Consider the following 72,089-nt stretch of genomic DNA (forward strand, 5'->3'; position numbering starts at 1 on the left):
GGTGACATGATGATTGACGCTTGACTGCCATTTGACAAAATAAAAATATCCATAATAGATTACCACAGTATGAGTCATAATACCCATAAAACCTTGCGGGATTTTAGAAACACTTAAAATAAGGGCTGTGTTTCGTGTAGGCTTACCCTGGTGTGACGTTTTATAACCATGAAAATCTCTCTAGGACAAGGAAACTTTTATCAATATATTTTAAGTGTTTCTAAAATTAACATTATTACACCACTACATATCTACAATACAAAATGCATAATACCACCATACAACAATATTACAATGTACGTGTGTGTAGAGTGCGTGTGCTAGCGTTTGTGTGCGTATGCGTGTGTCTGTACCTGTGTGTGTGTTTCTTCACAGTCCCCGTTGTTCCATAAGGTGTATTTATACCTGTTTTTTAAAATCTGATTCTATTGCTTGCATCAGTTACCTGATGTGGAATAGAGTTCCATGTAGTCATGGCTCTATGTAGTACTGTGCGCCTCCCATAGTCTGTTCTGGACTTGGGGATTGTGAAGAGACCTCTGGTGGCATGTCTTGTGGGGTATGCATGGGTGTCTGAGCTGTGTGCCAGTAGTTTAAAGAGACAGCTCGGTTCATTCAGCTCTTCAACACTTCTTACAAAAACAAGTAGTGATGAAGTCAATCTCTCTATTTAGGACTAACTTATTCCTTGCCACCCCATTCTGAAACTAACAGCAGCTCTTTGTTAAGTGTTGCTGTCATTTCAGTCGCTGTGGTAGCTGACGTGTATAGTGTTGAGTCATCCGCATACATAGACACACTGGCTTTACTCAAAGCCAGTGGCATGTCGTTAGTAAAGATTTAAAAAAGTAAGGGGCCTAAACAGCTGCCCTGGGGAATTCCTGATTCTACCTGGATTATGTTGGAGAGGCTTCCATTAAAGAAGACCCTCTGTGTTCTGTTAGACAGGTAACTCTTCATCCACAATATTGCAGGGGGTGTAAAGCCATAACACAAGTTTTTCCAGCAGCAGACTATGATCGATAATGTCAAAAGCCGCACTGAAGTCTAACAAAACAGCCCATACAATCTTTTTATCATCAATTTCTCTCAGCCAATCATCAGTCATTTGTGTAAGTGCTGTGCGTGTTGAATGTCAAGGTGACTGGGAATATGACAGAATACAAACAGTGTATCTACTCACTCTGCAAGGCAATTAAACTGGCAAAACATCAGTATAGAGACAAAGTGGAGTCGCAATTCAACGGCTCAGACACGAGACGTATGTGGCAGGGTCTACAGACAATCACGGACTACAAAAGGAAAACCAGACACGTCGCCGACACCGACGTCTCGCTTCCAGACAAGCTAAACACCTTCTTCGCCCGCTTTGAGGATAACACAGTGCCACCGACGCAGCCCACTACCAAGGACTGTGGCCTCTCCTTCTCTGTAGCCAACGTGAGTAAGACATTTAAGCATGTTAACCCCCGCAAGGCTGCCGGCCCAGACGGCATCCCTAGCCGCATCCTCAGAGCATGTGCAGACCAGGGCCCGTATCTCTAAAGAATTTTTGTGCAAAAAGTGGCTCCTAGCGGCCAAATTCTAAGAAAATTCTCAGAGGCATGACGTTTTCTTAGAATTTCCCCTAAAAGTGACACGAAAATCCCAGTTAATATAAAAGCTATTCCTCAAGAGTCCTAGCGCTTAAAAGGGCTCCTAAGGCGAGATCTGCTAAGAGCAGGGAAGAGGACTTTTAGTGGCTTAGGAGTTACCCTAAGCAGCTGCACAAAATGGCCAACAGAGGAGGCAGGAGAGATGTCCTGCAAACACTGGATGACAGGGAATTATTGAGACGCTACAGATTGGATCGTGCAGGAATCATGTTTGTGGTGGATCTCCTTAGAGATGCAATTACTTCACCAACTCGACGCCACAACGCTATTACACCGGAGAAGAAAGTAATCACAACCCTGAGGTATTTGGCAACAGGGAAAATGCAACAATGCAGCAGTGATGACTTGGGTCTGTCCCAATCCTCCGTCAGCAGAGTCATCACCCAAACACTGACAGCTTTGTCACAACCTAATATTGTGACACAATTTGTTTCATTCCCGCTGGATGCCCGCACTTTACACACACATAAAAGGGCATTTATGGACATTGCAGGATTCCCTGGCGTTGTGGGTGTAATTGATGGAACACATGTGAGAATAATTGCGCCATCAGAGGACGAGGCTGTCTTTGTTAACAGGAAGAATTTCCACAGCATCAATGTGCAAATAGTGTTCAATGCGGCCTGGAAGATTTTGGACATTGTGGCTAAATGGCCAGGCTCCACACATGATGCGAGAATGCTCTCCGAGAGTGGCATCAGACAGCTTTTTGAGAGACGCTATGTGCCAGCTAATTGCCACTTGTTAGGGGACAGTGGCTACCCATGCAAACCATGGCTCCTTACACCTTACCTCCAGCCACGCCAAGGGCCCCAACTAAACTATAACAGGTAAGCCAAACAATACAAAAATCATGGAAATGAAATGCAAGCAATATGTTAGAGCATCCAAGTAGTGCAATATTTCCATCAAATAATTAAAGGTCTGTATTCTATTGTAGGGCCCACAAGACAACAAGAGCGGTGGTGGAGCGTGGCATAGGCCAGCTTAAGAGGCGCTTTCATGTTCTCCACGGAGAGGTGCGGCTGAGGCCTGAAAAAGTCAGCAAACTCATCATAGCCTGTGCAATATTACACAATATTTGCAAGGTTAGACAGATTGCAGAACCTCTGGAGGATGGCGATGAGGATGGAGACAACGATGAGGATGGTGGTGAAGAAGATATTCACATTCCACAGGGGAACCTAGCCCAGAGTGGACTGCCTTACAGGGCAAACTTCACAAATTTACATTTCAGGCAAGCTGTAGCCCCATGTCATTTGAGAACTTGTGATGGTATTAAGAACTACCACAGTTTTACTGCACATCACCTGCAACTGTTAAATGCAAGACACAGAACACAATCTCTAAATGGTTTATTTTTTAGGTGTTCAATTTTAAGGCGGTAGTACTCCTCCTGAAGGGAAAGGACTTTTTTTTGTTGTTCAAACACATCAATTGTGAGTTGCAATCTTCTCTCCTGCAGGGATGCTGACGGAGCAGGTGCTGCGGATGGGAATGGTGTTTGATCCGCCGGGCTATCCTGAGTAGCAGCTGCAGATGGTTCAGGCGGCAAACTTGATGGGCCCGGTTCTTGTGATGGCTCCATGCTACAGAAATACATAGGCCTAGTTTAATTATTGTTTTGATTAAATTAATTTAATACAATGAGCATGGATAACACATGAAATGGCTTCTGCAATGAATAAACACTGTTGATATGAATAACCCTGTGTCCTACCTTTGCTGCATTTCAAGGGCCTGCATCATTGACGTGTCAATGCCTGTTGGCAGCCCGGTGACACTGACCTCAGAGTGTCCCAGGACTTGAAAGACAGTGTCGGCCACCTGGGACAGCCGCTTTGCAGGTGGTCCACCCCCTAGAAAGAAACAGTCAATGAACACAGTACTTAGGCATGTAAATTAACTTTGCCAGCAGGAGCAAATTGCCAGATTATGTGGTAGGCCATAGTATTTTGCTCACCTGTGAGTGAGGATTCCCGCTTGTGTGCTGCAATCTCATCTTTTGCCTTGGACTGCAGCACATACCACCTTTTCTCACAATCGTCGCCTGTCCGCACCACCAGTGGAAAAGAGGCATTGATTGTTTGGGATATTGTGTCCCAGGCGCGCCTCTTGCCTTGGCTAGTGACAGTTGGGCCAAATTTTCCTCGTAACATACCTTTATGTTCGTTCACCAACTGGGCCAGCAACAAACCTTGCTCCTCAGTCCAGTTCGGCTTGCGATTCCTTTTTTTCTCCATTTTCTGTGTTTGTAGGATATTTGTTAACAAGCCTTCATAAATAGACCAGCCAGCAATCACAGACATTGTTAAAAGCTGAGCTGTGTTACCCTCGTTAAGTTCACACTGAGTTGTAACGTTGCAATTTCTACTTCATTAAGGACAGCCCCTTGAGATAGGCCATCTTGTTTTCAATGGGGTCCATATGGAAGTGAAAGTACAAAATATGCCAGCTAGGATATTAATATGAGCAAATGAGACACAAATCATTATTTGAACAGGGTGTAATGAGCTTAAGTTTTCACATATTTTAGATTCTAATGTTAGGCTATAACCCCTACAGCTTACTATTCATTTTCCAGATATTTTCTTGAATGTGAAATATTATTTACAATTATAGTCTGCATAAGATTAGAGTGTATAATTATGTTTATTGATTTGAGGGTACATCCTTTGCTCATTATCACCAAAAGTTCATTTTCATCAAACTTGTAGGATCAACCAATCACGGCTTTTGAAATGATGACTCATACCTAGCAACGGGGTCAACCACACCTCCTCACTAAGATAGGATTTTTCATCCATTCCTGGCTCAGAGTTCACTGAAAATGTTCTGGAATCACTTCTAAGCTAAAACTCCTGGCAAGGAATTTTTAGGTTAAGTTAGGAGCTCTCTGAGAGGATTCTCAGAATCTTTAAGGATACGGGCCCAGCTGGCTGGTGTGTTCATGGACATATTCAATCTCTCCCTTTCCCAGTCTGCTGTTCCCACATGCTTCAAGATGGCCACCATTGTTCCTGTACCCAAGAAAGCAAAGGTAACTGAACTAAATGACTATTGCCCCGTAGCACTCACCTCTGTCATCATGAAGTGCTTTGAGAGGCTAGTTAAGGATCATATCACCTCTACCTTACTTGTCACCCTAGACCCACTTCAATTTGCACCGCCCCAGTAGATCCACAGACGATGCAATCGCCATCACACTGCACACTGCCCTATCCCATCTGGACAAGAGGAATACCTATGTAAGAATGCTGTTCATTGACTATAGCTCAGCATTCAACACCATAGTACCCTCCAAGCTCATCATTAAGCTCGAGGCCCTGGGTCTGAACCCCACCCTGTGCAACTGGGTCCTGGACTTCCTGACGAGCTGCCCCCAGATGGTGAAGTTAGGAAACAACATCTCCACTTCGCTGATCCTCAACACTGAGCCCCACAAGGGTGCGTGCTCAGGCTCCTCCTGTACTCCCTGTTCACCCATGACTGCGTGGCCAAGCACGCCTCCAACTCAATCATCAAGTTTGCAGACGACACAACAGTAGTAGGCTTGATTACCAACAATGACGAGACCGCCTACAGGGAGGAGGTGAGGGCTCTGGGAGTGTGGTGCCAGGAAAATAACCTCACTCAACGTCAACAAAACAAAGGAGATGATTGTGCACTTCAGGAAACAGCAGAGGGTGCACCCCCTATCCACATCGACGGGACCTCAGTGGAGAAGGTGGAAAGCTTCAAGTTCCTTGGCGTACACATCAACGACAAACTGAAATTGTCCACCCATGCAGACAGTGTGGTGAAGAAGGCGCAACAGAGCCTCTTCAACCTCAGGAGGGTGAAGAAATTCATCTTGACACCTAAAACCATCACAAACCTTTACAGATGCACAACTGAGAGCATCCTCACGGGCTGTATCACCTCCTGGTACGGCAACTGCACCGCCCGCAACCGCAGGGCTCTCCAGAGGGTGGTGCGGTCTGCATTATCGAGGGCAAACTACCCACCCTCCAAAACACATACAGCACCCGATGTCAAAGGAAGGACAAAAAGATAATCAAGGACATCAACCACACGAGCCACTGCCTGTTCACCCCGCTATCATCCAGAAGGCGAGGTCAGTACAGGTGCATCAAAGCTGGGACCGAGAGAATGAAAGGCCTTCAGACTGTTAAATAGCCATCACTAGCACATTAGAGGCTGCTGCTCCTTTTGAAATCACTGGCCACTTTAAGAAATGGAACACTAGTCACTTTAATAATGTTCACAGTCACTTTAATAATGTTTACATATCTTGCACTTCTCATCTCATATGTATATACTGCATTCTATTCTATAATATTCTACTGTATCTTAGTCCATGCTGCTCTGTCATTGCTTGTCCATATATGTATATTTTCTTAAATTCCATTCCTCACTAGTTTTGTGTGTATTAGGTACATATTGTGAAATTGTTAGATATTACTTGTTAGATATTACTGCACTGTCGGAGATAGAAGCACAAGCATTTCACTACACCCGCAATAACATCTGCTAAACACGTGTATGTGACAAATAACATTTGATTTTATTTGATTTTGATTTGATGTCCTTCCCTATAAGCGTGCTGAAAGTCTGTTGTCAATTTGTTTACTGTAGAATAGCTTTGTATCTGGTCAAACACCATTTTTTCCAGAGGTTTACTAAGGGTTGGTAACAATCAGACTGCTATTTGAGACAGTAATGGGGGCTTTACTATTCTTGGGTAGCGGAATGAGTTTTGCTTCCCTCCAGGCCTGAGGGCACACACTTTCTAGTAGGCTTAAATTGAAGATATGGCAAATAGGAACCAGTTCCTGTTTGACCGCTACGTTTCATGGGTATTATGACACCTCCACTGTGGGGCTCTATAATCTCATGTAGACTAGCCTATCAGCACAGTTGACTACAACGGCACGTGCCAAGACCAGGGCTGCGTTCAGTAAATGTTCATGTTCTGGAACGTTCAATTGAACGGAAACGGTGCTGCACTGAACGACCAGTTGAAAAACTGGGAGGGGTTTGGTTGGGGAACGCTGTCAGTGTGGCCACTACCCTTTAAATACATCACTCATTGCTTCAAGCCACACCCACCAAATGGGAGCAAACGTACCTCAAAGTCTGTTAAAGAATGTACAAGAACGTTTTGGGTAAACGTGTCGTTCAGCACAACCCGTTCCGCAATGTAGCAAACGTTCAAGCGAACTGAACTCACCTCAGAGTAGGAACATATTTTTTATGTGAACTACACTGCTCAAAAAAATAAAGGGAACACTTAAACAACACAATGTAACTCCAAGTCAATCACAATTCTGTGAAATCAAACTGTCCACTTAGGAAGCAACACTGATTGACAATAAATTTCACATGCTGTTGTGCAAATGGAATAGACAACAGGTGGAAATTATAGGCAATTAGCAAGACACCCCCAATAAAGAAGTGGTTCTGCAGGTGGTGACCACAGACCACTTCTCAGTTCCTATGCTTCCTGGCTGATGTTTTGGTCACTTTTGAATGCTGGTGGTGCTTTCACTCTAGTGGTGCATGAGATGGAGTCTACAACCCACACAAGTGGCTCAGGTAGTGCAGCTCATCCAGGATGGCACATCAATGCGAGCTGTGGCAAGAAGGTTTGCTGTGTCTGTCAGCGTAGTGTCCAGAGCATGGAGGCGCTACCAGGAGACAGGCCAGTACATCAGGAGACGTGGAGGAGGCCGTAGGAGGGCAACAACCCAGCAGCAGGGCCACTACCTCCGCCTTTGTGCAAGGAGGAGCAAGAGGAGCACTGCCAGAGCCCTGCAAAATGACCTCCAGCATGCCACAAATGTGCATGTGTCTGCTCAAACGGTCAGAAACAGACTCCATGAGTGGTATGAGGGCTCGACGTCCACAGGTGGGGGTTGTGCTTACAGCCCAACACCGTGCAGGACGTTTGACATTTGCCAGAGAACACCAAGATTAGCAAATTCGCCACTGGCGCCCTGTGCTCTTCACAGATGAAAGCAGGTTCACACTGAGCACATGTGACAGACGTGACAGAGTCTGGAGACGCCGTGGAGAACGTTCTGCTGCCTACAACATCCTCCAGCATGACCGGTTTGGCGGTGGGTCAGTCATGGAGTGGAGTGGCATTTCTTTGGGGGGCCGCACAGCCCTCCATGTGCTCGCCAGAGGTAGCCTGACTGCCATTAGGTACCGAGATGAGATCCTCAGACCCCTTGTGAGACCATATGCTGGTGCGGTTGTCCCTGGGTTCCTCCTAATGCAAGACAATGCTAGACCTCATGTGGCTGGAGTGTGTCAGCAGTTCCTGCAAGAGGAAGGCATTGATGCTATGGACTGGCCCGCCCATTCCCCAGACCTGAATCCAATTGAGCACATCTGGGACATCATGTCTCGCTCCATCCACCAACGCCACGTTGCACCACAGACTGTCCAGGAGTTGGCGGATGCTTTAGTCCAGGTCTGGGAGGATATCCCTCAGGAGACCATCCGCCACCTCATCAGGAGCATGCCCAGGCGTTGTAGGGAGGTCATACAGGCACGTGGAGGCCACACACTACTGAGCCTCATTTTGACTTGTTTTAAGGACATTACATCAAAGTTGGATCAGCATGTAGTGTGGTTTTTCACTTTAATTTTGAGGGTGACTCCAAATCCAGACCTCCATGGGTTGATAAATTTGATTTCCATTGATAATATTTGTGTGATTTTGTTGTCAGCACATTCAACTATGTAAAGAAAAAAGTATTTAATAAGATTATTTCATTCTTTCAGATCTAGGATGTGTTGTTTAAGTGTTCCCTTTATTTTTTTGATCAGTGTACTTCATCACACACAGACGTTTATCCACAACAAGTCAATTTGATGGAAACACATCCCTGGTGGGAAAATGCGCTTATTGTTTTTATGAATATTCCCATGAACATCTGTCGCCAATTGGATGGAAACCTAGCTACTGTCTGCATTTAAATCAGAGCCGAGGGTTGCCCTCTGAAGTGCCACTGTTGACATTCTGTAACCACGTTTACATCCACAGTTTTTGTGCGAGTAAAGTCATACCATATAAAAAAAAATCATAACAGCTGTGATGGAAACAGGACGTTTCGGTACAATTTTATAAATGCAGACAGATAATTTGTTTATTCGACATGGTAGGATCTTTTTGTGTCGGTAAAATGTATTAAGCAAAATAAATGACGGTGGATTTATGCCCAAATATTGATATAATAACCATCAAAACAAAGTAAACTTGGAGTCACACGATGATATGGTGTGTGGTGCTCCCACTACGACTTGAGAAAGTATGCAATTTATCAGGCTACAGATGATTAGCAATGTATTTTTCTTAAAGATTTTGGTGCAATTTCTCTGTTATACTCCTCTATAATGAGCCTTTGGCTGATCAGGGGGCAACGGCCGGCCCTTCTACCGAGATGGAACGGCCCGGTTCTCTTATAGGCTGAGGTCACGCAAACTCACATTCAAAGTTAAAAACGCGGCATCAGCAAAGAGACCTGCTCCGACTCTGTCGTCGGTTAGAGAGCCAAGATCATGGATCTTAAAAAACAGAAAGGGGGCCTATAAACGTAGAAAGAGCATGTGGTGTCCGAACAGCGATGCTGCGATGATGTGTTGATAAGGAAATCCGCTGACACTGTACTTTGATTATAAAGGTTTATTATATCAAAAGATTTCAGCATCAACTTACAGACTCTGCAGAATCTGGAGAGCAACGAAACCAATCCCAAATATGATCACTCTCCCTTCTTTTGTTAAAACATGATATATATATATATATATCCTATGCTTCATGTAACATAAGATGGCGTGATTTGAATAGACCAATTCCCGGCCTCCACATAGCCGAATGTCCTCTGTTTTAGGGGGCCCCTATGGTAACACTTTCCAGATGTTTCAGCAAAGCAGAGCAACCCACAATATGAAAGAAGTTCAGATACTACAAGCACATTCTACATTGTCACCTCACACACTATTTTTTGGGCGGCTAAAAACATAATTGGGTCAAACAGTATTATAATCATTATTCCTGTAATGAAAGTGTGTGCCCTGCCCCTGTGCCCTCGCTGGGGCTTGCTGTTTGTGAAGAGCGAGCCACTCTCCTCTCCCGCTTGTGCTTAAGAGAAAAACTTGTTCTGATAGTACAACCTTTCAAAATGCAGTTGTGGGAAAAACACAGGTTTGAAAGCTTCGTACCCTTGTCCCTGTCGAAGAGTGGAGGGTTTCATCTTTCCGTAGGTATCATTTTTATTTCTCAACTCTCAATATTCAGCTCAATAGCAGCTATTTTACAACCAAGATATTTGATATGGCTTTCAGATATGGATCGGTGCGCACGCATTTCGCACACCGGCCATTGTGATGGCCTATAGGTCTCAATGGTAGTAGCCTATAACTGCAACGTTTGTTTAGGACAAATGTACTGTTGGATGAATACATGGCTACTAGCAATGGGCATTATATTTAGAGTTAGTGATATAGTTCATGTGTTTTGAGTTTCCACTTCCTCAGGTGTTGAACCCCACATGAATTAGCCCATGATATTAGTTGGTGCACATAAAGATGTATGTAATTAATCTCTATTGAAAAAATATATATATTCTGGAAATTCTGGAATCCTATTTCGACAGTAAAATATAGCAACTATAGTCTAATTGTCAACCCAAAATTCATGACAATCACTGGATTAGGTTGCACATCAAAATATATTGAATCATGCATTCCTGCTTGGACTTGTTAGATGAAACAACTTATTTATTGAATACCTCAGTAGTCTATTTATTATACTTTTTAATAAATCCTTATGAATTAATTTATAAGAGGATTACTCATGATTTGGTTCCGACCGAATCATGGGCTGGTGCCACCAACAGTAAACGTTAGTGGCACCACTGACACCAAGGGCGCAGTGATGTGGGCTGGTGTGGGTAAAATGCCAGGGCCGAATTCTTGTCCCAGTCCGCCCCTGGCCTACACCCACTGTATTTGCTAGATGTTCTGGCCTACACCCACTGTGTTTTCTAGATGTTCTGGCCTACACCCACTGTGTTTGCTAGCTGTTGGCTAGAGTACAAATCAAATCAAATTATATTTGTCACATACACGTGTTTAGCAGATGTTATTGCGGGTGTAGCGAAATGCTTGTGCTTCTAGCTCCGACAGTGCAGTAATATCTAACAGGTAATATCTAACAATTTCACAACATATACCCAATACACACAAATCCAAGTAAGGAATGGAATTTAAGAATACATAAATATATGGACTAGCAATGACAGAGCGGCATGGACTAAGATACAGTAGAATATTATAAAAAACGGTATATACAGATGAGATGAGTAGTGCAAGATATGTAAACATTATTAAAGTGACTAGTGTTCCATTTCTTAAAGTGGCCAGTGATTTCAATAGGCAGCAGCAGCCTCTAATGTGCTAGTGATGGCCATTTAACAGTCTGATGGCCTTGAGATAGAAGCTGTTTTTCATTATGTAGGTCCCAGCTTTGATGCACCTGTACTGACCTCGCCTTCTGGATGAAAGCGTGGTGAACAGGCAGTGGCTCGGGTGGTTGATGACACATGCCAAGACCATGTAGGCACATTTGCTATGTATGAAAAAAAAAAAAAAATGTGATGGAAACACATTGAACTTTAGATTTGTATTCGGTACATGAAAACTTAAGCGAAAAAGTACAAGTCAGTTTGGTGTAAACACACCACTGGTGGGAAAATGCACATATTTTCTTTATGCAGATTTTTTAATATTCGCATCAAAATCTGTCGCCAATTGGATGGAAACCTAGCTTGTATGACAGATGCGTATTATGCCAACTCTCCCATTGACTTCCCAAACCCAGGCCTGGTCTGCATGGTCTGCTTTACAAGCGTTCCCGGAAGTCTCGCGATGTTGCGCCTCTGGGTTTAGAAACTCTGTGGTAGCAGCGTCTGTCACAGCAAACTTGTCTCCACGCAGCCACAGCTCAATTGCAGATAATCGTGAACCAGCGCATCCAAGTTCAGCCGTCTATCACGCCTAGCGGTCCTCGCGTCCTAACCAGCCAGACTATTTGCGATGACGTGCCTTCCCCCTGTGCGCTACTACAGCTGAAAAACAACAATCAAACATCTCAATTTAAACATTTCTGCAAGTGTTTATGCTGCAGTTATGGCAGACCTGCTTCGCACGCTTATATTCGGTAAGTATTGTTTTAATTATGGCAGTTCTGCGCCGCTATTTCAGTGTCGCATGATTGGAAACGCGGTCGATGTAGTCTACTCTTCAATTTGTTGCATTTGGTTGTTGAAACATTGACTGATACAATATTACGAATGAATCCATCGTTTAAATTATCATTGCAATTGTTTATTCTCACATGATGATGACTGTGGATTATCAACAGAAGCCATAGTAAACCCTGCCCTATAGGACCTATCGTGATCATAGGCTGCTACCGTATTTTCCAACGCAATATCCACAGACGCATAGAACTGTCAACATCATTATTTTGCCCCAGAGGCCTGCATGTATGGAAGGAAAGAAAATCCATGTAGGCTCTATCTATCATTGGCAACAAACTGCTTTGTTGAACGTGATGTTCATTATACGTGCATTGATTGTTGCAGTAGAGTGAATTCAATAATACCTGTGTTTGAATTTGAAACCTACATCTGTCCAAGTAAGAGAAGTGTCATTTCTGTGAATTTACAATGATGTTCTAAGAACATTAAATAATCATAATTTGAATATGATTATTTTCATAATCTAGAATCATGACACACTTCAGATGATAATCTAGAATCATGACAATCTTCAGATGATAATCTAGAATCATGGCAAGCTTTAGATGATAATCTAGAATCATGACAAGTTTTAGATGATAATCTAGAATCATGACACGCTTCACATGTACGCCTATCAAATACGGTATTGGTTTAAACATTTTAGTATAATGGTCACTGTTCAAACCTATGTAGCCCATAAAATGAAACATGTCTGTAGACAACTGAAAAGCAATCTTTAATGTTGATAAAGAGGAGCTGGCCTACTTGCTAGTCTAGGTCTAGAGTGGGCTATTCGTTCTTATATTGTGGCTGTGCTCTTGCAGCCTGGTCAATGCATCAGACATAATTAATGAGCACAGTCAAACCTGGTTGGGGATTAGCCAACTAATAGAGAGCACACATTATCTTGACAGTTTCCCTCAGAAATGGCTTACCCTTCAACACATACAGTGAGGGAAAAAAGTATTTCATCCCCTGCTGATTTTGTATGTTTGCCCACTGACAAAGACATGATCAGTCTATAATTTTAATGGTAGGTTTATTTGAACAGTGAGAGACAGAATAACAACAAAAAAATCCAGAAAAACACATGTCAAAAATGTTATGAATTGATTTGCATTTTAATGAGGGAAATAAGTATTTGACCCCTCTGCAAAACATGATTTAGTACTTGGTGGCAAAACCCTTGTTGGCAATCACAGAGGTCAGACGTTTCTTGTAGTTGGCCACCAGGTTTGCACACATCTCAGGAGGGATTTTTTTCCACTCCACTTTGCAGATCTTCTCCAAGTCATTAAGGTTTCGAGGCTGACGTTTGGCAACTCGAACCTTCAGCTCCCTCCACAGATTTTCTATGGGATTAAGGTCTGGAGACTGGCTAGGCCACTCCAGGACCTTAATGTGCTTCTTCTTGAGCCACTCCTTTGTTGCCTTGGCCGTGTGTTTTGGGTCATTGTCATGCTGGAATACCCATCCACGACCCATTTTCAATGCCCTGGCTGAGGGAAGGAGGTTCTCACCCAAGATTTGACGGTACATGGCCCCGTCCATCGCCCCTTTGATGCGGTGAAGTTGTCCTGTCCCCTTAGCAGAAAAACACCCCCAAAGCATAATGTTTCCACCTCCATGTTTCACGGTGGGGATGGTGTTCTTGGGGTCATAGGCAGCATTCCTCCTCCTCCAAACACGGCGAGTTGAGTTGATGCCAAAGAGCTCGATTTTGGTCTCATCTGACCACAACACTTTCACCCAGTTCTCCTCTGAATCATTCATATGTTCATTGGCAAACTTCAGACGGGCCTGTATATGTGCTTTCTTGAGCAGGGGGACCTTGCGGGCGCTGCAGGATTTCAGTCGTTCACGGCGTAGTGTGTTACCAATTGTTTTCTTGGTGACTATGGTCCCAGCTGCCTTGAGATCATTGACAAGATCCTCCCGTGTAGTTCTGGGCTGATTCCTCACCGTTCTCATGATCATTGCAACTCCACGAGGTGAGATCTTGCATGGAGCCCCAGGCCAAGGGAGATTGACAGTTATTTTGTGTTTCTTCCATTTGCGAATAATCGCACCAATTGTTGTTACCTTCTCACCAAGCTGCTTGGCGATGGTCTCGTTCTCCCGAGTGGCGCAGTGGTCTAAGGCACTGCATTGCAGTGCTAGCTGTGCCACTAGATCCTGGTTCGAATCCAGGCTCTGTCGTAGCCGGCCGTGACCGGGAGACCCATAGGGCGGCGCACAATTGGCCCAGCGTCGTCCAGGGTAGGGGAGGGAATGGCCGGCAGGGATGTAGCTCAGTTGGTAGAGCATGGCGTTTGCAACGCCAGGGTTGTGGGTTCGATTCCCACGGGGGGCCAGTATATACAAATAAAATAATGTCTGCACTCACTAACTGTAAGTCGCTCTGGATAAGAGCGTCTGCTAAATGACTAAAATGTAAATGTAAAATGTAGCCCATTCCAGCCTTGTGTAGGTCTACAATCTTGTCCCTGACATCCTTGGAGAGCTCTTTGGTCTTGGCCATGGTGGAGAGTTTGGAATCTGATTGATTGATTGCTTCTGTGGACAGGTGTCTTTTATACAGGTAACAAACTGAGATTAGGAGCACTCCCTTTAAGAGTGTGCTCCTAATCTCAGCTCATTACCTGTATAAAAGACACCTGGGAGCCAGAAATCTTTCTGATTGAGAGAGGGTCAAATACTTATTTCCCTCATTAAAATGCTAATCAATTTATAACATTTTTGACATGTGTTTTTCTAGATATTGTTGTTGTTATTCTGTCTCTCACTGTTCAAATAAACCTACCATTAAAATTATAGACTGATCATTTCTTTGTCAGTGGGCAAACGTACAAAATCAGCAGGGGATCAAATACTTTTTTCCCTCACTGTAGGTCTAATGGTGCAGGTTTGGGGAGTGACTGATTACATGTAAGCATCTATTCTGATTACAAGAAAATACTTACATTCAGAAAGGATGTTTGCGAAAAAATACATTGACAAATTTTCTGTTTTTTCAATGACTTTCAATTCAGCTGTGAAAAAAGTCAGAGACCACTATGATGACACACCAAATGATGACCACCAATCAGAGACCACTATGATGACACACCAAATGATGACCACCAATCAGAGACCATTATGATGACACACCAAATGTGTTTGATGGATCCGTTTTGTCTTCTTCTAATGCCTCTTAAGGGTAAAATAATCAAAAAGATGACGTTACTTAGTTTAAGTAATCCAAACGTTACGTTACTGATTACATTTTGGACAGGTAACTACTAACTGTAACGGATTACATTTAGAAAGTGACCTACTCAACCCTGTAAATGTATTGGGCACCTGGCGTTGTCACGATCGTTGACACATGATGAAGCGGACCAAGGCGCAGCGTGATAAGCGTACATTCTTTTAATGAGTACACACGAACAAAAACAACAAACGATACGTGAAGTCCTAGGGTTTAAACACAAACCTTACGGATCAAGATCCCACAATACAAAAGTGCCAACAGGCTGCCTAAGTATAAGTCATTATCCAACAATTGTTTACAGACAGATTATTTCACTTATAATTCACTGTATCACAATTCCAGAGGGTCAGAAGTTCACATACACTAAGTTGACTGTGCCTTTAAACAGCTTGGAAAATTCCAGAAAATGATGTCATGGCTTTAGAAGTTTCTGATAGGCTAATTGACATCATTTGAGTCAATTGGAGGTGTACCTGCGGATGTATTTCAAGGCCTACCTTCAAACTCAGTGCCTCTTTGCTTGACATCATGGGAAAATCAAAAGAAATCAGCCAAGACCTCAGAAAAAGAATTGTGGACCTCCACAAGTCTGGTTCACCCTTAGGAGCAATTTCCAAATGCCTGAAGGTACCATGTTCATCTGTACAAACAATAGTACGCAAGTATAAACACCATGGGACCACGCAGCCGTCATACCGCTCAGGAAGGAGAAGTGTTCTGTCTCCTAGAGATGAACGTACTTTGGTGCGAAAAGTGCAAATCAAACCCAGAACAGCAGCAAAGGACCTTGTGAAGATGCTGGAGGAAACGGGTACAAAAGTATCTATATCCACAGTAAAACGAGTCCTATATCGACATAACCTGAAAGGCCGCTCAGCAAGGAAGAAGCCACTTCTCCAAAACTGCACATGGGGACAAAGATCTTACTTTTTGGAGAAATGTCCTCTGGTCTGATGAAACAAAAATAGAACTGTTTGGCCATAATGACCATCGTTATGTTTGGAGGAAAAAGGGGAAGGCTTGCAAGCCGAAGAACACCATCCCAACCGTGAAGCACGGGGGTGGCAGCATCATGCTGTGGGGGTGCTTTGCTGCTGGAGGGACTGGTGCACTTCACAAAATAGATGGCATCATGAGGAAGGAAAATTATGTGGATATGTTGAAGCAACATCTCAAGACATCAGTCAGGAAGTTAAAGCTTGGTCGCAAATGGGTCTTCCAAATGGACAAGCATACTTCCAAAGTTGTGGCAAAATGGTTTAAGGGCAACAATATGTAGTGTATTGAGATTATGATGGTGTTAAAGGTTTTTTTGAGTGGAACTGAAAGAATGTTGATTTTGGTATCAAGAGGGCCTGTTTTTAGTGTAACGCCACATACAACAGACAGGAAGTGTGGTGTAGACACGGGGATTGGACAGTAGAGGGAGCAACCCACATCTTGGGAGGTTATATATACTGGGGGAAACACGACGGAGGGGCAGAAAGCATTGAGATTTATTTGGGACTGCTTCTCCAGATCTCCGCGGGTCTGTTAACTTATGCTGTAACCTCGTGATATTAATAAAAGCCTCTAAAACACGGTACAGCTTAAGTGGATTCTTTGATTGACAGCAATACCCATCAGCATTCGACGCGATACCACAAAAGTCAAGGTATTGGAGTGGTCATCAAAAAGCCCTGACCTCAATCCTATAGAACCTTTGTGGGCAGAAATGAAAAAGCATGTGCGAGCAAGGAGGCCTACAAACCTGACTCAGTTACACCAGCTCTGTCAGGAGGAATGGGCCAAAATTCACCCAACTTATTGTGGGAAGCTTGTGGAAGGCTACCCGAAACGTTTGACCCAAGTTAAACAATTTTAAAGGCAATGCTACCAAATACTAATTGAGTGTATGTAAACTTCTGACCAACTGGGAACGTGAAAGAAAGAAATAAAAACTGAAATAAATCATTCTCTCTACTATTATTCTGACATTTCACATTCTTAAAATAAAGTGGTGATCCTATCTGACGTAAAACAGGGAATTTTGACTAGGATTAAATGTCAGGAATTGTGAAAAACTGAGTTTAAATGTATTTGGCTAAGGTGTACGTAAACTTCCGACTTCAACTGTACCCTGTCGTTCTATATTACTGATGTTACCCTGTCGTTCTATTGGTCTAGTGCTGTCACATACAGTAGAATACATTTGGTTTGTAGCACAGGCCCAGACAGAACAAAGACAGCACTTCTGTACAGTATAGACCTCTCTCCAACTCCCTCCACCGGCTCTGTGATATGTGTTTACCTCAACACAATGCTTTCCTCTGCACTGGCTGACTGGTTGGCTGGCTGGCTGGCTGGCTTACTGGCTGACTGGTTGGCTGGCGGGCTGGCTGGCTGGCTGACTGGTTGGCTGGCGGGCTGGCTGGCTGGCTGACTGGTTGGCTGACTGGTTGGCTGGCTGGCTGGCTGGCTGACTGGATGGATGGCTGGCTGGCTGGCGGGCTTGCTGGCTGACTGGTTGGCTGACTGGATGGCTGGCTGACTGGCTGGCTTACTGGCTCACGACAGTAACACAGATGTTTCTCCAAATGACAATAACCTTGCCTGAATGCTACTCTTATACAAGAAGCTGGCTATGGCGGGATAGAGATATTGAACCTTATTACCTGGTTATTTACTATGCTGACAGAGATATTAAACCTTATTACCTGGTTATTTACTATGCTGACAGAGATATTAAACCTTATTACCTGGTTATTTACTATGCTGACAGAGATATTAAACCTTATTACCTGGTTATTTACTATGCTGACAGAGATATTAAACCTTATTACCTGGTTATTTACTATGCTGACAGAGATATTAAACCTTATTACCTGGTTATTTACTATGCTGACAGAGATATTAAACCTTATTACCTGGTTATTTACTATGCTGACAGATATATTAAACCTTATTACCTGGTTATTTACTATGCTGACAGAGATATTAAACCTTATTACCTGGTTATTTACTATACTGACAGAGATATTAAACCTTATTACCTGGTTATTTACTATGCTGACAGAGATATTAAACCTTATTACCTGGTTATTTACTATGCTGACAGAGATATTAAACCTTATTACCTGGTTATTTACTATGCTGACAGAGATATTAAACCTTATTACCTGGTTATTTACTATGCTGACAGAGATATTAAACCTTATTACATGGTTATTTACTATGCTGACAGAGATATTAAACCTTATTACCTGGTTATTTACTATGCTGACAGAGATATTAAACCTTATTACCTGGTTATTTACTATGCTGACAGAGATATTAAACCTTATTACCTGGTTATTTACTATGCTGACAGAGATATTAAACATTATTACCTGGTTATTTACTATGCTGACAGAGATATTAAACCTTATTACCTGGTTATTTACTATGCTGACAGAGATATTAAACCTTATTACCTGGTTATTTACTATGCTGACAGAGATATTAAACCTTATTACATGGTTATTTACTATGCTGACATAGATATTAAACCTTATTACCTGGTTATTTACTATGCTGACAGAGATATTAAACCTTATTACCTGGTTATTTACTATGCTGACAGAGATATTAAACCTTATTACCTGGTTATTTACTATGCTGACAGAGATATTAAACCTTATTACCTGGTTATTTACTATGCTGACAGAGATATTAAACCTTATTACCTGGTTATTTACTATGCTGACAGAGATATTAAACCTTATTACCTGGTTATTTACTATGCTGACAGATATATTAAACCTTATTACCTGGTTATTTACTATGCTGACAGAGATATTAAACCTTATTACCTGGTTATTTACTATGCTGACAGAGATATTAAACCTTATTACCTGGTTATTTACTATGCTGACAGATATATTAAACCTTATTACCTGGTTATTTACTATGCTGACAGAGATATTAAACCTTATTACCTGGTTATTTACTATGCTGACAGAGATATTAAACCTTATTACCTGGTTATTTACTATGCTGACAGAGATATTAAACCTTATTACCTGGTTATTTACTATGCTGACAGAGATATTAAACCTTATTACCTGGTTATTTACTATGCTGACAGAGATATTAAACCTTATTACCTGGTTATTTACTATGCTGACAGAGATATTAAACCTTATTACCTGGTTATTTACTATGCTGACAGAGATGTGTAGCTATGTTTATGTTTCTCCATACACTCCTTCCTCATCCTGTATTTCACTGACTGCTTCAGAAGGAGCCAGGATAGGGTTCTCTTCTTCCTCTGACATCCAGACAGATATCAGACCTATCCTGAGTCAGACAGATATCAGACCTATCCTGAGTCAAACAGATATCAGACCTATCCTGAGTCAGACATATATCACACCTATCCTGAGTCAGACATATATCACACCTATCCTGAGTCAGACAGATATCACACCTATCCTGAGTCAGACAGATATCACACCTATCCTGAGTCAGACAGATATCACACCTATCCTGAGTCAGACAGATATCACACCTATCCTGAGTCAGACAGATATCACACCTATCCTGAGTCAGACAGATATCAGACCTATCCTGAGTCAGACAGATATCAGACCTATCCTGAGTCAGACAGATATCAGACCTATCCTGAGTCAGACAGATATCAGACCTATCCTGAGTCAGACAGATATCAGACCTATCCTGAGTCAGACAGATATAAACCTTCTTGTCTCTGTCTCTATCCACTTTCCCACCTGCCCACAGTTTTCTGCTGTGAACAATGTGCACTGCTGGCAGCCATGCCTAGAGACCAGGGCCTATAAATCTTACTACTACCCACAGTTAAAGCGACCTAGCTGCCTACGCAGTGCTGTAAAGTCAGCCTCTGTCTGCAGCCCAGCCGTCCTCCTACAGCAGGCAGCCAGCATCCTGGACCCTATTTAGAGAAGGTAGAATAGTCATTAATCATGCTGTTGACCCTCATGAATGTACATTGTAGGACAGATAACTGATTGATTAGTGATGGAGATAGAGATAACTCTGTCGGTAGATATCACACCAGATATCACACCTATCCTGAGTCAGACAGATATCACACCTATCCTGAGTCAGACAGATATCACACCTATCCTGAGTCAGACAGATATAAACCTTCTTGTCTGTGTCTCTATCCACTTTCCCACCTGCCCACAGTTTTCTGCTGTGAACAATGTGCACTGCTGGCAGCCATGCCTAGAGACCAGGGCCTATAAATCTTACTACTACCCACAGTTAAAGCGACCTAGCTGCCTACGCAGTGCTGTAAAGTCAGCCTCTGTCTGCAGCCCAGCCGTCCTCCTACAGCAGGCAGCCAGCATCCTGGACCCTATTTAGAGAAGGTAGAATAGTCATTAATCATGCTGTTGACCCTCATGAATGTACATTGTAGGACAGATAACTGATTGATTAGTGATGGAGATAGAGATAACTCTGTCGGTATTATAATGACCATAACCCTTCACATGTGCACTGACATTGACAGTGTGCTTTGGCTACTTCATCATTGTGAAGGATATGAAGGATGTCCAATGTGATACAGTGAGTGTGAAGGATATGAACCATGTCCACTGCGGTGCAGTGAGTGTGAAGGATATGAACCATGTCCAATGCGGTGCAGTGAGTGTGAAGGATATGAACCATGTCCAATGCGGTGCAGTGAGTGTGAAGGATATGAACCATGTCCAATGCGGTGCAGTGAGTGTGAAGGATATGAACCATGTCCAATGCGGTGCAGTGAGTGTGAAGGATATGAACCATGTCCAATGCGGTGCAGTGAGTGTGAAGGATATGAACCATGTCCAATGCGGTGCAGTGAGTGTGAAGGATATGAACCATGTCCAATGCGGTGCAGTGAGTGTGAAGGATATGAACCATGTCCAATGCGGTGCAGTGAGTGTGAAGGATATGAACCATGTCCAATGCGGTGCAGTGATTGTGAAGGATATGAACCATGTCCAATGCGGTGCAGTGATTGTGAAGGATATGAACCATGTCCAATGTGGTGCAGTGATTGTGAAGGATATGAACCATGTCCAATGCGGTGCAGTGATTGTGAAGGATATGAACCATGTCCAATGTGGTGCAGTGATTGTGAAGGATATGAACCATGTCCAATGCGGTGCAGTGAGTGTGAAGGATATGAACCATGTCCAATGCGGTGCAGTGAGTGTGAATGATATGAACCATGTCCAATGCGGTGCAGTGATTGTGAAGGATATAAACCATGTCCAATGCGGTGCAGTGATTGTGAAGGATATGAACCATGTCCAATGCGGTGCAGTGATTGTGAGTGCACCTACAGCAGATAGCAGCATCCTGGAAACTATTGAGAGCAGAGAATAGTCATTAATCATGCTAATGACCCCCATGATGGGGAAGACGACTTTGGAGATCCTGAGATAAAGATAACAGAGTAACTGGAACCTGGGTCATTCTACTACACACACCCACACACACCCACACCCACACACACACACACACTCACACACCCACACACCACACACACACCCACACACCCACACACACACCACCCACATGCACGCATGCACACACACACACACACACACACACACACACACACACACACACATAGACTTCAACTAAAGATGAAGAATCACCCACAAAATCAATATCCAGTGTGGTGCAGAGCAGTGAGTGTGAAGGATGTCCATGCAGTGTGGGGCCACTGGTTGTGAGAACAGTCCATAAAGTGAAGGATGTGGTTCACTTCCAGATGGTTAACAACATTGGCCCTTACAGAGATCATCAGGAGAGCAGAGAGGAGCCAGCCAGAATGACGGCCTATCCTGAACATCACTACTGCAATGCTTGTACTTCATACTTATTTTAGTTATTTTGTATTTGACTCTTTATTATTGATTGATTATTGTAGCCTACTGTAATTTGTATTTGTATTTATTATGGATCCCCATTAGCTGTTGCCAAGGCAGCAGCTACTCTTCCTGGGGTCCAGCAAAATTAAGGCAGTTATACATTTTAGAAACATTACAATACATTCATAACAGATTTCACAACATGTGTGTGCCCTCAGGCCTCTACTCTACTACCACATATCTATAACACAAAATCCATGTGTACATACAGTTGAAGTCGGAAGTTTACATACACCTTAGCCAAATACATTTAAACTCAGTTTTTCACAATTCCTGACATTTAATCCTAGTAAAAATTCCCTGTTTTAGGTCAGTTAGGATCACCACTTTATTTTATGAATGTGAAATGTCAGAATAATAGTAGAGAGAATGATGCTTTTATTTCTTTCATCGCATTCCCAGTGGGTCAGAAGTTTACATACACTCAATTAGTATTTGGTAGCATTGCCTTTAAATTGTTTAACTTCGGTCAAACGTTTCAGTTAACCTTCCACAAGCTTCCCACAATAAGTTGGGTGAATTTTGGCCCATTCCTCCTCACAGAGCTGGTGTAACTGGTTACAGTGGTTGTAACAGGTTTGTAGGCCTCCTTGCTCGCACACACTTTTTCAGTTCTGCCCACAAATGTTCTATAGGATTGAGGTCAGGGCTTTGTGATGGCCACTCCAATACCCTGACTTTGTTGTCCTTTAGCTATTTTGCCACAACTTTGGAAGTATGCTTGGGGTCATTGTCCATTTGGAAGACCCATTTGCGACCAAGCTTTAACTTCCTGACTGATGTTTTGAGATGTTGCTTCAATATATCCACATAATTTTCCTTCCTCATGATGCCATCTATTTTGTGAAGTGCACCAGTCCCTCCAGCAGCAAAGCACTCCCACAGCATGATGCTGCCACCCCCGTGCTTCACGGTTGGGATGGTGTTCTTCGGCTTGCAAGCGTTCCCCTTTTTCCTCCAAACATAACGATGGTCATTATGGCCAAACAGTTCTATTTTTGTTTCATCAGACCAGAGGACATTTCTCCAAAAAGTACGATCTTTGTCCCCATGTGCAGTTGCAAACCGTAGTCTGGCTTTTTTATGGCGGTTTTGGAGCAGTGGCTTCTTCCTTGCTGAGCGGCCTTTCAGGTTATGTCGATATAGGACTTGTTTTACTGTGGATATAGATACTTTTGTATCTGTTTCCTCCAGCATCTTCACAAGGTCCTTTGCTGTTGTTCTGGGATTGATTTGCACTTTTCGCACCAAAGTACGTTCATCTTCTAAAGCCATGACATCATTTTCTGGAATTTTCCAAGCTGTTTAAAGGCACAGTCAACTTAGTGTATGTAAACTTCTGACCCACTGGAATTGTGATAAAGTGAGTTATAAGTTAAATAATCTGTCTGTAAACAATTGTTGGAAAAATGACTTGTGTCATGCACAAAGTAGATGTCCTAACCGACTTGCCAAAACTATAGTTTGTTAACAAGAAATTTGTGGAGTGGTTGAAAAACGGGTTTTAATGACTCCAACCTAAGTGTATGTAAACTTCCGACTTCAACTGTACATGTGTGTGTATTGCGCATGTTATTGTGTGTTTGTATGCATGTGTCTATGTTTGTCCCCGCTGTTCCATAAGGTGTATTTCTATCTGTTTTTTAAATCAAATTTTACTCCTGGCATTAGTTACTTGATGTGGAATAGAGTTCCATGTAGTCATGGCTCTATGTAGTACTGTGCGCCTCCCATAGTCTGTTCTTGACTTGGGGACTGTGAAGAGACCTCTGGTGGCATGTTTTGTGGGGTATGCATGGGTGTCCGAGCTGTGTGCCAGTAGTTCAAACAGACAGCTCGGTTCATTCAACATGTCAATACCTCTCACAAATACAAATAGTGATGAAGTCAATCTTTCCTCCACTTTGAGCCAGAAGAGATTGACATATTAATGTTAGCTCTCTGTGTACATCCAAGGGCCAGCCGTGCTGCCCTGTTCTGAGCCAATTGCAATTTTCCTAAGTCCCTCTTTGTGACACCTGACCACACGACTGAACAGTAGTCCAGGTGCGACAAAACCAGGGCCTGTAGGACCTGCCTTGTTGATAGTGCTGTTAAGAAGGCAGAGCTGCGCTTTATTATGGACAGACTTCTCCCCATCCTAGCTACTGTTGTATCAATATGTTATGACCATGACAGTTTACAATCCAGGGTCACTCCAAGCTATTTAGTCTGCTCAACTTGCTCAATTTCCACATTATTCATTACAAGATTTAGTTGAGGTTTAGGGTTTAGTAAATGATTTGTCCAAAATACAATGCTTTTAGTTTTTGAAATATTTAAGACTAACTTCTTCCTTGCCACCAATTCTGAAACTAACAGCAGCTCTTTGTTAAGTGTTGCTGTCATTTCAGTCGCTGTGGTAGCTGACGTGTATAGTGATGAGTCATCCGCATTCATAGACACACTGGCTTTACTGAAAGCCAGTGGCATGTCGTTAGTAAAGATTTTAAAAAGTAAGGGGCCTAGAAGTCTGCCCTGGGGAATTCCTGATTCTACCTGGATTTTGTTGGGGAGGCTTCCATTAAAGAACACCCTCTGAGTTCTGTAAGACAGGTAACTCTTTATCCACAATATTGCAGGGTGTGTAAAGCCATAACACATTCATTTTTCCAGCAACAAACTATGATCGATAATGTCAAAAGCCACACTGAAGTCTAACAAAACAACCCCCACAATCTTTTTATCATCAATTTCTCTCAACCAAACATCAGTCATTTGTGTAAGTGCTGTGCTTGTTGAGTGTCCTTCCCTATAAGTCTGCTGAAAGTCTGTTGTCAATTAGTTTACTGTGAAATAGCATTTTATCTGGTCAAACACCATTTTTCCCAAAGGTTTACTAAGGGTTGGTAACAGGCTGATTGGTCAGCTATTTGAGCCAATTAAGGGGGCTTTACTATTCTTAGGTAGGGGAATAACTTTTGCTTCCCTCCAGGCCTGAGGGCACATATTTTCTAGCAGGCTTAAATTGAAGATATGGCAAATAGGAGTGGCAATATCGTCCTCTATTATCCTCAGTAATTTTCCATCCAAGTTGTCAGACCCCGGTGGCTTGTCATTATTGATCGACAATAGTACTTTTTTCACCTCTTCCACACTTAATTTACGGAATTCAAAATTGCAATGCTTGTCTTTCATAATTTGGTCAGATTTACTTGGATGTGTAGTGTCAGCGTTTGATGCTGGCATGTCATGCATAAGTTTGCCAATCTTGCCAATGAAAAAATCATTAAAGTAGTTGGCAATATCAGTGGGTTTTGTTATGAATGAGCCATCTGATTCAATGAATGATGGAGTGGAGTTTGCCTTTTTGCCCAAGATTTCATTTAAGGTGCCCCAAAGCTTTTTCCTATCATTCTTTGTCATTTATCTTTGTTTCATAGTGTAGTTTCTTCTTCTTTTTATACAGTTTAGTCACATGATTTCTCAATTTGCAGTATGTTTGCCTATCGGTAGTACAGCCAGACCTATTTGCCATCTCTTTTGCCTCGTCCCTCTCAACCATACAATTTTTCAATTCCTCATCAATTCACTGGGATTTAACAGTTTTTGCAGTTATTTTCTTAGTGGGTGCATGCTTATTAGTAAATGGGATAAGCAATTTCATAAATGTGTCAAGTGCAGCGTCTGGTTGCTCCTCATTACACACAACAGACCAACAAATATTATTAAACAATATAAGAATCACTACAGAACTTCTTGTATGACCTCTTACACACAATATTAGGCCCAGCCTTTGGAACTTTGGTTTTCCTAGATATGGCTACTATATTGTGATCACTACATCCGATGGATTTGGATACTGCGTTCAAACACATTTCTGCAGCATTAGTAAAGATATGATCAATACATGTTGATGATTTAATTCCTCTACTGTTTGTAAATACCCTGGTAGGTTGATTGATAACCTGAACCAGGTTGCAGGCACTAGTTATAGTTTGAAGCTTTCTCTTGAGTGGGCAGCCTGATGAAAGCCAGTCAATATTTAAATCACACAGAAAGTATACCTCTCTATTGATATCACATATATTATCAAGCATTTCACACATGTTATCCAGATACTGACTGTTAGCACTTGGTGGTCTATAGCAGCTTCCCACCAGAATGGGCTTCAGGTGAGGCAGGTGAACCTGTAGCCATATGTGTAAGTGTTGGTGTGAGGTGTGACCCAGGTGCGGTGCAGGATAGACAGTAGGCAGTAGGCAGAGATGGTGAAACAAGGATCTTTACTGGTGGTGCCGAAGCCAGGATACAAAACAACGGACTTAACACAATAAAAGAAAGGTGGAGCAAATAAGTCTCCAAAAACAGGCTGACAGCCAAAATACGAAAAAGTAACTACGACTGAAATAATAAAGAAACACGGAGAACACTTCTCGAGTACCTGTACATACTTCTCCAATCAGACACTGATTAGTACTGCTGAGCATAGAGAAACTAGCAGAGAAAACTGAGCAAGGGAACACAGGGAAGTGAGGGCATAAATACACAGGTGAACAGGTAGACACAGGTGACACCAATAGGATGATGATTAGTTCAGACTGTGAGTGAGGGGGTGCCTAAGGTCGTCGGAGGATGACACCTTGTGGGTCGCTCCGGAACTGCGACCCCCTCCTGTAACACATATTACTTAAACAGTATTTAACATGTGATCCTCTCTAAGCTTTACAGGAATGTGGTTCTGAATATAGACCGCAACACCGCCCCCATTGGCATTTCTGTCTTTTCTGTAAATATTATAACCTTGTATTGCTACCACTGTATCATCAAAGGTATTATCTAAGTGAGTTTCAGAGATTGTCATAATATGAATGTCATCTGTTACTAGCAAATTATTGATTTCATGAACCTTGTTTCTTAAGCTACATATGTTAATGTGGGCTATTTCTAACACTTTTCTGGGATGCTTGATTATTTTGTCTTGCTTTACTGGGAAGCTTAGCAGAGGTAGACATACTCTGGTTATTTTTATTAGTGCAGGGTGAGCTGCACACAGTGGACTTCCTACTAAGGCACACCACCTCAGTGCTAACAGTATTACTCTGGTTCATAGGCATATGATTACTGCATACAATAGCTGTAGGATCAACAGAGGCATTCCGGGCAGTAAGAGGGACATAAATTAGGTTGTTTACCATGGTTCTTCCAACACCCTTAGGATAATGTACATTTGCTGAATCATTATGACAACTCAGCGACACAATAGTAGGGATTAAATGAGCTGGACTTGGGTCATTGATAAGTCATTGTCTCAACGCAGCCTTATAATGCTGTGAAAGGATCCAGGAACCCAAATGATTTGGGTGGATCCCATCCTCCTTATAATAGCTTTGTTTCCAGAAGGTATCAAAATTGTCAATAAATGTTACACCTACAGTGCTGCAATAGTCTCGTAGCCAGTTATGGAGGGCTAAAAGTTTGCTGAATCGTTCAATGCCACGATTTAGGGAGGACAGAGGGACAGATATTATGGGGCGTTTGTTGGTGTGAAGTAGAGACACAATCAGTTCTTTAAAATCCATCTTCAGCTGTTCTGAGCTGCCCTTCATAATGTCATTTGACCCCACATGAACCATGACAGTACCTGGTGATATCCTGAACGTTTGCCTCAGGAAAACACAAAGTCTTTGCCCCAGGTACAGATATATGCCTCACCATCGAACTCCCTATCACAATCGCCGGAATGATCCGGCCTCTGCCGTGTCTCGAAGCAGATTGCAAGGCCAGAGCTACAGAACTCACTGTAATGCTTGTGTAGTGTCTGAACAATTTACAATTTTGCTGACGTTGGGCAAATGGTCTTAGAGGATGTTGACTCAGCTTGAGGAAGCATCTGGAGAGTATTGCTATAGGGGCACCCTAAAACAGAGGAAGTCTGTTAGGTGGAGTCCTGGGATTGGTCTGTAGGGGAAAACACCCATATCGGGTTACATAGGATATATATACTATGGTTTGGGACAAAGGAGGGGAGAATAACATATTAGAGATTGGGGCCGGTTATTCTCCAGATGTCTGCAGAAGTCTGTAAATTGGCGCTGAGATCTTCAATGTAATAAATAATTATAATCGAGGACCGTGTCAGCGGATTTCTTGTTCTCACAGCATCTCAGCATCGTTTTCTCGACACTACACTTGTACTTCATACTTATTGTAGTTATTATTGTTATTTTTGATTTGACGCTTTGTTATTGATGGATTATTGTAGCCTACTGTAATGTTGATTACTGTACTGTAATGTGAAGGGAGCTAGCACACAACTTTTATTCCTGCTGTAAGTTTGATTAGATTTGATACTCCACATGATTCCCCTGCAACGGGATGCTATCTGATCCAGTGAACACAGAGGGAATCCGACTCCAACAGAGAGAGATTTAGAGGGAATCCGACTCCAACAGAGAGAGATTTAGAGGGAATCCGACTCCAACAGAGAGAGATTTAGAGGGAATCCGACTCCAACAGAGAGAGATTTAGAGGGAATCCGACTCCAACAGAGAGAGATTTAGAGGGAATCCGACTCCAACAGAGAGAGATTTAGAGGGAATCCGACTCCAACAGAGAGAGATTTAGAGGGAATCCGACTCCAACAGAGAGAGATTTAGAGGGAATCCGACTCCAACAGAGAGAGATTTAGAGGGAATCCGACTCCAACAGAGAGAGATTTAGAGGGAATCCGACTCCAACAGAGAGAGATTTAGAGGGAATCCGACTTCAACAGAGAGAGATTTAGAGGGAATCCGACTCCAACAGAGAGAGATTTAGAGGGAATCCGACTCCAACAGAGAGAGATTTCGAGGGAATCCGACTCCAACAGAGAGATTTAGAGGGAATCCGACTCCAACAGAGAGAGATTTAGAGGGAATCCGACTCCAACAGAGAGAGATTTAGAGGGAATCCGACTCCAACAGAAAGAGATTTAGAGGGAATCCGACTCCAACAGAGAGAGATTTAGAGGGAATCCGACTCCAACAGAGAGAGATTTAGAGGGAATCCGACTCCAACAGAGAGAGATTTAGAGGGAATCCGACTCCAACAGAGAGAGATTTAGAGGGAATCCGACTCCAACAGAGAGAGATTTAGAGGGAATCCGACTTCAACAGAGAGAGATTTAGAGGGAATCCCACTCCAACAGAGAGAGATTTAGAGGGAATCCCACTCCAACATAGAGAGATTTAGAGGGAATCTGACTCCAATAGAGAGAGATGTAGGGGCAAGAGAGAATGGATCAACTGAAGAATTAAAATATTTTGCACAATCACTCAGGGATCATCCTAAAATCCTGTTCCAAGTAAAGGAACAATTATCAAGAGTATCAATTTGATTTCATCCACAATGACGATCTTTGTTGTTGTTTGTTTATGTGCATTGGGCAAGTATGAATTACTACATGTTAAGTCAGTAGTGTCCTTTGACATCACATATGGGTCAATGAAATACACGTTGAAAGTAAAGTTTTGTGAGTGGTAAAACTCCAGAAATATGGTCATAGCGGTTGTTTTGTCGATGTCAGAGGCGGAACTGCATTAGAGCTGTCAAATCCCCAAGCGGCTCCTGGCGTTATACCTAAAGCGGACACTGCCATTGGCTGCAGGGAGTCGCATTAACAGAATACAGCCTGGTTTACACGTTGGAACACTGGAATGCGAGATGTAATCTACACCTCCATTATGATGATAGAAATCCTCTTTATTTGGTTGAATGGTATTTATATTTTCTATATTATATTATTTCTATATAGCCTACACTTTCTTGTTCTGACCTTCTAACGCGAGTGGGGCGGGTGTGGCTTCGTGACAATGATCGCAAGGCGGCTCCAACGCAGTTCCACCTCCAACACTGCCAAAACATCCGCTATTCGGGTGTCTGCTACCGCCAGTGAACGCTTGATCTGATTGAATCTAGGCCATAGTCTCTCTCCTCCTCAAGTCTTGTCCTTGAAGCTACATTGTGAATACAGCACTGTTGTGTGCGTCAGCCCCTCGGTGAAGAAGGGCTGCTTTCCAAATGGCACCCTATTCCCTACATAGTGCACTTATTTTAACCAGAGCCACAATATAGGTAATGGTGTGTCATTGGGAAGTACTCAAGGTTAGCCACAGGCGCAGCCGTGTGGGAACGTAGAGAGCACAGAGCCAGAGCAGTACTATAATAGTTGGCCAATAGCCCAGTGTAATGGATGTGGTTCAGTGAAACGTTATGTTTCCATGATGCCTTACCTTGTCTGAGACCTGCCTGGAGGCTTGTGTTAGCTTCCTGAGCTCCAGCCTTTAGCTCAGCGGGCTAACACAAGCCTTATGGTGTGACTGCGCAGGAGACACAGGTTCAAATCCAGTTGGTCACAACAGCATTGCAGAGTGTTAGCCTGCTGAGCTAAAGGTACAGGAGCTAAACCTCTAACCCCATAGCCCCTAAACCCCTAAACCCATAGCCCCTAAACCCATAGCCCCTAAACCCCTAGCCCCTAAACCCCTAGCCCCTAAACCCATAGCCCCTAAACCCATAGCCCCTAAACCTCTAAACCCCTAGCCCCTAAACCCATAGCCCTTAAACCCATAGACCCTAAACCTCTAAATCCCTAGCCCCTAAACCCCTAGCCCCTAAACCCATAGCCCCTAAACCTCTGAACCCCTAGCCCCTAAACCCATAGCCCCTAAACCTCTAAATCCCTAGCCCCTAAACCCATAGCCCCTAAACCTCTGGACCCCTAGCCCCTAAACCCATAGCCCCTAAACCTCTAAATCCCTAGCCCCTAAACCCATAGCCCCTAAACCTCTGGACCCCTAGCCCCTAAACCCATAGCCCCTAAACCTCTAAATCCCTAGCCCCTAAACCCATAGCCCCTAAACCTCTGAACCCCTAGTCCCTAAACCCATAGCCCCTAAACCTCTGAACCCCTAGCCCCTAAACCCATAGTCCCTGAACCCCTAAACCCATAGCCCCTAAACCCATAGCCCCTAAACCCCTAGCCCCTAAACCCATAGCCCCTAAACCCATAGTCCCTAAACCCCTAAACCCATAGCCCGTAAACCCATAGCCCCTAAACCCCTAGCCCCTAAACCCATAGCCCCTAGCTCCCTAAACCCCCTAGCCCCTAAACCCATAGTCCCTAAACCCCTAAACCCATAGCCCCTAAACCTCTGAACCCCTAGCCCCTAAACCCATAGCCCCTAAACCCATAGCTCCTAGCTCCCTAAACCCCCTAGCCCCTAAACCCCTAGCTCCTGAACCCCTAAACCCCTAAACCCCTAGCTTCTGCAGACTGGCAAGCTAGCCAGTGGAGGGTTCGGGGTTTCTCGCTTCCACTAACTTTGATTTATGCATTAGCTGCTGAGAGGAAGCGACCCAGAAAAGTAACTTGCTGCTTGTCACTTGCTTCTGAACATCCGCTCTGGCTGTATCAGTGAAAGGATTTAAATGTTTACTTCTCTGTGAAGCTTTTTAGCTTGCAGCTGGGAGAGATTAGAGCTTTTTAGCTTGTGGCTGGGAGGGATTAGAGTTTTTTTTAAACTGGTGGCTGGGAGGGATTAGAGGTTTTTTAGCTAGTGGCTAGGAGGGATTAGAGGTTTTTAGCTTGTGGCTGGGAGGGATTAGAGGTTTTTAGCTTGTGGCTGGGAGGGATTAGAGGTTTTTTAGCTTGTGGCTGGGAGGGATTAGAGGTTTTTTAGCTTGTGGCTGGGAGGGATTAGAGGTTTTTTAGCTTGTGGCTGGGAGGGATTAGAGGTTTTTAGCTTGTGGCTGGGAGGGATTAGAGGTTTTTTAGCTTGTGGCTGGGAGGGATTAGAGGTTTTTAATTGGTGGCTGGGAGGGATTAGAGGTTTTTTAGCTTGTGGCTAGGAGGTGGCTGGGAGGGATTGAAGCTTTCTGGCACATACAGTACCATGAGTTTAGGAGCCTCCTCTTTTTATATATATATATATATATATATATATATATATATACACACACACACACACACACACACACACACACACACACACACACACACACACACACACACACACACACACCACACACCACACACCACACACCACACACGTACGTCCCCTGTAGCTCAATTGGTAGAGCATGGCGCTTGCAACGCCAGGGTTGTGGGTTCGTTTCCCACGGGGGGCCAGTATGAAAATGTATGCACTCACTAACTGTAAGTCGCTCTGGATAAGAGCGTCTGCTAAATGACTAAAATGTAAATGTGTTTGAAGAGCCAGCAGAGACAGACAGAGCCACGCCAGGAAGAGAACAGGGATGTGTTTGAGTTTTAATCAGTGTGACAGAAGCTCTGCCAGCTCCACTGGCTTGTCCTTATCTAACTACAAGCCTCTGTGACTCTGCATATAAAAAGCCACGGCTTGGTAAATGGAAAAATGTGTTTTGAAAGAATAAACCTCTGTCTTGTCTTGGTAACTCTTTCTGCCATGTGGCTGGGCCGGTGACCTGGCGTGGTGAAAAGGCCTGTTCTACAAGCCACTGTGACTCTGCATAGAGAAAGCCACGGCAAGGATGGAAAATGTATTTAGGGAATAAGGAATAAATCTGTCTTGGTAGTCTCTCCTAACAGACTGTTAACTTAATCGAGGTAGCTAGCCTGCACACACAATATTTGGTTCTAGGTTCCAAGATTAGTATTACTGTCTTGCCTCTTGGTAACACTTTTTTGCCATGTGGTCGGTGACCTGAGCTTGGCCTGGTGACAGAGACACAGGGGGCTAAGCCCAGTGTGACACCGTAGTGTAGTAAGCGTGTTCAGGCAGTGTGGAGCGTGATACTAAGCTGGTTGGACTCTAGGCCTTACTAAGCCATCTGTGGTTAAGACTAGGCTGGGGACAGACTGGGGACAGGCAGCAGACTGCTGGGGTTAAGACTAGGCTGGGGACAGGTTGGGGACAGGCAGCAGACTGCTGGGGTTAAGACTAGGCAGGGGACAGGCTGGGGACAGGCAGCAGACTGCTGGGGTTAAGACTAGACTGGGGACAGGCTGGGGACAGGCAGCAGACTGCTGGGGTTAAGACTAGGCTGGGGACAGACTGGGGACAGGCAGCAGACTGCTGGGGTTAAGACTAGACTGGGGACAGGCTGGGGTTAAGACTAGGTTGGGGAGAGGCTGGGGACAGGCTGGGGTTAAGACTAGGCTGGGGACAGGCTAGGGTTAATAATAAGTTGTGGACAGGCTGGGGTTGACTAGGCTGGGGACAGGCTGGGGTTAAGGCTAGGCTGGGGACAGGCTAGGGTTAATAATAAGTTGTGGACAGGCTGGGGTTGACTAGGCTAGGGACAGGCTGGGGTTAAGGCTAGGCTGGGGACAGGCTAGGGTTAAGACTAGGTTGGGGAGAGGCTGGGGACAGGCTGGGGTTAAGACTAGGTTGGGGAGAGGCTGGGGACAGGCTGGGGTTAATAATAAGTTGTGGACAGGCTGGGGTTGACTAGGCTGGGGACAGGCTGGGGTTAAGGCTAGGCTGGGGACAGGCTAGGGTTAATAATAAGTTGTGGACAGGCTGGGGTTGACTAGGCTGGGGACAGGCTGGGGTTAAGACTAGGCTGGGGACAGGCTGGGGTTAAGACTAGGTTGGGGAGAGGCTGGGGACAGGCTGGGGTTGACTAGGCTGGGGACAGGCTGGGGTTAAGACTAGGCTGGGGACAGGCTGGGGTTAAGACTAGGTTGGGGACAGGCTGGGGACAGGCTGGGGTTAAGGAGCCAAGGAAGAGGCAGTAGAGCGCACTAGACAGGAGAAAGTGCCTTAACAGGTTGAAGACAGACAGAGGACTGTCACTTAAGTGCTTAGTTACCTCATGTCCATCTGTCTCAGCCATGCCAGTGTCCTATCCTATGGCCAGTCACATACAACATCTGCCTTAAATACACATCGGCCGTATGAGACCGCTCTACTGGACTGTATGCAGCCACAATTTAACACTTTAGAAAAATGGCAGAGAAGAAGCCTATTTGAAGGCACATTTTTACGAACACTATTGAAAAAACGGTTGACAGCGAAAACCAGGAGATTTGAGGAAAGTTGATCAAACATGTTATCAACCAGTGGAGGCTGCTGAGGGGCGGACAGCTCATAATAATGTCTGGAACGGAATAAATGGAATGGCATCAAACATGGAAACCATGTATTTGATACCATTCCACTGATTCCATTCCAGCAATTACCACGAGCCCGTCCTCCCCACCAACCTCCTGTGTTATCAACCAAACCAAAACAACTTATCTGTTTACAGTATTAACTTCTATCTGTGAGGAAATCTTGTCTTGGTTTATTTCACAACTGATTTAAGATGGTACTTACCTGGAATTAACTAAGAACTGTGAGGAAATCTTGTCTAGGTTTATTTCACAGCTGATTTAAGCTGGTATTAACTAAGAACTGTGTGGAAATCTTGCTTTCCTTCGCTCTTTTGTTCCAGGCTCCACACTGTTGTTCCTGTTGTCCTGTGACGCCCTGCTGAGTGATGGGCCACCCACCCTGCTGTCCACCTCCCAGCCCTCCCAGCCCTCTCCTCTGTCCCTCATGGACCTGGATCTAGATGTGGAGGAGCAGCCTGAGATGATGACCGGTAGGTTAGAGAAGCGGGCCAGCAACCACAGGGTCGCTCGTTCGTTTCCCATATCCAACTGAAAAATCTGGTGGGGCATAGGCCGGCAACCAGAGCCTCGCTGGCATCAGTACCTTAGATGTAATCTCCTGCCATTGTGCCTTTGAGCAAGGCATTTAACCCCAGAGAAACTGCTCCAGGGAGTGTGTTTGTGTCTTGGGGGTTGGGCTAAAAGCAAAATACAAATGTCTGTGGACTGACAATAAAGTAAATAATAAATCAAGACAATAAAGTATTCTTCTTCTCTGTAGTTCCAGGCAGCCCCACCATGGTACCAGGCCTAACCTCCCAGGGACGGGAGACATCCCAGCAGGACACGTCCCAGGAGTCCTCAGGGTTCTTCAGTGAGGACAGTGAAGACAACAAGCCTCTCCAGTCCTCTGTTAACCTCTGGGACGATGTCAGAGACCAAGTCAACATCACTGGTCTAGACAGGAACTCCCTCAGAGGTACGTAGACTATGTATATGACAGTGGTATGTCTTTCCTGTCAGACATCAGAGTTCCCCTGCTACATCTTATCCATTATTTGGTGCCAAGGACAGGAGAAAGACAGGGAAGACCCTTGATAGCGTGAATACATGGCAGCAGGTAACATGTCTCAAACAGCAGCACGTGATCCAAGATGGCGTAGCAGTGCGGTCGTGTTCTTTGTTGTGTGTCCGTGTAAATAGCCTGTATTTTGTATTTTTTTGTATTTTTCGTACATATTTCCCTATCACACTTTTCATCCTTCTACTAAATATACTGTCCTGCAACCCGCCTCACTCAATGTGGAACGGATTCTATTATTTACTCACCTTTATCTAGAATCTCCAGTTGAAACTAGCTAGCCAGCTAACTAGCTACTTGCTATTAGCCACCATTAGCGGTTTTCACCCAGAACATGTCAATATGCCTTGCCTATTGCTGTTCCAGTTAGTTCTTATTATACAATTTCAATATAGAACCCCAAGTCATTCTCAAAGCGCCTCAAATAGCTCCTTTGTTCCACCCCCCATACACGCCGAGACCGGCTCAATCGGTGCCTCCAGTGATGCTATCTCTTTCATTGTTACCCAACGCTTAGGTTTACCTCCACTGTACTCATATCCTTCCATATCCTTGTCTGTACAGAATGCCCTGAATCTATTCTACAACGCCCGGAAGTCTGCCCCCTTTATTCTCTGTACCCAACGCACTAGAAGACCAGTTCTTAACGCCTTTAGCCATATCCTTATTCTAGTCCTCCTCTGTTCCTCTGGTGATGTAGAGGTTAACCCAGGCCCTGCAGCCCCCAGTATCACTCCTACTCCCCAGGAGTTATCATTTGTTGACTTCTGTAACCGTAAAAGCCTTGGTTTTCTGCACGTTAACATCAGAAGCCTCCTTCCTAAGTTTGAGTGATTCACTGCGTTAGCACACTCCGCCAACCCTGATGTTCTAGCAGTGTCTGAATCCTGGCTTAGGAAGGCCACCAAAAATTCTGAAATGTCCATCCCCAACTACAACATTTTCGGTCTAGATAGAACTGCCAAAGGGGGTGGAGTTGCAATCTACTGTAGAGATAGCCTGCAGAGCTCTATCATATTATCCAGGTCTGTGCCCAAACAGTTTGAGCTGTTTGGGCACAGAAAGCTTTCCAGAAATAAGTCTCTCACTGTTGCCGCTTGCTACAGACCCCCTCAGCCCCCAGCTGTGCCCTAGACACCATATGTGAATTGATTGCCCCCCACCTAAACTGGGATATGCTTAACACCCCGGCCATCCTACAATCCAAACTAGATGCCCTCAATCTCACACAAATTATCAAGGAACCTACCAGGTACAACCCTAAATCCGTAAACATGGGCACCCTCATAGATATCATCCTGACTAACTTACCCTCTAAATACACCTCCGCTGTCCTCAACCAGGATCTCAGCGATCACTGCCTTATTGCCTGCGTCCGTAACGGGTCCGCGGTCAAACACCACCCCTCATCAATGTCAAACGCTCCCTAAAACACTTTAGCGAGTAGGCCTTCCTAATTGACCTGGCCCAGGTATCCTGGATGGATATCGATCTCATTCCGTCAGTAGAGAATGCCTGGTTGTTCTTTAAAAGTGCTTTCCTCTCAATCTTAAATAAGCATTCCCCATTCAAAAAATTCTGAACTAAGAACAGATATAGCCCCTGGTTCTCCTCAGATTTGACTGCCCTTGACCAGCACAAAAACATCCTGTGGCGTACTGCATTAGCATCGAATAGCCCCAGCGATATGCAACTTTTCAGGGAAGTTAGGAACCAATATACACAAGCAGTTAGGAAAGCAAAGGCTAGCTTTTTCAAACAGAAATGTGCATCCTGTAGCACTAACTCCAAAAAGTTTTGGGACACTGTACAGTCCATGGAGAATAAGAGCACCTCCTCCCAGCTGCCCACTGCACTGAGGCTAGGAAACACTATCACCACCGATAAATGTACAATAATCGAGAATGTCAACAAGCATTTTGCTACGGCTGGCCATGCTTTCCACCTGGCTACCACTACCTCGGCCACCAGTTCTGCACCCTCCGCTGCAACTTGCCCATACCCCCCCCCCCCCCCTCGCTTCTCCTTCACACAAATTCAGACAGCTGATGCTCTGAAAGAGCTACAAAATCTGGACCCCTACGAATAATCTGGGCTAGACAATCTGGACCCTTTCTTTCTAAAAATAGCCGCCGAAATTGTCGCAACCCTTATTACTAGCCTGTTCAACCTCTCTTTCGTAACGTCTGAGATCCCCAGAGATTGGAAAGCTGCCGCGGTCATCCCCCTCTTCAAAGGGGGTGACATTCTAGATCCAAACTGTTACAGACAGTTATATCCATCCTGCCTTGCCTTTCGAAAGTATTTGAAAGCCAAGTTAACAAACAGATCACGACCATTTCGAATCCCACCGTACCTTCTCCGCTATGCAATCCGGTTTCCGAGCTGGTCATGGGTGCACCTCAGCCACGCTCAAGGTCCTAAACGATATTATAACCGCGATCGATAATAGACAGTACTGTGCAGTCGTCTTCATCGACCTGGCCAAGGCTTTCGACTCTTATTCGTATTGGCAGACTAAATAGCCTTGGTTTCTCAAATGACTGCCTCACCTGGTTCACCAAATACTTCTCAGATAGAGTTCAATGTGTCAAATCGTAGGGCCTGTTGTCTGGACCTATGGCAGTCTCTATGGGGGTGCCACAGGGTTCAATTATTGGGCCTATGCTACCCTCCAGTCCCTCGACTTCTTGGCGCTGACGGAAACATGGATTACCACAGAAAACACTGCTACTCCTACTGCTCTCTCCTCGTCTTACCATTTGTTCTCGCATACCCCGAGAGCATCTGGTCAGCGGGGTGGTGGCACAGGAATCCTCATCTCTCCCAAGTGGACATTCTCTCTTTCTTCTCTCGGTCCTCCCCTCCTGCTCCGTGGCTTGACGACTCATTGCGAGCTCACAGAACAGGGCTCCGGGCAGCCGAGCGGAAATGGAGGAAAACTAGACTCCCTGCGGACCTGGCATCTTTTCATTCCCTCCTCTCTACATTTTCTTCCTCTGTTTCTGCTGCTAAAGCCACTTTCTACCACTCTAAATTCCAAGCATCTGCCTCTAACCCTAGGAAGCTCTTTGCCACCTTCTCCTCCCTGCTGAATCCTCCTCCCCCTCCCCCCCTCCTCCATCTCTGTGGATGACTTCGTCAACCATTTTGAAAAGTAGGTTGACGACATCCGATCCTCGTTTGTTAAGTCAAATGACACCGCTGGTCCTGCTCACACTGCCCTACCCTATGCTTTGACTTCTTTCTCCCCTCTCTCTCCAGATGAAATCTTGCGACTTGTGATGGCCGGCCGCCCAACAACCTGCCCGCTTGACCCTATCCCCTCCTCTCTTCTCCAGACCATTTCCAGAGACCTTCTCCCTTACCTCACCTCGCTCATCAACTCATCCTTGTCCGCTGGCTATGTCCCTTCTGTCTTCAAGAGAGCGAGAGTTGCACCCCTCCTCAAAAAACCTACACTCGATCCCTCCGATGTCAACAACTACAGACCAGTATCCCTTCTTTCTTTTCTCTCCAAATCTCTTGAGCGTGCCGTCTTTAGCCAACTCTCTTGCTATCTCTCTCAGAATGACCTTCTTGATCCAAACCAGTCAGGTTTCAAGACTGGTCATTCAACTGAGACTGCTCTTCTCTGTGTCACGGAGGCTCTCCGCACTGCTAAAGCTAACTCTCTCTCCTCTGCTCTCGTCCTTCTATACCTATCTGCTGCCTTTGATACTGTGAACCATCAGATCCTCCTCTCCACCCTCTCTGAGTTGGGCATCTCCGGCGCGGCTCACTCTTGGATTGCGTCCTACCTGACAGGTCGCTCCTACCAGGTGGCGTGGCGAGAATCTGTCTCTGCACCACGTGCTCTCACCACTAGTGTCCCCCAGGGCTCAGTTCTAGGCCCTCTCCTATTCTCGCTATACACCAAGTCACTTGGCTCTGTCATATCCTCACATGGCCTTTCCTATCATTGCTACGCAGACAACACACAATTAATCTTCTCCTTTCCCCCTTCTGATAACCAGGTGGCGAATCGCATCTCTGCATGTCTGGCAGACATATCAGTGTGGATGACGGATCACCACCTCAAGCTGAACCTCGGCAAGACGGAGCTGCTCTTCCTCCCGGGGAAGGACTGCCCGTTCCATGATCTCGCCATCACGGTTGACAACTCCGTTGTGTCCTCCTCCCAGAGTGCAAAGAGCCTTGGCGTGACCCTGGACAACACCCTGTCGTTCTCCGCTAACATCAAGGCGGTGACCGATCCTGTAGGTTCATGCTCTACAACATTCGCAGAGTAAGACCCTGCCTTACACAGGAAGCGGCACAGGTCCTAATCCAGGCACTTGTCATCTTCCGTCTGGATTACTGCAACTCGCTGTTGGCTGGGCTCCCTGCCTGTGCCATTAAACCCCTACAACTCATCCAGAACGCCGCAGCCCGTCTGGTGTTCGACCTTCCCAAGTTCTCTCACGTCACCCCGCTCCTCTGCACACTCCACTGGCTTTCAGTTGAAGCTCGCATCTGCTACAAGACCATGGTGCTTGCCTACGGAGCTGTGAGGGGAACGGCACCTCCGTACCTTCAGGCTCTGATCAGTCCCTACACCCAAACGAGGGCACTACGTTCATCCACCTCTGGCCTGCTGGCTCCCCTTCCTCTGCGGAAGCACAGTTCCCGCTCAGCCCAATCAAAACTGTTCGCTGCTCTGGCACCCCAATGGTGGAACAAGCTCCCTCACGACGCCAGGACAGCGGAGTCACTCATCACCTTCCGGAGACACTTGAAACCCCACCTATTTAAGGAATATCTAGGATAGGATAAAGTAATCCTTCTACCCCCCCCCCCCCCCCCCCCCCCCAAAAAAAAAAACTATTGTAAAGATGTCATTTACAAAATAGACTCCAACACTCTACTCAGCAAATTGGATGTAGTCTATCACAGTGCCATCAATTCTGTCACCAAAGCCCCATATACTACCCACCACTGTGACCTGTACACTCTTGTTGGCTGGTCCTCACTACATATTCGTCGCCAAACCCACTGGCTCCAGGCCATCTATAAATCACTGCTAGGCAAATCTCCACCTTATCTTAGCTCATTGGTCACCATAGCAACACCCACCCGTAGTATGCGTTCCAGCAGGTATATCTCACTGGTCATCCCGTAGCTCAATTGTTAGAGCACGGCGCTTGTAACGCCAGGGTAGTGGGTTCGATCCCCGGGACCACCCATATGTAAAAATGTATGCGCACATGACTGTAAGTCGCTTTGGATAAAAGCGTCTGCTAAGTGGCATATTATATTATATTTATCCCCAAAGCCAACACCTCCTTTGGCCGCCATTCCTTCCAGTTCTCTGCTGCCAATGACTGGAACGAACTGCAAAAATCTCTGAAGCTGGAGACTCTTATCTCCCTCACTAACTTTAAGCATCAGTTGTCAGAGCACCTTACCGATCACTGCACCTGTACACAGCCCTTCTGAAATTAGCCCACTCAACTACCTCATCCCCATATTGTTATTTATTTTGCTCATTTGCACCCCAGTATCTCTATTTGCACATCATCTCTTGCACATCTATTATTCCAGTGTTAATACTAATTGTAATTATTTTGCACTATGGCCTATTTATTGCCTTACCTCCATAACTTACTACATTTGCACACACTGTATATATATTTTCTGTGGTATTTTTGACTTTATGGTTTGTTTTACCCCATATGTAACTCTGTGTTGTTGTTTTTATCGCACTGCTTTGCTTTATCTTGGCCAGGTCGCAGTTGTAAATGAGAACTTGTTCTCAACTGGCTTACCTGGTTAAATAAAGGTGAAATAAAAAAAAATAAAAAAAACCTAGACACACTGTAGAAGTGATGTTGCTGAAATGGGTATAGTTAGGCCCAGAACTGTTTTATTTTGGTGGGCTGGGCACAGGCAGAGCACTGCAGAATTCTTCTACATGTTGTCTCCACCAAGAGAAAGTGGATTCTGATTCCTTGCATTATGCAGAAGGTGGAATGGGGATATCTTTCACTGCCCAAACAGGCACTCGCACACCACAGTGGCAGACCTGGGTTCAAATGAAATTTAAAATAATTTAAAATACTTGATCTGTGCTTGATTGAACTCGCCTAGCTTAAAAGACAAATGGAATAGTCCCAAAACTGCAAATCCCAGCCCACCTGGTACTCCAGACAGGCTAGAGCAGACACTAAAAGTATCTGAATGATTTCAGTTAGTATTTGAACCCAGGTCTGCACGGCGGTAGCAAATGGGATTCCACGCTGCAGATATCGGGTGGAGTCGGCTTTCAGGCAGAAAGCACCAGCAGCAGTTTAGTCTCTGTAGCCTCTGTTGTTATGTAGCCTAGCTTAGCCTGTTGGTTCAGTCTATGTGCTGTCTATAGGAGTTGGCAAGACAGCACAAATAGATCTGGGACCAGGCTATGGTTTTGGAACCGAGTCTGTTTGTGTTTTAGCTAGCTCCTCTCTGTCTTTGTTCGTTCAACGTCATGACGAACATGAATGGCTCTTGACAGAGATAGAAGAGTTCCACCGCCTACAATACAGCACCAGGCTAATTGTGATGCCAGTCGTCTTTTAGCATTAGCTCAGTCCTCCTCTGGGGGGGGGGACATCCTGACTGATGTCTTGAGATGTTGCTTCAATATATATCCACATAATTTTCTTTCCTCATGATGCCATCTATTTTGTGAAGTGCACCAGTCCCTCCAGCAGCAAAGCACCCCCACAGCATGATGCTGCCACCCCCGTGCTTCACGGTTGGGATGGTGTTCTCCGGCTTGCAAGCCTTCCCCTTTTTCCTCCAAACATAACGATGGTCATTATGGGCAAACAGTTCTATTTTTGTTTCATCAGACCAGAGGACATTTCTCCAAAAAGTATGATCTTTGTCCCCATGTGCAGTTGCAAACCGTAGTCTGGCTTTTTTATGGCGGTTTTGGAGCAGTGGCTTCTTCCTTGCTGAGCGGCCTTTCAGGTTATGTCGATATAAGACTTGTTTTACTGTGGATATAGATACTTTTGTACCCGTTTCCTCCAGCATCTTCACAAGGTCCTTTGCTGCTGTTCTGGGTTTGATTTGCACTTTTCGCACCAAAGTACGTTCATCTCTAGGAGACAGAACGCGTCTCCTTCCTGAGCGGTATGACGGCTGTGTGGTCCCATGGTGTTTATACTTGCGTACTATTGTTTGTACAGATGAACGTGGTACCTTCAAGCGTTTGGAAATTACTCCCAAGGGTGAACCAGACTTGTGGAGGTCCACCATTTTTTTTCTGAGGTCTTGGCTGATTTCTTTAGATTTTCCCATGATGTCAAGCAAAGAGGCACTGAGTTTGAAGGTAGGCCTTGAAATCCATCCCACAGGTACACCTCCAATTGACTCAAATGATGTCAATTAGCCTATCAAAAGCTTCTAAAGCCATGACATCATTTTCTGGAATTTTCCAAGCTGTTTAAAGGCACAGTCAACTTAGTGTATGTGAACTTCTGACCCTCTGGAATTGTGATACAGTGAATTATAAGTGAAATAATCTGTCTGTAAACAATTGTTGGAAAAATTCCTTGTGTCATGCACAAAGTAGATGTCCTAACCGACCTGCCAAAACTATATTTTGTTAACAAGAAATTTGTGGAGTGGTTGAAAAACGAGTTTTAATGACTCCAACCTAAGTGTATGTAAATTTCCGACTTCAACTGTATATATAGAGTCAGTTCCAGGGTCAGTTCCAATACCATATTAACAATGTGCAGGGATACTGGAGTGATGGAGGTAGATATGTATAGGGATAAGGGGACTAGGTATCAGAATATATGATAAACAGAGTAGCAGCAGCGTATATGATGATTGTATGTGAGTGTGTGTGTGTGTATGTATGTGAGCAAATTAAGTGTGTGTGTGTGTGTGTGTGTGTGTGTGTGTGTGTGTGTGTGTGTGTGTGTGTGTGTGTGTGTGTGAGTGTGAGTGAGTAGAGTCCTGTGAGTGTACATAGAGTCAGGTAAATGCATATAATTTAGTCCATGTAGCCATTTTGTTAGCTATTGAGCAGTCTTATGGCTTGGGGATAGAAGCTGTTCAGGAGCCTGTTGGTGTCAGACTTGTCGCTCCGGTACCCCTTGCCGTGCGGAAGCAGAGAGAATAGTCTATGGCTTGGGTGGCTGGAGTCTTTAACGATTGTCCGGGCCTTCCTACCACACCACCTGATATAGAGGTCCTGGATGGCAGGGAGCTCGGCCCCAGGTATGTACTGGGCTGTCCGCATCACACTTTGTAGCGCCATGCGATCGAGGGGGGCGATGCAGTTGCCATACCAAGCAGTGATGCAGCCAGTCAAGATTCTCTCAATGGTGCAGCTGTATAACTTTTTGAGGATTTGAGGGCCCATGCCAAATATTTTCACTAGGGATTGACGTTCCGTCTGTGTTGTGGATAATACATCTGTCCCAGTCACACTGAAACACATGTCACATGTCACAACACAGAGTTAAAGAGCCTTCCTGAGTTAATCCCAATCTGTTACTGCATTCCAAATAAAACAAGTAATTCATATTGTTATTATTGTGTGTACTATCAAATACCTGGTCATCTCTGTACTATAAAATCAACTACTACAATGTCTTCTTGATCGTCTCAGGTTACAGTCAGACCCTCTCCCAGTCCTCCACCTCTCCTGTGGAGGAACCCAGACAGGGGAACCAAACCTCTCCTTTCATGACTGAGGTGGAGAACCTGGAGCGGGAGCTATGGGAGATGGAGAGAGAGTCCAGCGGCCTCCCCATGGAGCCTGGCTATGACCAGAGCCAGGCCCTGCCTGCCACCACCACCATCCCTGCTGCTGACCCTGTGGCTCCTGTAGATTCAACCACCTTAGACCCACAATATGTCCCAGTACACGGGGGCCCGGAATCACCTCCTGGGGACACAGTGGAGGAAGAGGTAGCAGAGGAGGAGGAGGAGGAGGAGGAGACGGATGGGGAGATGAAGAGGGAGAGTCCCACCACTGAGCCTGACGCCTCCATCGCCACCTCCAGACCCACCCTCCCAGAGGTGGGTGTCTTCCCCAGCTTTGGGCCCCTCCAGCCGGACAACACTCATACAGAAGGCCGGGAGGAGGTGGTGGAGGAAGAGGAGGCAGTGGGCCTTGGAGGACCTGGGAGTGACTGGGGAAGAGGAGGGAGAGGAGGGGACATCTCTCCCCTGACCACGGTCCCCTCTACTTCTTTGGCCCCCACGGTCGGCTTCACAGAGGACTCCTGGGATCGTCTAGAGGACGAGGAGGTGTTCCCTGGGAGGGAGGGCCAGGAGGAGGAGAGGAGGCAGGAGGAGCAGGAGGTCAAACATGGAGGAACAGAGCTGTATACAGAGGCAGAGCTCCTCCCCGGTGCACACTTCTCACAGGAGATACAGCAGGTACAGTGGTATCTCTCATGGAGTCCAGTAAACTATGATCATATGATGAGTAACCTGAGACCTGAAGACTTGTGTTAGCTCCCTGAGGTAATGCCCAAGCTTTAGTTCAGCGGGTTAACACAGTGTCGTGGCATGTAGGAGACTGGTTTTGAACCCAATCTGTCACACTATGGAACTGTATATTTTGAGCGTTGCGATTGATTGGTTTGACAACCTCTTACCAGCTCATATTAACTCCTCTCTTCGTGTAACCACCAGGTGATCTGTGTGGACTGGAGCGATCTGGCTGGGAAGGGCTACGTCATCCTCAACATGTCAGACAACGTTGACTGTGTGAGTACCACAACGTGACTAAATAGATCATACAGGTATTTTAAGAACCGTAATAATGCAGCGCTGTATTGCTGCTGTTGCTTAGACAATTCCCTACAATAATGTCATGCCCACTAGTTAAATCTATAATTGAATCAATATGGCATGATGGGATGCCATCAGATGGTAGCCTGGTTAAACCAGCCTGAACACTAGTGAAACTGTAGTGAGTGTAGTGTTCAGTCTGTTTTAACCAGGCTAGTCAATAGATTCAGACAACTCCATTGTTGTCCTTCACTGTGAGACAACCCAGGAGCTAGCAGACAGACAGACGGCAGCCCTTTCTGTCCTCTGACAGTCGGTCCTTAATCACAACATCCTCCTCGCCATCCATCACACCCCCTCCATCACCCAAAAGTCCCCCGTCACCATGGAAACAGCACAAAGCCATGCGATTATAATCAATGTGACCTTTTGGGTTGTCACGCCAACCGCTGCAGAGTAACCAGTAGGACCCAGCAGGGAGGAGGACAGAACTCAGATCCACAGAACGACACGTTTTGTTTTGGAAACAGCAGATCCTACACAGGAGTGTGAGGAAGTGGGATTAATTCAACACCATACTTGGCATGCCATACCAGATCAGGGGCGCAACGGGGGGGTGGTGAGAGAGTGGTGGTCACGCCCGGTGCCGGATCTGCCTCCGAGGCGGAATGCCCACCCGGCCCCTACCCTCTTGTGTTTGGTTGGCGCGGTCGCAGTCCGCGCCTTTGGGGGGGGGGGGGTACTGTCACGCCCTGGCTCTGGGGACTCTTAAATGTTGAGCCAGGGTGTGGATTTTCATTGTTTAGTTTTCTATGTTTTTCGTTCTAGATCATTTATATCTATGTTGGCCAGGGTGGTTCCCAATCAGAGACAGCTGTAGCTCGTTGTCTCTGATTGGGGACCATACTTAGGCAGCCTTTTGGCATGTTAGTTTTGTGGGATCTTGTTCCGTAAGGTTTTGTGTATAACCTAGGACTTCACGTATCGTTTCGTTTGTTGTTTTGGTTCGTTGTGTACACAAATAAAGAATGTACGCTTATCACGCTGCGCCTTGGTCCGCTTCATCTGTCAACGATCGTGACAGAAGATCCCACCACCAGAGGACCAAGCAGCGTGCCCAGGAGGAGAAGTTGGCGATGTCCCAGGTGGGCGAATGGTGGTCATGGGAGGACATATTCGCGGGCAGAGGGCCATGGGCAAAAGTAAATGCCCAGGCAGGAGAGGAGAAACGGCGCCAACCGTGCCGACGACGGACACGCGAGAGGCAAACCCAAGTCATTTTTTTTGGGGGGGGGGGGGGGGCACACGGCGTGGACGACGGGGCTGCTGGAGGCAGCTACAGGGCGAATCGGCGGACTAGGAGAGGAGGCCACCAGGTTTGGGGGGCTGGAAGGGTGGTTGGCGGAGCCTAGAGGTAGAGCAGAGCCAACTCCCCGTACTCAGGCTAGGCAGCGTGAGACTAGGCAGGTTCCGTGTTATGCGGAGCCATGTACTGTGCCGCGAGTGTTCCGGCACAGTCCTGTACGTCCTGTGCTAGCACCACGCACGTGTCGTGCTAAGGTGGGCATGCAGCCAGGACGGAGTGTGCCGGCTCAACGCTCGTGGCCTCCAGTACCCCTTCTCGGTCCCGGATATCCTGCGCCAGTGCCACGTGCTGTAGTGCTAGTACGAGTGCACAGCCCTGTACATCCTGTGCTGATGCCTCACACAGATTGTGTGGAAATAGGCATTCAGCCAGGACGGGTTGTGTCAGCTCTCCGCTCCAGACCTCCAGTCCGTGTCCACAGTCCAGCCCAGCCTGTTCCTGTCCCTCGCACCAAGCCGGTGGTGCGCGTCGCCAGCCCGGTCCGTTCCTGCTCCCCGCACCAAGCCAGTGGTGCGCGTCGCCAGCCCGGTCCGGCCTGTTCCTGTCCCTCGCACCAAGCCTGTGGTGCGCGTCGCCAGCCCGGTCCGGCCTCCCGCACCAAACCAGTGGTGCGCGTAGCCAGCCCGGTCCGGCCCGTTCCTGCTCCCCGAACCAAGCCAGTGGTGCGCGTCGCCAGCCCGGTCCGGCCCGTTCCTGCTCCCCGCACCAAGCCAGTGGTGCGCGTCACCAGCCCGGTCCGGCCTGTTCCTGTCCCTCGCACCAAGCCTGTGGTGCGCGTCGCCAGCCCGGTCCGGCCTGTTCCTGTCCCTCGCACCAAGCCTGTGGTGTGCGTCGTCAGCCCGGTCCGGCCTGTTCCTGTCCCTCGCACCAAGCCTGTGGTGTGCGTCGTCAGCCCGGTCCGGCCTGTTCCTGCTCCCTGCACCAAGCCAGTGGTGCACGTCGTCAGCCCGGTCCGGCCCGTTCCTGCTCCCCACACCAAGCCAGTGGTGCGCGTCTTCAGTCCGGCACGGCCCGTGCCTGTTCCACCGGTGCCTGGTCCGGCACCGGGCAGCTGCTCCATTCCGGAGCCAGAGCAATCCGCTCCACCGGTGTCCAGTCCAGCTCCGGCCAGCTGGGCCAGACCAGATCAGGGGCGCAACGGGGGGGTGGTGAGAGAGTGGTGGTCACGCCCGGAGCGGAATGCCCACCCGGCCCCTACCCTCTTGTGTTTGGTTGGCGTGGTCGCAGTCCACGCCTTTGGGGGGGGGGGGGGTACTGTCACGCCCTGGCTCTGGGGACTCTTAAATGTTGAGCCAGGGTGTGGATTTTCATTGTTTAGTTTTCTATGTTTTTCGTTCTAGATCGTTTATATCTATGTTGGCCAGGGTGGTTCCCAATCAGAGACAGCTGTAGCTCGTTGTCTCTGATTGGGGACCATACTTAGGCAGCCTTTTGGCATGTTAGTTTTGTGGGATCTTGTTCCGTAAGGTTTTGTGTATAACCTAGGACTTCACGTATTGTTTCGTTTGTTGTTTTGGTTCGTTGTGTACACAAATAAAGAATGTACGCTTATCACGCTGCGCCTTGGTCCACTTCATCTGTCAACGATCGTGACAACATGCAATGACAACAACAGACAACATCACCACCCGACCTTCTCTTTTTACCTCCACTGTTAAACAGTTGCATATTTGTTTGTCTGTTTGTTTGTGTACTCTACCCTATCCTCAGGCCCCAGATCTGTTTTTGTTTCTGCTAGTTCCTTAACTTCATAGGAGTTGGCTAAAGCACACACCAAACTGATCTGACAACAACCAGGCTACCTGGTTCCCCTGTTTTCACTGTGACCGTGACCTCTGACCTCTACTGTTTTTGTTATCAGGATGAGTTCCGTGTGGAGAGTGGGGGCCGGCTCCTGGAGCTACAACACTCTTAGAAAAAAGGGTTCCAAAAGGGTTCTTCAGCTGTCCCCATAAGAGAACCCTTTTTGATTCCATGTAGACCCCTCTGTAAAAATGGATCTACATGGGGTTCTACCTGGAACAAAAAGGGTTCTTCAAATGGTTCTCCTGTGTGGACAGCCGAAGAACCCTTTTAGGTTCTAGATACACTCTTAGAGGTGCTATCTAGAACCTAAAAGGGTTCTTCGGCTGTCCCCATAAAATAACACTTTGAAGAACCCTTTTTGGTTCCAGGTAGAACCATTTTGGTTCAAGGTAGAACTATTTTGGGTTCCATGACATGGAACCCAAAAGGGTTCTACCTGGAACCAAAAAGGGTTCTCCTATGGGGACAGCCGAATAACCCTTTTGGAACCCTTTTGGAGTGTAGCTTTTAAGTGTAGAGACTTATCTATCTATCTAACTAACTAACTAACTAACTCTGCCCTAAGTCTAACCCTGTGACCTCTCTCTCCCCTGCCTCCTGGTCAGGATGAGTTCCGTGTGGAGAGTGGGGACCGTCTCCTGGAGCTACTAGAAACAGCCTTCTCTAGGAAGATGAACAGTCCTCAGGGCTCCTGGCTCATCTCTCTCTCTAAACCCACCAGGCAGGACCACCAGCTGCTCATCACACTGGCCAGCGAACACGGTAAGAGGACGACTACAGACATACAGTATGGCATCATTGGGTAGGACCTATGACTGTGGGTAGGACCCAGCTTTGCCAACAAAGAACTCTGGTCCCTTCAGTCAAGTTCCAGGCCTACTAATGGGCATAGTTTTACTGGAGTTCATTAGGGAATGTGTGATTTTGAGTTGAATTTTTCTGGAGTCTGTAGTACAGAACTGTACTTCACTTCTCAGAGGTTGCTCACATCAGGCTTGCTTACTTTGGCTTGTGCATATAATTGATTTATTTCTGAAATATGCCTGTCTTTTAGGAGTCATTGCCACCAAGGATGTGCTGTCGATGTTAGGAGAGATAAGGAACGGTTTACACGAGGTAAGACACTTTTGTTCCTTGGAATTTACAACCTTATATTTTGTACATCTGTACAGTAGTTTGTTAGCCTGATCCACATAGTAGGAGTCGACTGAGCACATACAGCACCTCTGGGACCAGGCTAGTAATTCATCTGTCTGAATGAAACTGAACTGTTCCATATGTCTGGTTCTGGTTCCAGATCGGTATACAGAGCTACAGCAGTGCTAGCACCTGTCACTCCAGACCCAGTCAGACGCGTAGTGACTACGGGAAGCTGTTCGTGGTCCTGGTGATCATAGGTTCTGTCTGTGTGGTCATCATCGCCTCTGGTCTCATCTATATCTGCTGGCAGAGACGCCTGCCTAAGCTGAAGACTAGGGTAAGACCAGCTTGATAACTGCCTAAGCTGAAGACTAGGGTAAGACCAGCTTGATAACTGCCTAAGATGAAGACTAGGGTAAGACACGCTTGATAACTGCCTAAGCTGAAGACTAGGGTAAGACCAGCTTGATAACTGCCTAAGCTGAAGACTAGGGTAAGACCAGCTTGATAACTGCCTAAGCTGAAGACTAGGGTAAGACCAGCTTGATAACTGCCTAAGATGAAGACTAGGGTAAGACACGCTTGATAACTGCCTAAGCTGAAGACTAGGGTAAGACCAGCTTGATAACTGCCTAAGCTGAAGACTAGGGTAAGACCAGCTTGATAACTGCCTAAGATGAAGACTAGGGTAAGACACGCTTGATAACTGCCTAAGCTGAAGACTAGGGTAAGACCAGCTTGATAACTGCCTAAGCTGAAGAGTAGGGTAAGACCAGCTTGATAACTGCCTAAGCTGAAGACTAGGGTAAGACCAGCTTGATAACTGCCTAAGCTGAAGACTAGGGTAAGACCAGCTTGATAACTGCCTAAGCTGAAGACTAGGGTAAGACCAGCTTGATAACTGCCTAAGCTGAAGACTAGGGTAAGACCAGCTTGATAACTGCCTAAGCTGAAGACTAGGGTAAGACCAGCTTGATAACTGCCTAAGCTGAAGACTAGGGTAAGACCAGCTTGATAACTGCCTAAGCTGAAGACTAGGGTAAGACCAGCTTGATAACTGCCTAAGCTGAAGACTATGGTAAGACCAGCTTTATGACTTAAATGGAAAGTACTAGTCAATGTAGAGGAGTTATTTGTGTGTTGTGCATACTACATACCACACACACACCTCATACACATGCATACTCCTATACTCACAAACACACTCGCACAGCCAACGCTCCTGTCCCATGCACTGTATATATGAAGAGATATTAAACACTGGACAGTTCCCGTTTCTTTTATACTGTTTCTCAAAATGTGTATTCATATAGTGTATTATTCACGTATCTTATTTAAGCAATTAGGCCCGAGGGGGTGTGGTATATGGCCAATATACCACGGCTAAGGGCTGTTCTTAGACACAACGCAACACGGAGTGCCTGGATACAGCCCTTAGCCGTGGTATATTGGCCATATATCACAAATCCCAGAGGAGCCTTATTGCTATTATAAACTGATTACCAACGTAATTAGAGCAGTATAAATAAATATTTTGTCATACCCATGGTATACGGTCTGATATACCATGGCTGTCAGCCAATCAGCATTCAGGGCTCTAACCACCCAGTTTATTGCATGATGTTACACTGTTTATACACACCGCATATTTATGTAGTGGATTCTTAACATAGTTCACTGTAATATATCTACTGCTGTACGTATCATTCTTAGTACATCTTGTTGGTGTACATACGCATAGATTGCATTTGTATTACTGATACAGTGTTATTTGGTTTGTTAATTGGATATTCGTTCAGACATTCTTGATTTCTTGTTTCTAGTTTTTGATTATTTGTATACTTGTTTGACATTTTACTGCACTGTTAGGAGCTAGTAACACAACAAGCATTTCACTGCACCCGCTATAACATCTGCTAAACTGTGTACGCGACACATAAACTTTGATTAGATTTTTATTTTATTTGACTAGAGTTTTACCAGTGCAACAAAATACTTGCATTCCAGTATGTTCATGTTTAAGTAATTCTATGTTTTTGATGTTATTTTTTTTTTCTTTCTCCTGTCTCTCCCAAGACTCGAGGCGAGGAGCTCCATTTTGTGGAGAATGGCTGCCATGACAACCCCAGCCTGGACGTGACGAGTGACGGGGGGCAGCCAGAGATGCAGGAGAAGAAACACCACCATTACCACCACGCTAACGGACTGACGGCTGGGACCGGGTCTGGGGGGATGGCCGGGGAGGAGGGAGGGAGCAGTGGCTGGCAGGTCCTGGTCAACAAACCTAGAGAGAAGGAAGAGGACACACACCTTTAGTAGAGAGAAGAAGAGTGGAAGTGGAGGATGGAAAAGGTAGCCTGGATCCAGATCTGTTTGTGCTGTCTTCCCAACTTACATTCACATTTACATTTTAGTCATTTAGCAGACGCTCTTATCCAGAGCGACTTACAGTTAGTGAGTGCATACATTTTTCATATTATATGTGATGTGTTGGTTTGGAATTTCATTATATATTGTGCAAAATGTCTTTGCAGTGTTGACAGAGATCATGGTCCAACTTCTATGGTCATTGTCACATTTGGCGTGGCAAGATGGCACAAACACATCTGGGAGTCGGATAAGGCTAGAAAGATAACTCGTGATGAAGAAGCAAAAAAACATCGTTGTTGTGAAACTTGTGAATGCATCGGCTGTCAAATTAGAAACACACATAAACTAAACTAATCAGAAGTCAACTACTTTAAAGCTACTTAGATGTTTTATCATTTGACTATGATTATATGATATGGACTTCATCTTCTCTGCTTTCTTTTTTTTTGGCAACTAAGCATGATTCACATCTATTACTAAACGCTGTACAGCTAAACGGGACTTTTCAGAATGTTGAAACATTGAACCGTTCGAATATTCAACCAGAGTGAATAGAGGAGATATCCCTCTGTTACGAGTATGAATGTTTGTAGTGGAACTACTGAAGTTAGGATATTGTATTTAACGCGTTGAATGCAGACGTAAACGCTATGTGCTAGCTACTCTTTTATTATGTAAAGTTGGAATGGCTGCTCTGTATCTGGTCAGTTCACACTGATCTCAGTTCAAAATCACAATCATTTGGAAGCATCCATTACTCCCAGCCTCCTTACAATCAAGAATAAGTTAGCAGAGTAACTGTCTTGGTTGCCTGATCTGATTGCTTTAGCAAGGTTGGCTAAAGCACAATTAGCCAACCTTGCTAAAGGTGGTTGGCTAAAGCACAATTACATCTGGCAACCAGACTGCAAAACAACAGAGGGAGGCTGTCAATATTTATATTGCTTTCAGTTATAGTTATATATATATATATCACACTGAATTAATTCATCATAAGCACAGCAAATATTGTTTTGGGCTATTAACTGTAGAAGTGAAGGCCTGTAAATATGAATGTAATTTGAAGTCAAGCTGCTATAATTTATTATGTGGCGCTAATGACATTCTGTCATTTAAATGTGAACAATATATCTTCTCTGCCTGACAGTATTGCCACAGCTTCAAAATGGTGGGATATGTTTTTTAGTGCACAGTCAGCTTGAGCGCAGCTTTTTTCACAGACCTTTTTGAAAGGGAACAATATCACCAAGCAGGCATGCTGGCCTACGCTGTGCTTGGCCTATGAGTATTTGAAACGCTTAAATCAGTAATACAAGCTAAAACTGTTTTGCTTTCAAAGAAGGAATATTATATGGGAGGGATAGGCTAATAAACTAATGCTGTCCCCTCCTTGTTTGTTGTATTTTGCATGACTAGGCAAGCAGATATCCACTATGTGCTTCTCTTTAAAATCTGTATTGGAGGGTTGACTTCGCCCGGGTCGTGTTCATTAGGCACCAAATGGAAGAAAACTGACTGAATCAGGGAGGGGACTACCTGGCTTGTCCAATAAGAAACATAAATGTTCATATGCCGTTGCAAGATGTTTTATTTTTTTGTTAATTCCATTGCGTTCCCTAATGAACATGACCCAGGAAAGTTCAGAAAATAGGTCCGGATTTTCAGGATTCGTGGGTCTGAACCAATGATTTATATATACACTAGATGACTGACAGGGGGCGCTGTGTTGAAGCCACCGTGCCTCCATCTTGGCACTCCCTCACCGCTGTAAAAAAATATTTTGGAAGCTATAGAAATGCATTTATTAATGTCTACATTCGTTTTTGCCACATTCATTATATAACAGACACCTTTAATGCATACTTTTCAATCATATTATGTGAGATAAATATAAAATATACAGTACCAGTCAAAAGTTTGAACACACCTACTCATTCAAGGGTTTTTCTTTATTTTTTACTATTTTCTACATTGTAGAATAATAGTGAAGACATCAAAACTATGAAATAACACATATGTAATCATGTAGTAACCAAAAAAGTGTTAAACAAATCAAAATATATTTTAGATTCTTCAAAGTAGCCACCCTTTACCTTGATGACAGATTTGAACACTCTTGGCATTCGCTCAACCAGCTTCACCTGGAATGCTTTTCCAACAGTCTTGAAGGAGTTCCCACATATGCTTAGCACTTGTTGACTGCATTTCCTTCACTCTGTGGTCCAACTCATCCCAAACCATCTCAATTGGGTTGAGGGTGGGTGATTGCCAGGTCATCTGATGCAGCACTCCATCACTCTCTCTTGGTCAAATAGCACTTACACAGCCTGGAGGTGTGTTGGGTTATTGTCCTGTTGAAAAACAAATGATAGTCCCACTAAACCCAAACAAGATGGGATGGCGTATCGCTGCAGAATGCTGTGGTAGCCATGCTGGTTAAGTGTGCCTTGAATTGTATATAAATCACAGATAGTGTCACCAGCAAAGCACCCCCACACCATCACACCTCCTCCTCCATGTTCACGGTGGGAACCACACATGCGGAGATCATCCATTCACCTACTCTGCGTCTTGGCCCAAGCAAGTCTCTTCTTCTTATTGGTGTCCTTTAGTAGTGGTTTCTTTGCAGCAATTTGACCATAAAGGCCTGATTCACGCAGTCTCCTCTGAACAGTTGATGTTGAGATGTGTCTGTTACATGAACTCATTTATTTGGGCTGCAATTTCTGAGGCTGGTAACTCTAATGAACTTCTCCTCTGCAGCAGAGGTAACTCTGGGTCTTCCTTTCCTGTGGCGGTCCTCATGAGAGCCACTTTCATTATAGCGCTTGATGGTTTTTGCAACTGCACTTGAAGAAACTTTCAAAGTTCTTGGAAATTTTCCGTATTGACTGACCTTCATGTCTTAAAGTAATGACTTTCGTTTCTCTTTGCTTATTTGAGCTGTTCTTGCCATAATATGGACTTGGTCTTTTACCAAATAGGGCTATCTTCTGTATACCACCCCTACCTTGTCACAACACAACTGATTGGCTCAAACACATTAAGAAGGAAATCAATTACACAAATTAACTTTAAACAAGGCACACCTGTTAATTGAAATGCATTCCAGGTGACTACCTCATGAAGCTGGTTGAGAGAATGCCAAGAGTGTGCAAAGCTGCCATCAAGGTAAAGGGTGGCTACTTTGAAGAATCTAAAATATATTTTGATTTGTTTAACACTTTTTTGGTTACTACATGATTCCATATGTGTTATTTCATAGTTTTGATGTCCTCACTATTATTCTACAATGTAGAAAATTGTTTAAAAAAAAAAAAATCCTTGATCCTGTCCCCACTAAAACAAAATGACTTACAAATGTAATTTCGTCTTTGAAACATTTATTTGAAATACTATAGATATTCTATTCATTCCTATGGAGGACTGCTCCTACTGGGAATTGCCAATATGGCCAACCGTTGGCTTCAAAGCCTCTGGTCTGGGAAACCAGCCGTAGGTCTGTGTGGGCAGCTCAATGTATTGTTCGTGGTGTTGTCTCTATCCACTTGAAAGCCACACTTAGACAAGTGTGGCTCAGTGTCGTTAAAATGTCGATGTTATTGATGAAGTAACATCTCATCTTTCAATTTAAGTGTCATCAAGTTTTGTGTGTGTTATTTCTATTATAAGTACACTAACCTTGTCCCTAGGCTCCATTGCTACGACAGAGAGAGTCGGCTGGAGACGAGATTAGAAGTGTACTGAATCTTTGTTATTTAGATTGATAAATTAACATGATTTCTTATTTTTCCCTAAACGTTAGTTTTCATAAATGTTTCACTGTTTTGATCTATGTATAATGTAATGTATAGAAAATAAACGTTTGGGAAATGTGGCTTTGGTAGGACTGTTTACAGCCTATGTGATATTGTAAAACGCTACAATAGCACCATCTAGTGTATACTATAAAAGTAACCTCCCTGTTCTGGAAGCATGTGCGCGTGAATCTGATTATTCAGGACTTTTTGATGATGCCAGCTGATTGGTTGATGATGGCTTGACGATGCCAGCTGATTGGTTGATGATGGCTTGAGGATGGCCCAATAGATGATAAGAAACAATGTCAACAAGGTTTTGTTTGCTTTATTTTATTGTCCATTTGACACATGGGTGAGTTAACAATAAAAAAACACTTTTGTGGTTCATCACATCTAAAATGTGTTATCAATGTATTTCCAGGGTTTTTTCTGGATCCAAATGGGGCTTAGGCGGTGGGTGTTTTTAAAGCAAATTCTTCACATTTTGCCATGTAGCGGAGATAAAATGTTGCAGTTTTAAAGCAAATTTCCTGCAATTCTACATATCTTTCCATGGGCTGAGAGAAAAATGTGTAGTTTTAAAGCTAATTCTACACATTTTGACATGGCTTATGCTATATGAGTGACTCAAATGTTATAACAAAATGGCCCCATGCCATGACAAACATACTCCTGAATGCATCATTTGGGGAATTTTTAATTCTCCCAGGCTAACTTTTATTTTGGTGAATGTTAGTTATAAAAAATATATAGGTCTGTTATATTTTCTACATTCTTTAGATCTGGTTTTAGTTGTTTAAGTTTACACTGAAAACGTTTTACCATTCCAAAAAACCCTTAGACCAAGACTTTTCTATGCATAAAAAAAGCTGATTTCATAAAGATTTGTGTGCAGGCAGTTTTGCTCTGTTTATGTTTCAGTCATGTTGTTGTAATGGTTCTCACATGGAAGGCAGTAGAATTGACATATTTTCCCATTAATAAAACACTGCATCATAACATCCAATGGTATAACATTTAAACAAACATTTTAAAAACAATACAAAGTTCTCAAGACTTGAAATCACATCAAAAAGGGTAACCTTTTTACAATAATATCATACAAAAGCAACAACTTGCATCAACTGCAATAACCACTGATTCCAACAATAGTTTTTACAGCTACAATCAGAGCTCAAATACAAATGTAAATTTCACAGAAAGTACATACAGTTGTTTTACATTAGCAAAGGTACATCGACTAGAATCAATTGTAAATCTAATCAAAATAATAATTTTGCATGAATATACCATCCAGACCTGTGAAGACAGCAGCATAGTTGTAGATGAGAGCCCTCTCCTCCTCACTGGCTGAAGAGAACTTGTGATGATTCTTCATGGCTGTGATCAGGAGGATGAGTAGAAGAACAGAAGATGTTAGCTAACTGTGTTTAATGCTAGCCTGCGCCCAGCTCTACAGGCCTACTGGATGTGCTGTAGCCAACCATTCTCTTGCATTACAATGATAGTCAAAGGAGGAGTTAAATTAAAGCACAACCACATGGGACCATATGGTTGCGCTGCTGTAGGGGTCCCATGGTTACAACACTCACTTGATGGCATGTACAGGTCATGTACAGGTTAATGGTGCAACACAGCTACAGTCCAATAACTGGACTATCATCTACAGTCACTCCCCAGGCCAGCATTGTACAGTCTAATAACTCTAATAACTCAGCATTGTACAGCCAACAAGAGCGTACAGGTCACAGTGGTGGGTAGTGTATGGGGCTTTGGAGACAAAACGGATGGCACTGTGATAGACTACATCCAATTTGCTGAGTAGAGTGTTGGAGGCTATTTTGTAAATGACATCGCCGAAGTCAAGGATCGGTAGGATAGTCAGTTTTACGAGGGCATGTTTGGCAGCATGAGTGAAGGAGGCTTTATTGCGAAATAGGAAGCCGATTCTAGATTTAACTTTGGATTGGAGATTCTTTATGTGAGTCTGGAAGTTGAGTTTACAGTCTAACCAGACACCTAGGTATTTGTAGTTGTCCACATACTCTAGGTCAGACCCGTCGAGAGTGGTGATTCTAGTCGGGTGGGCGGGTGCCAGCAGCGTTCGATTGAAAAGCATGCATTTAGTTTTACTAGTGTTTAAGAGCAGTTGGAGGCTACTGAAGGATTGTTGTATGGCATTGAAGCTCGTTTGGAGGTTTGTTAACACAGTGTCCAATGAAGGGCCAGATGTATACAAAATGGTGTCGTCTGCGTAGAGGTGGATCTGAGAGTCACCAGCAGCAAGAGCGACATCATTGATATACACAGAGAATAGTGACAGTCTAATAACTAATCTACAGTCACTCACCAGGCCAGCATTGTACAGTCTAATAACTAATCTACAGTCACTCCCCAGGCCAGCATTGTACAGTCTAATAACTCATCTACAGTCACTCCCCAGGCCAGCATTGTACAGTCTAATAACTCATCTACAGTCACTCCCCAGGCCAGCATTGTACAGTCTAATAACTCATCTACAGTCACTCCCCAGGCCAGCATTGTACAGTCTAATAACTAATCTACAGTCACTCCCCAGGCCAGCATTGTACAGTCTAATAACTCATCTAAAGTCACTCCCCAGGCCAGCATTGTACAGTCTAATAACTCATCTACAGTCACTCCCCAGGCCAGCATTGTACAGTCTAATAACTAATCTACAGTCACTCCCCAGGCCAGCATTGTACAGTCTAATAACTCATCTACAGTCACTCCCCAGGCCAGCATTGTACAGTCTAATAACTCATCTACAGTCACTCCCCAGGCCAGCATTGTACAGTCTAATAACTCATCTACAGTCACTCACCAGGCCAGCATTGTACAGTCTAATAACTAATCTACAGTCACTCACCAGGCCAGCATTGTACAGTCTAATAACTCATCTACAGTCACTCCCCAGGCCAGCATTGTACAGTCTAATAACTAATCTACAGTCACTCACCAGGCCAGCATTGTACAGTCTAATAACTAATCTACAGTCACTCCCCAGGCCAGCATTGTACAGTCTAATAACTCATCTACAGTCACTCACCAGGCCAGCATTGTACAGTCTAATAACTCATCTACAGTCACTCCCCAGGCCAGCATTGTACAGTCTAATAACTCATCTACAGTCACTCCCCAGGCCAGCATTGTACAGTCTAATAACTCATCTACAGTCACTCACCAGGCCAGCATTGTACAGTCTAATAACTCATCTACAGTCACTCACCAGGCCAGCATTGTACAGTCTAATAACTAATCTACAGTCACTCCCCAGGCCAGCATTGTACAGTCTAATAACTCATCTACAGTCACTCACCAGGCCAGCATTGTACAGTCTAATAACTCATCTACAGTCACTCCCCAGGCCAGCATTGTACAGTCTAATAACTCATCTACAGTCACTCCCCAGGCCAGCATTGTACAGTCTAATAACTCATCTACAGTCACTCACCAGGCCAGCATTGTACAGTCTAATAACTCATCTACAGTCGCTCCCCAGGCCAGCATTGTACAGTCTAATAACTCATCTACAGTCACTCCCCAGGCCAGCATTGTACAGTCTAATAACTCATCTACAGTCGCTCACCAGGCCAGCATTGTACAGTCTAATAACTCATCTACAGTCACTCACCAGGCCAGCATTGTACAGTCTAATAACTAATCTACAGTCACTCCCCAGGCCAGCATTGTACAGTCTAATAACTAATCTACAGTCACTCACCAGGCCAGCATTGTACAGTCTAATAACTCATCTACAGTCACTCACCAGGCCAGCATTGCAAATAAGAATTTGTTCTTAACTGATTTGCCTGGTTAAAGAAAAGTGGACTAAAATAACTCACCCTCGGAGACAAAGAAGTGTGCTGTGTAGAAGGATGCTCTGATGGAGGCAGCAGAGTGGACCATGCCTGGCTTATCTACCCACTCAAAGGGACTCTTCTCAGGGTGCCACTGGACAGCATAGAACGGATAGCGATTCGCTACCAGACAGGAAACAGATTAAAATGTACAATCTAGGCACTAGTTACAGTATAGCCACTGGAACATCATATAAATGGGTAGCGATTCCCTACAACAAGAAAGCAGACCAATGAAAACGTTCAGCATGTCAATAGAACCTCTAGGCTCCAGTTACAGTGTGGCTAACTAGGACCTGGGGTCTTTTGATTGATTGATAATCAATACACTGAGGTGAATGCATTTTACACACCGGCCGCTGCAGGGATCCCATGGTTACATCACTCACTTGATGGCCAAATGAACCTTGTGACCTAAAGTCTCTCTAGCCATGCTCAGACACTGTACAATACCTTCCATGGTAGAAATGAACTGTCTCCTTCCGTCTGTGTTGGTGGTCAGAACCTTGTAGAAACGTTTCAGTTTGGAATTCCGGCTGTAGTTCTGGTGACATGAATCATAACGTTGATGACTTATTTTGTAATGTTCCGGAATCAAAAAGGTTACAGTAATATACAGTGGCAAGAAAAATGATGTGAACCTTTTGGAATGACCTGGATTTCTGCATAAATTGGTCATAAAATGTGATCTGATCTTCATCTAAGTCCCAACAATAGACGAACACAGTCTGCTTAAACTAATAACACACAAACAATTATACGTTTTCATGTCTTTATTGAACACACTGTGTAAACATTCACATTGCAGGGTGGGAAAAGTATGTGGACCCTTGGATTTAATAACTGGTTGACCCTCCTTTGGCAGCAATAACCTCAACCAAACGTTTTCTGTAGGTTGCGGATCAGACCTGCACAACAGTCAGGAGGAATTTTGGACCATTCCTCTTTACAAAACTGTTTCAGTTCAGCAATATTCTTGGGATGTCTGGTGTGAACCGCTCTCTCGAGGTCATGCCACAGCATCTCAATCGGGTTGAGGTCAGGAGTCTGACTGGGCCACTCCAGAAGGCGTAGTTTCTTCTGTTGAAGCCATTCTGTTGTTCATTTACTTCTGTGTTTTGGGTCGTTGTCCTGCTGCATCACCCAACTTCTGTTGAGCTTCAATTGGTGGACAGATAGCCTTACATTCTCCTGCAAAATGTCTTGATAAACTTGGGAATTCATTTTTCCGTCGATGATAGCAAGCTGTCCAGGCCCTGAGGCAGCAAAGCAGCCCCAAACCATGATGCTCCCTCCATCATCCTTTACAGTTGGGATGAGGTTTTGATGTTGGTGTGCTGTGCCTTTTTTTCTCCACACATAATGTTGTTTGTCCCTTCCAAACAACTCAACTTTAGTTTCATCTGTCCACAGAATATTTTGCCAGTAGCGGTATATCCAGGTGCTCTTTTGCTAACTTCAGACATGTAGCAATGTTTTTTTTGGACAGCAGTGGCTTCTTCCGTGGTGTCCTCCCATGAACACCATTCTTGTTTAGTGTTTTACGTATTGTAGACTCGTCAACAGAGATGTTAGCATGTTCCAGAGACTTCTGTAAGTCTTTAGCTGACACTATAGGATTGTTCTTAACCTCATTGAGCATTCTGCGCTGTGCTCTTGCAGTCATCTTTGCAGGACGGCCACTCCTAGGGAGAGTAGCAACAGCGCTGAACTTTCTCCATTTATAGACAATTTGTCTTACCGTGGACTGATGAACATCAAGGCTTTTAGAGATAATTTTGTAACCCTTTCCAGCTTTATGCAAGTCAACAATTCTTAATCTTACGTCTTCTGAGATCTCTTTTGTTTGAGGCATGGTTCACATCAGGCAATGCTTCTTGTGAATAGCAAACATCTCCAATCTCGTCTCATTGATTGGACTCCAGGTTAGCTGACTCCTGACTTCAATTAGCTTTTGGAGAAGTCATTAGCCTAAGGGTTCACATACTTTTTCCAAACTACACTGTGAATGTTTAAATGATGTATTCAATATAGACAAGACAAATACAATAATTTGTGTGTTATTAATTTAAGCACACTGTGTTTGTCTGTTGTTGTAACAGATGAAGATCAGATCACATTTTATGACCAATTTATGCAGAAATCCAGGTCATTCCAAAAGGTTCACATACTTTTTCTTGCCACTGTTATCAAATAGAACATATAATTTAATGTATCTCTATGTTACACTATAGTGATGCTGAGAAATACATGTCTTGCTCTAGTCTAGGTCATGGGAGAACAGAAGAGGATAGAACAAGATATATTCTGGTAACTGACGCACAGACATTCAAAAGTGTTTTCAGATAGCTTCAGACAGGGACTGCTTGAGGTGGTATTATGATGCAGTGGTTTGAACTATGATTTTAATTCTCAGAAACAGTATTACTTGTTCTGTCCTTTTTTACCCTCCCTTCCCTAAAGCAAGTCAGTAAGCAGTCAGTCAGAACCTGTAGTCAGTCAGTCATTCAGTCAGTCAGTCAGAACCTGTAGTCAGTCAGTCAGCCAGTCAGAACCTGTAGTCAGTCAGTCAGAACCTGTAGTCAGTCAGTCAGAACCTGTAGTCAGTCAGTCAGCCAGTCAGAACCTGTAGTCAGTCAGTCAGTCAGAACCTGTAGTCAGTCAGTCAGTCAGTCAGAACCTGTAGTCAGTCAGCCAGTCAGAACCTGTAGTCAGTCAGTCAGAACCTGTAGTCATTCAGTCAGCCAGTCAGAACCTGTAGTCAGTCAGTCAGTCAGTCAGAACCTGTAGTCAGTCAGTCATTCAGTCAGAACCTGTAGTCAGCCAGTCAGAACCTGTAGTCAGTCAGTCAGCCAGTCAGAACCTGTAGTCAGTCAGTCAGAACCTGTAGTCATTCAGTCAGCCAGTCAGAACCTGTAGTCAGTAAGCAGTCAGTCAGAATCTGTAGTCAGTAAGCAGTCAGTCAGAACCTGTAGTCAGTCAGTCAGCCAGTCAGAACCTGTAGTCAGTCAGTCAGAACCTGTAGTCAGAAAGTCAGTCAGTCAGCCAGTCAGAACCTGTAGTCAGTAAGCAGTCAGTCAGAACCTGTAGTCAGTCAGTCAGAACCTGTAGTCAGCCAGTCAGCCAGTCAGAATCTGTAGTCAGTAAACAGTCGTTCAGAACCTGTAGTCAGTCAGTCAGCCAGTCAGAACCTGTAGTCAGTCAGTCATTCAGTCAGCCAGTCAGAACCTGCAGTCAGTAAGCAGTCAGTCAGAACCTGTAGTCAGTAAACAGTCGTTCAGAACCTGTAGTCAGTAAGCAGTCAGTCAGAACCTGTAGTCAGTTAGTCAGCCAGTCAGAACCTGTAGTCAGTCAGAACCTGTAGTCAGTTAACAGTCAGTCAGAACCTGTAGTCAGTAAACAGTCAGTCAGAACCTGTAGTCAGTCAGTCAGCCAGTCAGAACCTGTAGTCAGCAAGCAGTCAGTCAGAACCTGTAGTCAGTCAGTCATTCAGTCAGTCAGCCAGTCAGAACCTGTAGTCAGAAAGTAATTCAGTCAGCCAGTCAGTCAGAACCTGTAGTTAGTAAGTCCGTCAGTAAGCAGTCAGTCAGAACCTGTAGTCAGTAAGTCAGAACCTGTAGTCAGTCAGAACCTGTAGTCAGTTAACAGTCAGTCAGAACCTGTAGTCAGTAAACAGTCAGTCAGAACCTGTAGTCAGTCAGTCAGCCAGTCAGAACCTGTAGTCAGCAAGCAGTCAGTCAGAACCTGTAGTCAGTCAGTCATTCAGTCAGTCAGCCAGTCAGAACCTGTAGTCAGAAAGTAATTCAGTCAGCCAGTCAGTCAGAACCTGTAGTTATTAAGTCAGTCAGTAAGCAGTCAGTCAGAACCTGTAGTCAGTAAGTCAGAACCTGTAGTCAGAAAGTCAGTCAGTCAGCCAGTCAGAACCTGTAGTCAGTAAGCAGTCAGTCAGAACCTGTAGTCAGTCAGTCAGAACCTGTAGTCAGTCAGTCAGCCAGTCAGAATCTGTAGTCAGTAAACAGTCGTTCAGAACCTGTAGTCAGTCAGTCAGAACCTGTAGTCAGTCAGTCATTCAGTCAGCCAGTCAGAACCTGCAGTCAGTAAGCAGTCAGTCAGAACCTGTAGTCAGTAAACAGTCGTTCAGAACCTGTAGTCAGTAAGCAGTCAGTCAGAACCTGTAGTCAGTTAGTCAGCCAGTCAGAACCTGTAGTCAGTCAGAACCTGTAGTCAGTTAACAGTCAGTCAGAACCTGTAGTCAGTAAACAGTCAGTCAGAACCTGTAGTCAGTCAGTCAGCCAGTCAGAACCTGTAGTCAGCAAGCAGTCAGTCAGAACCTGTAGTCAGTCAGTCATTCAGTCAGTCAGCCAGTCAGAACCTGTAGTCAGAAAGTAATTCAGTCAGCCAGTCAGTCAGAACCTGTAGTTAGTAAGTCCGTCAGTAAGCAGTCAGTCAGAACCTATAGTTAGTAAGTCATTCAGTCAGCCAGTCAGTCAGAACCTGTAGTTAGTAAGTCAGTCAGTAAGCAGTCAGTCAGAACCTGTAGTCAGTAAGTCATTCAGTCAGCCAGTCAGAACCTGTAGTCAGTCAGTCAGCAAGTCAGTCAGAACCTGTAGTCAGTCAGTCATTCAGTCAGTCAGTCAGTCAGAACCTGTCGTCAGTCAGTCAGCCAGAACCTGTAGTCAGTAAGTCATTCTGTCAGTCAGAACCTGGAGTCAGTAAGTAATTCAGTCAGCCAGTCAGTCAGAACCTGTAGTTAGTAAGTCCGTCAGTAAGCAGTCAGTCAGAACCTGTAGTCAGTAAGTCATTCAGTCAGTCAGTCAGAACCTTTAGTTAGTAAGTGATTCAGTCAGCCAGTCAGTCAGTACCTGTAGTTAGTCAGTCAGTAAGCAGTCAGTCAGAACCTGTAGTTAGTCAGTCAGACAGTAAGTAGTCAGTCAGTACCTGTAGTCAGTCAGTCCATCAGTCAGTCAGTACCTGTAGTCAGTCAGTCAGTCAGTAAGTAGTCAGTCAGAACCTGTAGTCAGTCAGTCCATCAGCCAGTCAGAACCTGTAGTCAGAAAGTAATTCAGTCAGCCAGTCAGTCAGTACCTGTAGTCAGTCAGTCAGTAAGTAGTCAGTCAGTAAGTAGTCAGTCAGTACCTGTAGTCAGTCAGTCAGTAAGTAGTCAGTCAGTACCTGTAGTCAGTCAGTCAGTCCATGAGTCAGTCAGTACCTGTAGTCAGTCAGTCAGTAAGTAGTCAGTCAGTACCTGTAGTCAGTCAGTCAGTACCTGTAGCGATAGACTCCAGCTGTGGAAGTTGGAGGTGATGTTGTCTTCTGACAGAGACTGGAGCAGGTCTCTGGGAAAGGCCTTGAACAGGCGGCTGTTCTGGGAAGCTGTGTCAAAACAAACATAACGAAACCCCTAAAGCTAGAATCCTTTGTTTTTGACTAGAATCAAGTTTTTGACTGATAAAGTAATGATATACACTACCTTTCAAAAGTTTGGGGTCACTTAGAAATGTCCTTGTTTTCCATGAAAACATACATGAAATGAGTTTGAATAGGAAATATAGCAAAATGCATAGGAAATGTAGTCATTGACAAGGTTAGAAATAATGATTTTTAATGGAAATAATAATTGTGTCCTTCAAACTTTGCTTTCGTCAAAGAATCCTCCATTTGCAGCAATTACAGCCTTGCAGACCTTTGGCATTCTAGTTGTCAATTTGTTGAGGTAATCTGAAGAGATTTCACCCCATGCTTCCTGAAGCACCTCCCACAAGTTGTATTGGCTTGATGGGCACTTCTTACGTACCATACGGTCAAGCTGCTCCCACAACAGCTCAATAGGGTTGAGATCCAGTGACTGTGCTGGCCACTCCATTATAGACAGAATACCAGCTGACTGCTTCTTCCCTAAATAGTTATTGCATAGCTTGGAGCTGTGCTTTGGGTCATTGTCCTGTTGTAGAAGGAAATTGGCTCCAATCAAGCGCCGTCCACAGGGTATGGCATGGCGTTGCAAAATGGAGTGATAGCCTTCCTTCTTCAAGATCCCTTTTACACTGTACAAATCTCCCACTTTACCACCACCAAAGCACCCCCAGACCATCACATTGCCTCCACCATGCTTGACAGATGGCATCAAGCTCTCCTCCAGCATCTTTTTATTTGGTCTGCGTCTCACAAATGTTCTTCTTTGTGATCCGAACTCCTCAAACTTAGATTTGTTTGTCCATAACACTTTCATCCAATCTTCCTCTGTCCAGTGTCTGTGTTCTTTTGCCAATCTTAATCTTTTATTTTTATTGTCCAGTCTGAGATATGGCTTTTTCTTTGCAACTCTGCCTAGAAGGTCAGCATCCCGGAGTCGCCTCTCCACTGTTGACGTTGAGACTGGTGTTTTGCGGGTACTATTTAATGAAGCTGCCAGATGAGGACCTGTGTCTGTTTCTCAAACTAGACACTAATGTATTTGTCCTCTTGCTCAGTTGTGCACCGGGACCTCCCACTCCTCTTTCTATTCTGGTTAGAGCCAGTTTGCGCTGTTCTGTTAAGGGAGTAGTACACAGCGTTGTACGAGATCTTCAGTTTCTAGGCAATTTCTCGCATGGAATAGCCTTCATTTCTCATAACAAGTATAGACTGACGAGTTTCAGAAGAAAGTTCTTTGTTTCTGGCCATATTGAGCCTGTAATCGAACCCATAATTGCTGATGCTCCAGATCCTCAACTAATCTCAAGAAGGCCAGTTTTATTGCTTCGTTAATCAGCACAACAGTTTTCAGCTGTGCTATCATAATTGCAAAAGGGTTTTCTAATGATCAATTAGCCTTTTAAAATGATGAACTTGGATTAGCAAACAACATGCCATTGGAACACAGGACTGATGGTTGCTGATAATGGTCCTCTGTACGCCTATGTAGATATTCCATTAAAAATCAGCCGTTTCCAGCTACAATAGCCATTTACAACATTAACAATGTCTACACTGTATTTCTGATCAATTTTATGTTAATTTAATAGCCAAAAAAATTGCTTTTCTTTCAAAAACAAGGACATTTCTAAGTGACCCCAGACTTTTGAACGGTAGTGTATACCCATTGATTCTTGAAGAATATAACGTATAAATGCCTTATAAAAGCTTAGTTCAACTGCCGTACCCCATCAGAACCCAAAATATAAGCTTTTTCTGCGCCAATATTTGTAAACAACTTAAATGTAAACAAACACTCTTAGCCTCAAAACATGGTTAAAACGATCATTTTGATAACATGGATGGTCAGTCCTTGCATCCATAGCTCTGTCTATGAATTTGAAAGCGGTTAGTTAAATCCTGGCCCATCCCGCAGCTTTTTACCAAAACAGAGGTGGGGTGACCGCTTTGTTATTGTTTCAACTGCAGAGGCCGAAAATCCATTGGCAAGATCAATTATCAGTTCATTTTGGTCAAGAGGACTTTATCATTTAGGCAGGCAATGTAAAACGCAATGTCAAATGCTTTAAAACGTCCAGGTAGTCCCTCCTGGTTTCAGTCAGTTTTGTTTACTATTTGGTGCCCAATGAACACGATCTTGTACTCCTATGAGGGAAAACTTGGTCTGTGCAGTGTACAGGTCCAATATCAATATTCATAGACAAACACAGGCCTATACACATACAGCATGCAGAAACTGACTCTGACTCTGACCTGGGGTGAATGTGAGAGGCAGGGCCACAGCCTTGGTGTCTGTCAGAGTCAGAAGGTTCTTGTTGCTGGTCAGTACTGTCATCTGCTGGAAGCCCTGGCACGTGCCCCATATGGGGAAGTAATCCGACGCATCGTTGGCCTGGAAGACAATGACAAAACAAGAGCATGAAACAACAGGAGGACTGCTCAACAGGAGGACTGCTCAACAGGAGGACTGTTCAACAGGAGGACTGCTCAACAGGAGGACTGCTCAACAGGAGGACTGCTCAACAGGAGGACTGCTCAACAGGAGGACTGCTCAACAGGAGTATTGCTCAACAGGAGTATTGCTCAACAGGTGCTGCTCAACAGGTAGAAGTAATATAGTGGAAGCTGAACCACTAAACTGCTTATACCTATTCAGATCTGTAAACATAGAAAGGTTAGGGACAACGGGAAGAGGTAGGGAGCAAAATGGAACCCGCTGTCAGTGTCTTCAACTGTGGGTACCATATTTGGATATTTAACTGTTGATTCATTCTTTGAAACCATTTTATAGTTATTGAAAACAATTAAATACATTTATCGTCAATGAAGGATAAAAAACCAAATAGCATTTTGGTGGGTATGGAATTGATACATTGATTGTATTATGTACCTTGATAGCCAGATCATAGAAGATCTTTGACAGTCGACTGAACTGGGACGTCTGCAGGTCTACATCCCCTCCTGGTAGCAGCAGCCTAACACAACCAATCAATCAATCACAATGAAGTAAACAATCAACCAACCAATCAACCAAGCAAACAATTAATCAAAATCAATCAATCAATCAGTATCATTCAAATAGCCTATAGTCCTTCACATTTTAATTATTCCCATGAAGGTATCTGATTACAGTTATATAATAAGTGAACAATAATTTCACTCACCCGTTTATTGAGTTAAATATCTTCTCATACTCTTCATCTGTTCTGTTTATTCTATTAGAGGAAGGAAGGAAGTAAATGATTACAAGCAGCCAACAACACTCAACAGACACTGAGAAAAAACAGTGAGGTGGATTTCAAAGCCTTTCATCATGCCTTGTCTCCTAGTAAATCACTATGCTTTGGCTTACCCGGGATAATGCACTGGCATTCTAGAGACCCCGGTTCGAAGCACGTCAGTCATACATACCTTATGGGGACAACCCTGGCTCCAGCGCTCTCCAGGTACTTTACATAGGAAGCAGCGATGTAGGAGGATCCCTGAGCATGAGGGTCTCCCACTATGTTCTCCTGGGCCAGGACTCCTGAAATAACAATACACTTTACATTACATTATAATTCACTTAACATTACAATTCACTTTACATGACAATACACTTTACATTACAACATCACATTGTACATTACAATACACTTTACATTACAATACAACACATTACACTTTACATTACAACAACAGATTACAATACACTTTACATTACAATTCAACAACAAGACTAGCATCCTGTCCAGGGGATGTAGTTGTACATCAAGTTGCCTCACGCTACAGAAACAGGAGATAGGCTCCTGCCCTATGGGCCGTTCTGGCTTGGACAAGACTTACAACAAGACCACTCTTTTGAAAAATACGAAACCAGCAACCCAGCCACTTGGTCTGCTGTAAAGCTGAGGGATGGCCTTAATGTAAAGAGGTGTGGTTAATAGAACCATCATCATCTCACAGATTCATTGCTTGTCTTAACTGTCCTCTCTCTCAGTCATGATTGGCAACGTCTATAGGCGATTTCAAGAGTCTATTTAGTTGCTTAGCCTACATTCTTTTGGGGCATTTACATATATAAACTGCTTTAAAACCTACTTTCACAAAACCTGCTTTGTTGCTAGAAACCTTTATTCATGAATGCCATTAACCTTACTTGGCTACACAAAAGGAACTCCCTATGTAAATATTGAGTAGTCTATAATTATACAATGGCTACACGAGGAATCGTGTTGATCAATGAAAAACATGAAATCTAAGAGTTTTTTAAATAATCTATACAATCTACAGTCAAGATGTCATTCTGAAGTGAGAGTTCATCCTTTCCACTTCCCATAAAATTGACAGTTTCATGCTGACATTGGTACAATATGGTCCCAGAACATTCTAGAATAAAACAGATCAAGACATTACATAATGAGCATTTCTGAGATACATACATACCCATTCACCCTACATGGATTTCAAATGGCTTACCAATGATTGGTCTGTAATTTAGATGGTCACTACAAGCCACCGGGAGAGGCACACCGCAAAGGCAAGCGGCCAGCACCGCAAGAACCGCAACCGGATAACTCATTCACCTCGGATAGCGTACCACACTAACATAAAATAAATCTAATTCGTAGACACTCTTGTCCTCCTGCTGAAATGATCAGCAGCGCCGTATGATGATGGTCTCGGTGAGAAGGATGATGAGGTGGGTAGCCTACTACGGTTGCATGACTAATCCCTGGATTCTACACAGAAGCAGCTGTCGATTCTCTCGCGCGTGGCGAGGACATGCGGGAAAAATCGCATATCGGTTTCAGTCACGTGTGCAATCATGAAAACCAACCTAATGACAAAAATCATATGGACATGCGACATATCTCAACCAGGCTATAACACAAAAGGCAAAGGCTAAAGTATGCTATTAATAACATGAAAGGAAGGGAAAATTGCACATTCAATAAACTTTCGACCTCCCAAATCTGAGACACTCTGGAACGCACCCATCGTGGTTTTGCGGGGCGCTTTTGCATTGACTGACTTTTTTTTTTTCAGGGTAGAGCTGACTTAGGAACTATTCTACACAAGTTATGACAAATTATTCATCACCATTAATGAAATCCACATTATTGACATTTGTAGGATACTGAATGTACGCAGCGCTGGTACTCTGCATGTTCATCTCATGTAAGCCTACTTGCTTCGCAGTCTACTTCTGTGAACAAATCGAACATACCCTTTCACCACAAGGAATTCTGGGAAATTGTTAAAAAATGGCGGATGAAGTTGAACAGGTTGGCGTTAGCTAAACGTTTTATTGTCAATCTTTCTCTGTGCAAAACATTTATTTAGATTCGAGTAGAGAAATAGACTTGTACACCAGTTTATATCAGTATATTACGGCAACCAGCTAGCCAACAGCATCATTGCAAAAACATGGGTGGGGACTTTATTTGTGGAGACAACAGTGGCTAGCTAGCATGGTAATTAGCTAGCTAGTTAGCAGCTGTCGCTATCAAACAAGCGTAGTAAGCTAGCATATTAGCTAGTTCGCTAACTAGACACGAATGTTGCATACAATCGAATTTCCCCCCCAGGGCTTTATTGTTACATTAAATGTATTCAAATCTATAGTCTATGGATGAAAAGTGATTCTAACCCCAGTTAGGCTACTTATTGACAACCATGAACACTAGCTAGCTTACTATTTAGCATGAAACCGACATCTAGTGTGAACAACTCCTTTCCCCATTTACTTTCTGTTGCAGCAAACGACCACCAACACAGTGGAGGAGCCCCTGGATCTGATCCGGCTCAGTTTGGATGAGAGGATATATGTTAAGATGCGAAACGACCGAGAACTCAGGGGCAGATTGAATGTAGGTAGTTGTAAGACAGTGGTGATCATCTTGGTTGCTTTTGTAATGTTGCCAAACGTTTGAACAATGATGTATTCTAATGTGTATAGCTGTCGTCCTGAGTGTGAGCATTTGCACCTTGTCTCGCCAAACTATAGGCCTGCATAAGTCTAATGCGGTTTGTCTTTTTTCCAGGCCTACGATCAGCACTTGAACATGATCTTGGGAGATGTGGAGGAGACGGTGACAACAGTAGAGATTGATGAGGAGACATATGAAGAAATTTATAAGGTATGAAAAAGGGCATCCACCACCTTCTCAACTGCAGAAATTTCTTTAGTGCAGGGTTCTCCAACCCTGTTCCTGGAGAGCTACCCTCCTGTAGGTTTTAACTCCAACCCTGTTCCTGGAGAGCTACCCTCCTGTAGGTTTGAACTCCAACCCTGTTCCTGGAGAGCTACCCTCCTGTAGGTTTTAACTCCAACCCTGTTCCTGGAGAGCTACCCTCCTGTAGGTTTTAACTCCAACCCTGTTCCTGGAGAGCTACCCTCCTGTAGGTTTTAACTCCAACCCTGTTCCTGGAGAGCTACCCTCCTGTAGGTTTACGCTCCAACCCTGTTCCTGGAGAGCTACCCTCCTGTAGGTTTTAACTCCAACCCTGTTCCTGGAGAGCTACCCTCCCGTATGTTTACCCTCCAACCCTGTTCCTGGAGAGCTACCCTCCTGTAAGTTTACCCTCCAACCCTGTTCCTGGAGAGCTACCCTCCTGTAGGTTTTAACTCCAACCCTGTTCCTGGAGAGCTACCCTCCTGTAGGTTTACGCTCCAACCCTGTTCCTGGAGAGCTACCCTCCTGTAGGTTTTAACTCCAACCCTGTTCCTGGAGAGCTACCCTCCTGTAGGGTTTAACTCCAACCCTGTTCCTGGAGAGCTACCCTCCTGTAGGTTTACCCTCCAACCCTGTTCATGGAGAGCTACCCTCCTGTAGGTTTTAACTCCAACCCTGTTCCTGGAGAGCTACCCTCCCGTATGTTTACCCTCCAACCCTGTTCCTGGAGAGCTACCCTCCTGTAGGTTTACCCTCCAACCCTGTTCCTGGAGAGCTACCCTCCTGTAGGTTTGAACTCCAACCCTGTTCCTGGAGAGTTACCCTTCTGTAGGTTTGAACTCCAACCCTGTTCCTGGAGAGCCACCCTCCTGTAGGTTTGAACTCCAACCCTGTTCCTGGAGAGCGACCCTCCTGTAGGTTTGAACTCCAACCCTGTTCCTGGAGAGCTACCCTCCTGTAGGTTTTAACTCCAACCCTGTTCCTGGAGAGCTACCCTCCTGTAGGTTTGAACTCCAACCCTGTTCCTGGAGAGCGA

The 72,089-nt window shown here is 44.5% G+C and overlaps 3 protein-coding genes and 1 long non-coding RNA gene across 5 annotated transcripts in view; 2 read left to right on the top strand and 2 right to left on the bottom strand.

Annotated features, from left to right (window-relative positions):
* Positions 1–2,993: 2,993 nt before the first annotated feature.
* Positions 2,994–4,044, bottom strand: LOC311133325. 2 transcript variants are annotated; one of them, XR_014613576.1, is made up of 2 exons: positions 3,376–4,044; positions 2,994–3,244 (listed from the first exon to the last, which is right to left on the bottom strand). It is a non-coding gene; the product is annotated as an uncharacterized lncRNA (long non-coding RNA). The 2 variants fall into 2 exon arrangements; XR_014613577.1 differs by having other exon boundaries at positions 2,994–3,262.
* A 7,767-nt stretch (positions 4,045–11,811) lies between these two features.
* On the top strand, positions 11,812–51,745 carry LOC311134102 (uncharacterized protein; the record flags this gene model as incomplete). Its single annotated transcript, XM_084167689.1, has 9 exons — positions 11,812–11,889; positions 34,595–34,744; positions 35,035–35,232; positions 43,985–44,760; positions 45,019–45,093; positions 48,895–49,051; positions 49,344–49,405; positions 49,587–49,766; positions 51,506–51,745. Exons 1-9 carry the CDS (start codon positions 11,859–11,861, stop codon positions 51,743–51,745), a joined length of 1,869 nt encoding a protein of 622 aa, XP_084023815.1. The 5' UTR covers positions 11,812–11,858.
* A 4,691-nt stretch (positions 51,746–56,436) lies between these two features.
* LOC311133319 (gamma-glutamyl hydrolase-like) lies at positions 56,437–69,571 on the bottom strand. Its single transcript, XM_084166822.1, has 9 exons — positions 69,354–69,571; positions 68,307–68,421; positions 68,060–68,110; positions 67,786–67,870; positions 67,149–67,287; positions 64,747–64,853; positions 59,934–60,024; positions 59,466–59,603; positions 56,437–56,979 (listed from the first exon to the last, which is right to left on the bottom strand). The coding sequence occupies exons 1-9, from the start codon at positions 69,454–69,456 to the stop codon at positions 56,858–56,860; spliced, it is 951 nt and encodes a 316-aa protein (XP_084022948.1). The 5' UTR covers positions 69,457–69,571; the 3' UTR covers positions 56,437–56,857.
* Positions 69,572–70,106: 535 nt separating this feature from the next.
* Positions 70,107–72,089, top strand: part of LOC311133323 (U6 snRNA-associated Sm-like protein LSm3) — a 3,078-nt gene continuing 1,095 nt past the window's right edge. The window contains exons 1-3 of the mRNA XM_084166827.1: positions 70,107–70,162; positions 70,637–70,747; positions 70,922–71,017. Of these exons, the coding sequence (XP_084022953.1) occupies positions 70,142–70,162; positions 70,637–70,747; positions 70,922–71,017 (228 nt within the window). The 5' untranslated portion in view covers positions 70,107–70,141. The remainder of the gene's footprint in view (positions 70,163–70,636; positions 70,748–70,921; positions 71,018–72,089) is intronic.

Source organism: Coregonus lavaretus (assembly GCF_964263955.1).
Source record: "Coregonus lavaretus genome assembly, chromosome: 8".
NCBI lineage: Eukaryota > Metazoa > Chordata > Actinopteri > Salmoniformes > Salmonidae > Coregonus > Coregonus lavaretus.

Excerpts from the sequence above, each read along its gene's own strand:
- LOC311133319 (XM_084166822.1), bottom strand. The coding sequence starts at position 69,456 with ATGAGTTATCCGGTTGCGGTTCTTGCGGTGCTGGCCGCTTGCCTTTGC. Across the intron at positions 68,111-68,306 it reads GCCAGGGTTGTCCCCATAAG|AATAAACAGAACAGATGAAG; the intron begins GTATGTATGACT and ends TTCCTCTAATAG. Across the intron at positions 59,604-59,933 it reads GTTCATTTCTACCATGGAAG|CGAATCGCTATCCGTTCTAT; the intron begins GTATTGTACAGT and ends CCTGTCTGGTAG.